Source organism: Leuciscus leuciscus (assembly GCF_965113295.1).
Source record: "Leuciscus leuciscus genome assembly, chromosome: 7".
In the NCBI taxonomy this organism is placed as follows: Eukaryota; Metazoa; Chordata; class Actinopteri; order Cypriniformes; family Leuciscidae; genus Leuciscus; species Leuciscus leuciscus.
The window spans coordinates 1,205,934-1,278,022 of NC_138731.1; the positions used below are offsets into that span (position 1 = coordinate 1,205,934).

The 72,089-nt window shown below is 39.9% G+C and overlaps 1 protein-coding gene and 1 long non-coding RNA gene across 4 annotated transcripts; one reads left to right on the forward strand and one right to left on the reverse strand.

Moving 5' to 3' along the window:
* Positions 1-2,129: 2,129 nt before the first annotated feature.
* LOC309502179 (E3 SUMO-protein ligase RanBP2-like) lies at positions 2,130-48,653 on the reverse strand. Of its 3 annotated transcripts, none has more exons than XM_082174447.1 (24): positions 48,460-48,653; positions 43,814-43,881; positions 43,616-43,727; positions 42,679-42,831; positions 42,248-42,478; positions 41,724-41,860; positions 35,780-35,975; positions 30,373-30,673; positions 28,457-28,638; positions 27,815-27,996; positions 27,607-27,730; positions 26,807-26,968; positions 26,602-26,739; positions 26,357-26,488; positions 25,958-26,152; positions 25,793-25,876; positions 24,407-24,545; positions 24,126-24,220; positions 19,892-24,017; positions 13,389-13,555; positions 13,188-13,305; positions 12,247-12,336; positions 7,213-7,376; positions 2,130-4,303 (listed from the first exon to the last, which is right to left on the reverse strand). In XM_082174447.1, the coding sequence occupies exons 1-24, from the start codon at positions 48,526-48,528 to the stop codon at positions 4,283-4,285; spliced, it is 7,386 nt and encodes a 2,461-aa protein (XP_082030573.1). In that variant the 5' UTR covers positions 48,529-48,653; the 3' UTR covers positions 2,130-4,282. The 3 variants fall into 3 exon arrangements, with proteins under 3 accessions (XP_082030573.1, XP_082030572.1, XP_082030574.1); XM_082174446.1 differs by having other exon boundaries at positions 2,130-4,591; XM_082174448.1 differs by lacking the exon at positions 2,130-4,303 and adding an exon at positions 5,395-7,135.
* On the forward strand, positions 46,399-48,101 carry LOC309502208. Its single transcript, XR_014207194.1, has 2 exons — positions 46,399-47,493; positions 47,549-48,101. It is a non-coding gene; the product is annotated as an uncharacterized lncRNA (long non-coding RNA).
* Positions 48,654-72,089: the final 23,436 nt, after the last annotated feature.

The window sequence follows — 72,089 nt, forward strand, 5'->3', positions numbered from 1 at the left end:
CTTCTTTCCTTCATGCAAAATTTCTCCAGATCCTTCTTTCCTTCATGCAGAATCTCTCCAGTTCCTTCATACAGAATATAGAATCTCTCCAGTTCCTTCATTCCTTCATACATAATCTCTCCAGATCCTTAATTCCTTCATACAGAATTTCTCCAGTTCCTTCATACAGAATCTCTCCAGATCCTTCATTTCTTCATACAGAATCTCTCCAGATCCTTCATTCCTTCATACAGAATCTCTCCAGAACCTTCATTCCCCTATACATAATCTCTCCAGTTCCTTCATTCCTTCATACAGAATCTCTCCAGTTCCTTCATACAGAATCTCTCCAGTTCCTTCATAGCTTCATACAGAATCTCTCCAGATCCTTCATTCCTTCATACAGAATCTCTCCCGTTCCTTCATACAGAATCTCTCCAGTTCCTTCATATCTTCATATAGAATCTCTCCAGTTCCTTCGTTCCTTCATACACAATCTCTCCAGATCCTTCATTCCTTCATACAGAATCTCTCCAGATCCTTCATTTCTTCATACAGAATCTCTCCAGATCCTTCATTTCTTCATACAGAATCTCTCCAGATCCTTCATTCCTTCATACAGAATCTCTCCAGAACCTTCATTCCCCTATACATAATCTCTCCAGTTCCTTCATTCCTTCATACAGAATCTCTCCAGTTCCTTCATACAGAATCTCTCCAGTTCCTTCATAGCTTCATACAGAATCTCTCCAGATCCTTCATTCCTTCATACAGAATCTCTCCCGTTCCTTCATACAGAATCTCTCCAGTTCCTTCATATCTTCATATAGAATCTCTCCAGTTCCTTCGTTCCTTCATACACAATCTCTCCAGATCCTTCATTCCTTCATACAGAATCTCTCCAGATCCTTCATTTCTTCATACAGAATATCTCCAGATCCTTCATTCCTTCATACAGAATCTCTCCAGATCCTTCTTTCCTTCATGTAGAATCTCTCCAGATCCTTCATTCCTTCATACAGAATCTCTCCAGATCCTTCATTCCTTCATACAGAATCTCTCCAGATCCTTCAGATTGCCAGCTCCTTCTCTTCAATTCAGCCCACTCAAACTCAGAGGCCGTCAGGTTTAGAATTTCCATCTGTTGGTATTTGCTAGAATCCATAATGCCATGTATCAGAACAAGAAGTCCAGGACCTCCATCAGAAAAATAAGCCCACAACATTAAAGATCCAGCAGTGTATTGAACCGTTGGCATGGGCTACTCTTTATGTTCGTGTCTGACAACTGAATATGCTGGAGTTTGTTTTTGGATTTTTTTTTTCTTTAAACTCTCCCAAACAAAATGTGATGATGTCAGAGCAGTTTGATTTTAGTTTTCTGACCCCAAGAAAAAACAATCCATCCAGACAGGGTTAAAATATAAACACTTTTAATAGGCTTATCTTATGGAAGATGGATTCATGATGTCCTCGCTTATTTAAATTCACAATTGTGAACAAAAAAATGATATAGTGTACTTTGAAATTCAGTATGCTTTTGCAAGGACCACCCATTGGCCCAACGACGGAATCCAACGGCCTGGCGAAGGAATAATGCGTGTATGTCTTTTCAGCGCTCCAGTGAAGTTCACTTAATTTATTGGAATTTAGTTTCAATATTAGTTTAGCTCTACGCTTAATCTGACTCCAATTTCAAATGATAATCAAATTTAGATCGTGTTTCTGATTTGAAAATAGTCATAAATATTGATTATGAATTAATTTAGATCTTTGATTATTCTGAGTATCCCATACTTTCAATTAATCATTCACTAAGGGACCCGATGCCGCACAGAGTCACACGCCCGGGTTTATGTGGATCTCACGGACACAGCCTCGCCAGTCTGATCTTGGTCAGAGGGTGCAGGGTTTGCTAATACCGCTTAAGTCGGTTGCCTACTGTTCACTCATACAGAAAAGTGTAGTTTATTTAGCCACTTCCGTACAACTTGCCAAGTCAGTGAAAGACAGAAATCAAAAGGTCTTCAGATGACGTGCCTACTGCTCCGTTCATATGCGCCTTTAGTTAGACCTATCCTGGACACAGAGCTGCGGTAGCACCAGCCTCCTCATAATCTACTACAATAATGATTTCAGAAAACTTCAGAATAAATCAAGATGTAACATTTATTTGTCAGGTAAAAATGTATCATGCCAATTACAGAAGTAAATGATTAAAAGCCAATTCAGAAATAATACATACATGACATTGTTTACTCAAAGATGACTCTGTCAGGAAAGTATTACTTACTTTTAGAGACACACAGTGGTGTTACATACACATGCATTATATAATTGCATTGCATATAATGTGTGCTGATCAACTAGTCTAAAATTAAGAAACCCCTAGAACACAGTAAAAAAAAAATAATAAAAAAAATATAAAAACATTTTAATTTATTTTCCAATATCCAAATATGATACTAAATAGCACAGGAAAAGGGGCTTCTATTTGTGACGTGCTGTCTTTGCGTTTGAACCTATTTTTTACAGTCTATGGTTTGAACATTGCACATTTTAAACAGGACACGCATTAGCTGAATAGATGTTAGCCAGTACAAACATATTTATATAAAACATTTGACAATGAATAGACAGGAGTCCAATAATAGCATAACGAATCACTTATTCTAAAAATAATATAAAGTATAAGTTCCGAATCCGACATAATGAAGGCTGTGTTAACAGTAAATCGTCCGTCATTTAACGAATTTTAAAAGCAGGGATGGAGAATACAAAATGCTTTTTGACAGAAAAAAACAAAACAAGCAAGAACAAAATTTAAACTTAGCCTGTCAATTTTCATTTTACAATGATCTTCTCTTTCTGTGTGCGCGCGTCCGTGTTTGAGAGAGAGCTCGCGCAGCACTGATACAACGGTACTTTTTAATCCATAAGTAACTAACGCGCTAGTTTTCATACAAAATAAATATGTAACATAATTAGGTACTTTAGTTATAATTAACATAATAACGTAACACATACGTTTCTCAACACTGAGAATGAATGAATAAATAAACGCCTGTTTCTCCAGACTCGCGCTTATCAGTAACGTAATCCACAAATCACAGCACTTTCATAATCACTAGGCCTGATAGCGATTTCAAGATTTATAGTTCAGCATTACTTGAGCATTTTATTATTTGCATGACTGAATGATGTCTTCCTCTTTTCTGAGTGACCATGAATAACTTAACGGAGTATTTTAAGATAATCCATGCGATCTGTGTGATCATCAAATCCATAAGATTAAGTTAACTCAACAATCATCTTTCCACATCGACCCCAGGCCGTTTCCCTTCAGGAGTCAGAAGTACCGTACTGTACTGTCCTCGCTTATGACATCAGTCAGAAGGCGGCCGCGGGAGTGGAAGGGGGATCGAGCGGGAATCTTTATTGGTGTCGATTTTCAGTCTCTTTTTAATGATAGGCCTACGCATCTGTCAATCATCCCCGCTTGCTATTTGGGGAATGAACCCAGCGCTATGATTGGTCGAACTCTTCTTCTTTTGCTGTAGCTTGATTTGAGGACAGCGCGTGCACAGAGGCGTCACCAGGTTTTTGCGTAGTTTAGAGTGACAAATCGTACCAGCGTACTTTGAAGTCAAAATGCGTATCCGCTACGCAAAATGCGTACAGGTTGGCAGGTCTGGATATATAGACATTCTTAATGAACTTTCAGTGACTTGAGGAGGGAGAGGGGGGATGAGTTGAAGTCAAACAAGGGGACAAGGAGATAAGTTTGGGCAGGACAATGTCCTGTGCTCTGTCTTTGCTATCTGGGTGCATTTTATGGCTTTATTGCAGGGTGCGTTTTGTTTTAGCAGGAAAATCAGTCCTTACACTTTGATTTTTAATCAATACATTTTTGGTCAGTTTCATGTAGGTCTTACCTATGAAGTACAGAGAGAAAAAATGAGTGGATTTACTGAACAAATAATGACTCCTGATCTCTGCTGGTTATACAGCGGTATATTAAATACTGGTTACCAGTTTTCTTGAAACAGTGAAACTCTTCTGGATAAAGTGAAGCCAAGCTGCTCTATTTCTCCTGTAGTTGTATTCAATTGTTTTATCATCAATAATGACACTGTATAACTAGTGAAACGCAAGCTGGCAGATGTTTAATTATGTTCAAAGCCAACCTTGAGAAAGTCTCTGTAAACTCAATCCACATGGAGGTAACTCTGGGGTAAACTCAATCCACATGGAGGTAACTCTGGGGTAAACTCAATCCACATGGAGGTAACTCTGGGGTAAACTCAATCCACATGGAGGTAACTCTGGGGTAAACAAGTGTTCATAATAAAAGTAACTTCTTTTTTGCAAAGCATAAATTTGATTGTCAACTAATGCAGTCTAATACAAACAGGACAAAAAGAAAACCACTGCATGTACAAGATCTCTCACACATTTACACAAAAGTTCAGGGAACATAATGTCTAACATGAACAGAAGTTTGCTAAACGTAGAAAAGTTTACAACTGGTTGAGCTCGCGGTCCCAGCGGTAGAGTTTGGTTCTTTCTTTGAACAGGATCTCCTCATTCTCCTAGCCAGACTTCACCTCCACCTGCAGGAGTCACGATAACATGTCAAGTCAGCTACCTGTATAAATACCCATCTAAGAGGGAGGCTAGTGCCCCCTAATGGCGAGGAGAAGCATAACCTCGAAGTGTAACCGTTACAAGCTCAAAAAAAGGTTCTGACAAAAACAAAGTTTTATAAATGTTAAACCTTTAAGAAAAGGGATGAGACAAAATTATAAATTATATTTATATTAGTTTTAAAATGTATGCTTCAGATGTTTAGATGTGCAGATGTTCTGAGTGAAAATTCACTCTCTTATGGTGCGTTCACACCGGACGCGAATAGCGCGTCAGGCGCGAGTGATTTCAATGTTAAGTCAATGCAAAGACGCGTTACGCACGTAAAAAATTCCTGCGGCGCGAATTGAGCGTCTGGCGCGTTAAGCGCGTTACGTGCGAATGATTTATGTAGTGCTTTTTGTGCATTCTCGCGTTTGACGCGAATTCCGATTTGAAAAATCGGAACTTCTGCGTCAATTCGCGCCGCATTAACCAATCAGGAGCCTGCTTGCTGCTGTCACGTGGTGAAGTGACAGTTTATAATGTTATTTTATGTTTGGCCTCAATAATTTATTTTGTAATATGACTAAAATGCTTGGTGTGGTTAAGGCACAACAAAGCAAATCTTTCACATAAAAACTCGATTTCAATATATGAGAGATACTCATTTTGTATTGAATGCTATTTATTCCATATCTATTCTAGATTATATGAAACATTATTATTCTAATGTAAAGACAACAAACACAATTTAGTGTATAAAAAAAAAAATCACAGGACAGGTTTCACTTTTGGAGGCTGGCTCCATTTATTATCAAAACAAAAATAAATGACAGATTAGGTGGGTGCGGGCGAGGGTGAACCTCGCGCCGGGCTGTAGAGCGCGGGCTCGACAGGCATAGACCACTCGAGGCCGAGGCCTTATACGGCCTACGCTGTCCTCGTCAGCGTCCTCACCGTTAGGTCCACCAAACCTAGCTCCTGGAGCAAATTGTGAAACTCCTGAAACCCTCCGGAGGGTCTGGTGGACCCGAGTACAGCGACGATGTCCCCTACGCAGCTGTTTCTGCTCTCCAGAGCATATACGAGCGGTGACTCTCTCGATTAATGCTAATGCTAGATAAACATCTAAAAAAGATGGCCGCCAACGGGTTTCGAAACTTTCGCCTCCGGATTTCGCCTCTGACGCGCGTAAATTTCGCTTCAAACTTTTGTTTTTACGCGCGTCAATTTCGCTCTTGACACGCGAATTAACACAAAGTGGTCAAGCGTATAACTAGATGCGGCAGGCGCGAATTTGACGCACTATTCGCGTCCGGTGTGAACGCACAGTTAGATGGCGTAGATGGCGCTTATGGAACAGCAGAAATACAGTGGTTACCCCGGTTAGATCTGTAAACTAAACAGCGCCGCGCTTCTTAACATGATTTACACATTATACGGAGGTAAAATGGGATAAAATGCCATCAAAACTTTCTGAATACAATCATATAACTGTGAAAGCCTGGGCCAGTAGAAGGCGCAACAGCATCATGTTTTTACTGTGAAACGTGCAGCGCTCACATTTAGTAAATCATAGCCGTATTAAAACATAGCCTCTTCTCCTTCATTGATGTTTAATAAGCAATAACATTAAACAATTTTGCATAAGACCTCGTGAAATTATAATTAAGACTTTTCTTATAACATTTTAGATATTTAAGGCTTGTAATGGCCTTAAATTTGACAAATTTAAAAATTCAAGTTTTTTAAGGCTTTCTTTAGCTATAAATAATTAGAAAGGTCTAAGGTTTTATAATAAAATATTAAATCATTATGATAAAATCTGTGATGGTAATTTCTTATGTTTCTGTCAAGAAATCTTATGCATCCACTGAAAAAATATTAAAATAAAATATAAATCATGTTCACTAAATTTCGTTAGAGAAAAGTATTATTTTTCCTATTTTTTTGTTTGCCCAGAATAGTGTGTTGTGAGCATTAGAGAGTACACACATGTAATGTAAAACCTGTTTCATTCGTACTCGTAGCCGGATGGGTCCCTTGTGCTAAGAGTCCAATGAATCTAAATAAATCTCTTACATGGGCAAAGGCATCCAGCGTAGCAGAATAAAATGCAGACAGAGATCTATTGACTAACGAAACATGAAAACAAACACGATTGTGACAATATATGGTTCATCTGTGTTCAAGACATCTTGGGTATTTAAAGTACATTTATAATGGAATGCTAATTGAAAGCCTTTAGAATACAATAAAAATAATATCATTCTGTCTCAATCTAATATGAAGCCACGTTACACCACAAATGTAAGTTATTCAAACACTCGACTGACGTTATGAAGTGAAGTGAGTAAAACATTTCATTAAATGTTCTCATTTGTTGGACAACAGGTTTGTAAATGCTGCAAGTGTGGAAAGATGCAGGTTATGAATGACTCAAACTCCCAGTGCTTGCTGAGATGGAGCAGATTCACTGCAAACTGATGGATCCGCTCTGATCTCAGTGCTGCGCTTCAGCAAACACACTGCACATATAAAACTGATTTCAGGTTTAATTCCGATTAATCGTGCGGCCCTGGATTCACCTCACACACACACTCACCTCTGGCAAGGACACGATCGGCTCAAAGTGGATCTCCTCATTACGGGGAGATTCGTCATCACTGCCCTCCTCTTCTCCTTCATTGTGTGCTTCCGCTCCTTCATTTCGCACTGGTGCACTACCGAAGACCGTGGCACCGGCGTTTGACCACGCAAAATCTGCATCTACAGAAATAAACATGAGCGTGTGAAAACACTAAAAACATTACACTGCCAAAAGCTATACTGACAGCAGTATGACAAGTATGACTTCTTGTTTCACAGGAGTTTAAATATGAGGAAACACAAAGGCCAAATTCCCTTAATCATCACAATGAGTAAAACCAAAGAATATAGTTCTGATGTGCAGCAAAAGATTGTTGAGCTTCACAAAATAGAAAGTGGCTGTAAGAAAATAGCTAAAGAATTGAAAATCCCCATTCTGACCATCAGGGCAATAATTAAGAAGTTATAATCAACTAAAGATGTGACGAATCTGCCTGGAAGAGGACGTGTGTCTATATTGTCTTAATGGATGGTGAGGAGGAAAGTTTGAGTGGCCAAAGACTCTCCAAGGATCACAGATGGGAGAATTGCAGAGATTACTTGAGTCTTGGGGTCAGAAAGCCTAAAAATAATATATCAAACAACCCCTACATCACCACATGTTGTTTGGGAGGGTTTCAAGAAAAATCCTCCTCGCTCCTCCAAAAATAAACTCCAGCATATTCAGTGGTCAGACACGACTGGAACTTTAAAAGGGACCGGATTCTATGATCAGATGAAACAAAAAAGGGCTTTTTGGCAGCAAACCCAGCAGATGTGTTTGGAGCAAACAGGGATGAAGAGTACCCCATGCCTACGGTTAAATATACTGCTGGATCTTATATATTGTGGGCTATTTATTCTGCTGGAGGTCCTGGACATCTTGTTCAGATACATGGTATAATGGGTTCTAGCAAATACCAACAGATAAAAAAAATCAAAACTGAGCACAAAATGAAGCTTCTGCCATGACCGTCCCAGTCCCCTGACCTGAACCCTATAGAAGAGGAGTGGGCTGAACTGAAGAGAAGAAGCGCCAACATGAACTTGTGAATCTGAAGGATCTGGAGAGATTCTGTATAGAGGAATGGTCTCTGATCTCTGGTCAGGTGTTCTCCAAACTCATCAGGCATTATAGGAGAAGACTCAGAGCAGTTATCTTGGCAAAAGGAGATTGCAAAAAGTATTTAATAACGGAGGAAATAATTGTGGCCAGCGGGTTTTGGAGAAAAGCATTTATTTTATAATGGGATTTACCCCCCACGTTTTATTCTTTTACTTAAATTAAAGGTTACATTTTTGCAAAAACATTTTTTATGAAAGATCAAAAGGATAAACAATGTAGATTTATTTTTTACAGCCATTTTTGATCACATTTACCAGGGGTGCCATTAATTCTGACCACCACTGTAACTAACCCTTAACCAAACCCTAACTCTATATATAAGAACATGTAGTTACTGAACATTACTCAGTACCTAGAGACTAGAGATGCACCGATTACAATTTTCTGGGCCGATTCCGATTTCCGATTTTTCATTAAGTTTGACCTGCCGATACCGATTTTAGCCGATTCCGATTTCATTTTTTCTAACCACTTTACAGCACACACAAATATTTATTTTATATCTTCTCTGTAATAGAACATTTTACAATTTGCATAGTACATCTTTTTTTGAACAGATAAATGCTATAAAATAGAACTATATAAATGACTCCAGGTGTGGGTAATTCACACACATCTAAGAAAGAACCATTTCCTTTTCACATTCAATATCCAATACTTTTTTTATATATGTATTTAGCAAACTAAACGTCTGTATGAAAACAGGGAATGGCAATAAAATTATATATAAGGGTGTTTCTGCAACTACGGGCACTTTTAAGTCCCAGGAGTGAAATTTTTGATTTATGTTAAAATTTGTCATTTGATGTTTCATAAATATAAACGTAGTGTCAATACACACCTTGACATAAATAATTATGAATAAATAATATGATTTAATGTAAAATTATGAAGCATTTATAGGTCCAAACACCATTTTTGCTCATGTCCCACACCCGTGGTTTCAATGTTGAGATACTTAAAATTAGCTCATTCTTTTACAATATGACATTATTTCAAATGGAATTGTTTAATATACAGATTCATTTACAGAATCTTAAAATTCTTTGTATTATTTACTGATCATTTTTATGATTTTTTTTAACTAAATGTGCCTGTCCCACACTTTTGAGTCCTTACTGCAACAATGAAAAAAAGCTTTTATTATGAAATTTTATCGAACACAAACAAGTCTAGTTTCTATGGAAACAGAAACTATCACTTGAGCACATTGCCGACAGACTGGACCACCACACTACCTCACTCACAAGATAACAAAAAAATAAGGTAAACATCATCTTTTCTGCTCTAGTATTTATTGTGCGTCCTTACCAATCAGCTTAATAATTGTGTATTTATAACTACATTTTAAAAATAAATGTATTTTACTGTTGAATTCATGTATATTAAGATGTTAAGATTCAAAACTAATGTGGTAGGCCTTGATAGCTGCCAATTAGCTAAAATATTAGCAAAAATGTCATTTCCGCAACATGTCTTTACCGCAGCAAATTTAGGTGTTGCGGTAAAGACCTTGTGTTGCGGTAGAGACAAATTCAAGGTGTACTGTATATTAAATGACAAATATTCAGTATATTATTAGTACTGAAGTATATATTTGTATATTTATTAGTATATATATATATATATATATATATATATATAAACATGCCATTTTTTACATTAAAAATAAAATTTTGTCCTTACCGACTCAAGATGTCATTACCGCAGCACTGCTCTATTTTCATTTTTTTTCACATTTTGATTTGCAAAAAAAATATTTTTACACTTAAGTTGAGATGATTAACACATTGAAATTGCAACATCTGTCATAAAAAGTTAATTATGTTATCTTTTGTGTGTATGGAAACAATTGACATCTAAGGTTACTGTAAATTTTTTACATGGCATAGAAAAAAACATGAAATTCCCTATTTTGTATATTATTTTTTTATATCAGTATTTACAAAACTGCATCAAATTTGAAAAAGCTATTTAAATATGTAAAAAAAATTATAGAAATTACTAAAGAAAAATTTATAAAATGAACGTTATTGTAACATAACGGTAAGGACACTTTTTAAGAAGATGACCCGAAAAACATAAAAAATAAACATGTTCCAGATTAAAATCTTAACGACTACATTCTATTTTGTGTAAATCTTTATATGTATTACAGACTGTGATGGTTAAAATTGAAATTCATAGAGGTTGATCTTTTTAAAATTGGGATAGTCAAAAGTGCCCGTAGTTGCAGAAACACCCATAAATAAAAAATAAAATAAATATAGCCTTGCAGTATAAAGATATTTATCAAAGCACACACACACAGGCCTATTGCAATCACTTGTACAAACTGAATTTTTAAATGGGTACATTTTCTATAAATATTAGTCTTCGTTTTCTTTTCTGACATAGCCTACTCCAGTTCTTGTTAAAACACGCAAATTCTGTGCATTTTGGGCACTTTTTTTGTGAAACCCTATTTAGGCTATTTTGTCCATCAAAAGTGTTGTTCCTTTAATTGAGCGCGAGCAGTGCAGCAAATAGACTCGGCGCCGAAACACGCGCTTCACTGCTCGCGACGCTCCTGCTTGACGCTCACGCGCTGCTCCTGCTCCCATTGTGATTAACATGCACGCCGAAAAAAAATACGCGCTTGCGGTCTGAACGGACGTAATTCACGAGGTTTCCTACATGTGTGTTCCGCGTGCACGTGTGATGCTGATGTTGCGCGATGTTAATCATGCGGTGCCCGAGTGCATTTGACCGGCATAAAATCGGTATTTGTCAGACTGACTGGCCGGTCGCCGGTCACGGCCGATCACGTGAAAATCGGCCAATTCCGGTCACCAGCCGATCAATCGGTGCATCTCTACTAGAGACTAGAGTAAGTACAATGTAACTGTCACCTTAAACTAAAGTGTAACCGTTTAGGGCCAGCGCTGCTGTTTATATAGGAAGGGGCGGGGCTTCCCGGGAGCGCAGCCGGATAGGCCTGACTGTATAGGGCTTCATGGATGACCACACAAGAGGAGTTTCCCATAATGAGATGGAGCGAATCGACCGAAAGAGAACCTGAAAAACACTTTAATTTGTATCTTTGTTCTATTGTTTTTATTTGTACTTGCTTGTAATTCTATTATTTGTCCTCATTTTATTACTGACTGATTACTTGTCTTTTATCATGTTTTACATTCAAATGAATTAGGCTAGTAGTTTTTGCTGTAGTATCAAAATTGGTAAAATACAGGTATCAGTGAGCAAAAGAAAGAAAAAAGAAAAGAAAAGTAGGGCTGTAACGATTCCTCGATTAAAGTCGAGTCCTCAATTTTAAAAAATCCTCGATTGCAATTTACCCGTGTGGAGTAACCGGCAAAATACCGGAAGTGGCGCTTTCCAGACGAGAATCCATGAACCGCATTATTACACCGTTTTCTAAGGCTACGCGATCTATGTTAACTAAGGTAGTAAACTAATGTTAACTAATGAACCATACTGTAAAGTGTTCACTATTTGTATTTTACGTCATTTTATTTTAAAGGCTGTTGTTCACTTGGATCTATTTTTATTACCACAATTTTGTTATCCGATTACTCGATGGAATAATCAGTAGAATACTCGATGACTAAAATAACCGATAGCTACAGTGCTAAACGTAAGCATCGGCATCAGTGCGTCCCGAACTGAGATGTCCTGTATTAGGTGAGAACACTGGCTCCTGTGTGTTGATGAGAACAGCAGTTCACACAGAAACCTCAGACAGTACGCGTGTCCCTCTCTCTCCTGTGCTCTGGCTGGGACTACAGCTTCATGCTAGATTTCTCCTCCTCAATATGGAGTAGTCAGATGTGAATCAGTCAGACACACTGGTTTAACACTGGTTAAGATGTAAACAGAACTCACCTTTTTTGCCAAAGGCAAATTCTCCTGAAGTCTTTGCCAGGTCTGCAAATGTAAACACACTCTCAGATGCAGATGCAAGAGGAAGACCTGCTGGAGAAGAGCAAAGACGTCAGATGAGACCGAACACAAACATTCAGAGTTTGAATGAACGTCCCTGAGCTTCACTCTCTGACCCCGGGCTGGACTTCCCACATGTTAGAGAAGCGGTGGTTATTATATTAGCCCACCTCCACAAATAAAACATATCCTGTCTGATTAGGGCTTACAGATGATGGTGTATTACAGAGAAGAAAGTGGTTCAACTGATATCATGGTTTCAGTGATGTTTTATCATTTCTATACTGGGGAAAGAAAAAGCAGCATCCAGTTCTAATAATAAAAATTTTCCTTATTTTTGGTTAGAAACACTTAACTTGCATTTACCTGAACCAAAGTAATAACTGTCTTATCGTCGTGTCAGTGTGTTTTCATTCAGTGAGTTCTGCTCTCTTGTTATAATCAATGAGCGTCTATGCTGCAAGATGAATCTCTTATTTATATGGTGTTTGCACTGTTGTGATGAAAGCATTCGTGAGAGTTCAGCTATCTTTTATGCAACATGAGACGATCTAAATCTAATGCTGTAATCAACACCTTTCACAATAGATAATCTCTGCAGCTGTAAGAGTAGAAGTTTAGTTTTCAGAAGAGCTCCACATGTAGTACTTATTTCATATGCAAAGTTGTCAGCCAATCACAGGCATGTCTCCTTTCAGTTATCAAACGTGTCAGCCAATCACAGGCAGTTATCAGTGTTCTGGAAATGGTTTTTCATGTCAGAATCCTTCTTTAATACGACAGATAAGCTCTGCTCTTATAGTCAGACGTTAAACTGGAGTGTGTCCAGGGCAGCGCTGCTGTAGAAGTGTAGCGCTGACCCGAGCATCGGAGGACACGTTTACCTGCAGTGGAGCTGGACTCGCTCTCGCTGCTCCTCTTCGTGGAGAGGTCAATGGGGTCAATGCTGCCGTCCGCAGGAGGCTCTTCCACTGCTGCATCATGGGAAGGCCTCTGCTTCACCTGTGTCCAGAACAAGACACACGAGTCCACATGAGTCCAACTGCTTATCACGTCTCATGTCAATGTTCAGAAAGTCCTCTGACCTGAGCGTGCTGCAGTGTGTGTAGCTCTGCGCTGAAGTCGTCGGGTCGCTCGGAGTCGGAGTCGCTGCTGACGCCGCAGAGGAAGGTGGGCGGCAGCTTCAGGCGTCTGGCTCTCTGCTCCTCGTCTGCAGTCGGCTGCTTCTCCCACACTAGTGTGACCTCAGAGTCTGCAAACACACACACACACACACACTTTCTCCATCAGAGTCTGCAAACACACACACTCTCCATCAGAGTCTGCAAACACACACTCTCCATCAGAGTCTGCAAACACACACTCTCCATCAGAGTCTGCAAACACACACTCTCCATCAGAGTCTGCAAACACACACTCTCCATCAGAGTCTGCAAACAGACACTCTCCATCAGAGTCTGCACACACACACTCTCCAGAGTCTGCAAACACACACTCTCCATCACACACTCTCCATCAGAGTCTGCAAACACACACTCTCCATCAGAGTCTGCAAACACACGCTCTCCATCAGAGTCTGCAAACACACACTCTCCATCAGAGTCTGCAGACACACACTCTCCATCAGAGTCTGCAAACAGACACTCTCCATCAGAGTCTGCAAACAGACACTCGCTATCAGAGTCTGAAAACACACACTCTCCATCACACACTCTCCATCAGAGTCTGCAAACACACACTCTCCATCAGAGTCTGCAAACATCCAGTGCAAACATCTGGGGCTGATGAGCGGGAGCAGCCCAAAACTTCAAAAGCCAGCTCTTCACCGTGCCACCCAGAAGCAGAGCGTTGTCTCCCATGCTCCCCCACAGCAGAAAGGCTGGGGACAGGGAGGGCGCTCTCACCCGCAGTCTTCGAAGGGTAAGGCTGATCTGAGGACCGCCATTATCTCTAAGAAGGCTGCAGGGTAGAGGTCCTGACGCCCGAGGACTCAGGCCAATGAGGGCAGTCCCCCCCGGAGCGGAGCGGTCAACACCTCATTATACGGTGCCCGTCTGCCTTCGTGCCCTCAGGGGACCGTTCTGCCAACCCAGCCACCTCGTGTGCTTCAGGGCGCAGCCGGAAACGTAGTGGTCTTGGGATGCCCACCCCCTCCGAGGAGGGCTCCAGAGCAGTCAGTTTGGTCGTTCCCTGCCGGTTCGCCGTTACAGGGCGTCGTGCTGATTGCACAACAAAAACCAGAAGCCAGTCTCGAGAGGCTGGTACCACTAGTAGAATTTTTGGCAGCGTGGAAGCTACTGCCAAATGTTTCTCGTTGGGTTCTGCAGACCATAGAAAATGGGTATCAAATACAGTCCGGGTCTCGCCTGCCCAGGTTTATGGGGGTCCTATCTACTGTGGTGGGCCCCGAGCAGGTTCTGGTGATGGAACAAGAAGTGAAAACCCTGTCAGAGAAAGGGGCCATAGAATATGTACCTCCCTCCAACAGAGAAACCGGGTTCTACAGCCGGTATATCATAGTTCCAAAGAAGGATGGGGGGGTTGCGTCCCATTTTGGATCTTCGAGTGCTAAACGAGTTAGTTATGCAACTAGAGTTCAAAATGTTAACACTGAGACACGATAGATCTCAAGGACGCATACTTCCATATATCCATCCTTCCATATCACAGGAAGTTCCTGAGGTTCGCTTTCGGGAGCAGAGCATACCAATATCGAGTTCTTCCGTTCGGTCTAGCACTTTCACCAAATGCATGCAGCTCTGGCGCCTCTGCGCCTACAGGGTATTCGCATCATGAACTACATCGACGATTGGTTGATTCTGGCTCAGTCGCATCAGTTGGTAGTTCTGCATCGAGATGTCGTCCTCGCTAACATGAAAGAGTTGGGGTTACGGCTAAACGCCAAAAAGATTGTGCTTTCTCCACTACAGAGGACCACTATTCTAGGTGTGGTGTGGGACTCAATGTTGATGCAGGCACGCCTGTCACCGGCACACATAGAGTCCATCCTTTCAGCTGTGAAAAGAATAAAGCTAGGCCAATCACTCACTGTCAAACAGTTTCAGAGACTGTTAGGTCTGATGGCAGCAGCATCCAACGTGATACCTTTTGGACTGTTGTACATGAGACCCCTGCAGTGGTGGCTCAGGATCAAAGGGTTTGTCCCGGGGGGCAACCCCTTTCGCATGAACAGGGTTACGCGGCGATGCTTACGTGCCCTGGTTATGTGGAAGAAACCTTGGTTCCTGTCCCAGGGTCCCATGTTGGGAGCTTCTTGTCATCGCAAGATGCTAACGACAGATGCCTCTCTCACGGGAGATGATCCCGTCTGGAGATGTTGGCTGTATTTCTTGCTCTAAAGAATTTCCTCGCAGATCTCAGGGGCCTATAAAAAAAAAAAAAAAAAAATCACCAGGGGGGTTTGCGCTCGCATCCGCTATGCAAACTGGAGCACCAAATCCTCCTGTGGTCTCAGGGGAAGCTGCTGTCACTCAGAGCAACTTATATCCCTGGGGCCCAGAATATAGGAACAGATATCCAGTCGAGACAGGGGCAAAGGCCCGGGGAATCGAGGCTCCACCCCGAGGTGGTGGAGCAGATATGGAGGGTGTTTGGCCAGGCACAAGTGGATATGTTTGCGTCTCGAGAGAAGTCTCACTGTCAACTTTGGTTCTCCCTCACGCATCCAGCTCCTCTCGGACTGGATGCGATGGTACAGACGTGGCCGAGGCTACGTTTGTATGCATTTCCCCGGATCACTCTGCTCCCTGGAGTTCTGGAGAGAGTTCGCAGGGACCGGGTTCGCCTACTTCTTACCGGTCGAACCAGTTCACCAAATCGGACTAAATCGAACGTACAGGTACAGCAGTTCTCGAGTCAACAGTGCACGAACGGTTTCTTTCAGACACGTTCAACATACTGAGAACAGATGAGCTGCAGATACTGAGCATGCGTGATAGCACCGTCTGAACCGAACTTTCTTTCGGACAACTGATGCTGTGCTGATATATGAGCATGGGTGAACCAAGGATGTGAATGAGGGGGCAAATTTGCCGGAATGTACGTTTATTTAATAACAAATAAAATGTACTAGAGAATGCGAATGCAACTAGTTTTATTAACATGCAACAACTGTTCAGTCAAAACATGTCAATGAAAATGAAAAATGAAAATAGGTTTTTCTATTTACTATTGTGTATGCACGTTATATTTTAAGCTTTATGAGCTGGATCATGGTTTCTATAAAAAGTTGATGATGACTATATTTCCTTTAAATCTTTAAGGCGTGTAAAAGATCCACGTTTGCACGTTGCCTATATTGGGTGCTTTTGCAAAACGTAAATGTAAGAAACTTATCCAAAATTATGATGATGGCGGCGATAATTATTAGAATTTAACTGAAGTTATAATTACAAATTAATTTATTTGAATGTGTTTGAATGTACCAGATATGTTCAAATTAACCAATATCTAATTGAAATGCAAGTTTGTGAATCGAATCGTGAAATTTGTGTCAATAGCCAGCCCTACCAAACAATATTTGGTCGTCATTGAAAAAGCAATTCTACAAATGTTATCTGCAAAAGGCAACTAAGTCAAAACCTAATGATTACATGATTTCTTCTTTATTTCCAACTGTTTATTTGTTCTGAACATTCGTTTCAAATTACGCTGATGTATTAAGCTGCATAAATCAAAATAACTATAAAAACAGTGGTGTTCCAAATCTTTTGACACCCTTCAAAATATACATGTGAACACTCTTAACATTTAAAAGCAGACATTCACATGTCATGAATATGAAGGAGGTTTTATGCATGTTTGTGACAACTGTCATTAAGGGTAGTTAATGACAGTTCTCATTTTAATGCAAATATGACATTGTGTGAGATGTCTTTGTTATGACACCTTGACATAAACCAATACATCATAACCTGTCAGTGTCTTTGTCATGACAACTTGACATTACTAAGACAACATAACCGGTCATAAATATGTCATAAACATGCATAGTCCTGTCATGATTATGAAGGTGTCATGTCAGTCTTATCCACACCCCTTCAAGTAAAGTGTTACCCAAGTGGTATTAATCAACATAATTAATTGCGATATTTTAAGAGAAATGTTTTGATGTTGTCATAATTGTGCAGGGCTAACTCATGTTTTGTGTACTCTATACCGAGTCTGATCTCAGTAGACCGTCAGAAAAACGTGCCACATCTGTTTTAATGCAAATTCTGTTAATAAAAATGAATATAATTACAATTTAGAGAGAAATAATGCAGCCCTATCATGTATCTTGACCACTGCGTTTAAGACTGAGGGCCCTATTTTGACAATCTGAAACGCAAGTATCATACGCCAAACGCAAAACGCAATAGCTTTGTGGGCGGATCTCGCTGTTGCTATTATACCGGCGGGATAAATGACTCTTGCGACATGAATCTAAAATGTGTAGGTCTGAAGTCGCTACATTACTCATAGGTGTGGTTTGGGCATAACGTGCAATAAACCAACCAGAGCGTCCGCTCACATTCCCTTTAAAAGCAGGTGCGCTTGTTGCATGGCGGATTGATATTATAATGGCGGATTTGCCGGCGCACAATTACTACATTATTACTACAATTAGCCTGAATAATTTGGGTAAATGTGTAAACTAGATTTATGCCTATTTTTTCACATCTTTTCACAAGAGAAATCCTCTTCTCCTGAAAACGGTCTGAGACGTCCGTTTAAAAGCACGTCCCCTCTGAGAAATAAGTCTAATTTCACCACAATATCATCTGAGTGTCTCGAATAACGTGCCACTGACTTTAGACTAGTTTTTTTTTTCTGGTCTGTGCAGGAATTATTTTATGAAACTGCAAAATAGCACCAGTGAACGTTTGCGCCGGAACATGCTCCTCTTTCTGCTGAACCGCCCCGGGAGCTCAAGTTCATTACCTAATATTCCGACGTGCGTCTGTGGAGGGAAAAGCCGGCTGTGCGGGCAAAAATCTTGTAACAGCCTATTCCTATAACGACACTTGTTGGTGTCACATTTCTAGATGGGAAAACAACTTTACAAGACATTCACTGCTGAAAAATGTAAGGACTTTGAAGCCACTGGTCCACTTTAATTGTAAATTCTACTAATGTTTCAAACAAACATCTAAAGGTTAGCCAATTTCAGATCATGCAAATGTTTTGATTGAGGAAACAATGTTTAAGTTATCACATCATTCAGCCAAGGTCAGGTCTCCCGGCTCATGCCAGAACTCTGTGTGCCACAGTAAACTGTGACCTGAAATACCTTGGGCTTCAAAATGGGTGGCTGATGTGCAGCTCCAAAATGCCATTGGATTATTTTTTAAAAGCCTAAAATCCAAACCCCCCAAAAAGTTACGTGTTAAAGATTTAAAGATTATTCTTGTCAAGGACTTGAATTTATCTCAGTTACTGAGTGGATGGTGAAAATCAGTCTCTATACGACAGAAACATGGGCTTACTGACATCAGCTGTAAAGGAGACATTTCAGAGGCAACAGATTGCAAAGACATTTTTTTCTTCCTTGGGAAAGTATACACCAATGAACAGTGCCCAATAATATCATGAACTTGCAAATAAACAACTAGAATATAAACTAGGGATGCGTTTAGCTCCAACCTTTATTAAACACACCTAAATCAACTAATCATTATCTTTAGGACTACTTGAATTCCAGGCAGGTGTGTTTCCCTTACGAAAAGAAAATATATTTCCCAATATATGAATGATCAATATATTTAATGATATAACAGTATATTTGAAAATATAGAGAATAATATATTGTTAATATATTACAATATAATGATTAATACATAAGGAATTGGTGCTTTTCATATATTGAAAAATATGTGACAATATATTTACTAATATATCATAATGTATATAATTTTATATTCAGTAATACACTTCATAATACATAGATGTACAGTATGTGTGTGTGTGTGTGTGTGTGTGTGTGTGTGTGTGTGTGTGTGTGTGTGTGTACGTACAATACATTAACATTTATATAGATACATGTATGTGCAATATGCACACCAGTGGTTCTCAATTCCAGTCCTCGTGACCCACTGCTCTGCACATTTTGTATGTCTCCCTTATTTAACACAAAACCAGATCATCAGCTCATTAGGAGAGACTCCATGAGCTGAACTGAGTGTGTCAGATAAGAGACATACAAAATGTGCAGAGCAGTGGGTCACGAGGACTGGAATTGAGAACCACTGATGTACACAATAAAGGATAAAACTTTGTGAAAATTACATGTAATGCTATTTATGTCTTCATTTATAAATATTTTATATGAATCAATATACATGGTCCAAATATTGTAGTATATTGAAAAATATAAGCACTAGTTTCCCATATATGGAAATGTATTATGTAATATATCACATTATATTTTGCAGTATATTCCCGTGTATCTTTGTTCCGTAAGGGTGGAGCAGGGTTGGAACTAAAACTGGACGGTAACCCTCTGAGAACAGGGTTGGACATCCCTGATCTAAACTAAGGGGTCTAAACAGTTTTATTCATAAACTATGGGCCACAGAATATAGCTTACTTGTTGGGATGCTGGAAGGATTCCCAATGGATGGCTGACTGGTCGCTTCCTGTCCAGAGGTTTTCAGTCTTGAGGCACTCGTTTCCTCATCTTTTGGACTGGGAATTTTAACAGGAGATTTCTCTTTTGATGACAAAGGGCTACCAAAGATCTTCTGCACAGAGTCTGACCCACTGACAAACCCTGTAACAAGGTCAACCTTCTCAGGCATCTGAACAAGTGGCTCAAACTGAATATCGTCATTATCCTCTGTTTTGTACATTTCATCTTCTTGATCGGCAGAGGTGTCTGTCTTGGAGCTGGAATTGATTTCTGTAAACAGCTGCTGGCCAGCCCCTGCAAAGCCTTTGAAAGTGGGATCCTCCTGGCCAAACTGAAAACTACCCAGCGAAGAATTTGCCAATTCTGAGAAACCATAGGAGTTAGGTTTACCGGTAAGGAGGGGATTATTATCGTGACTACCAGTGTCTACGGGCTCATCTGAGGAACTTGGGATTGCCTCTTTTTCCTTCTCTCTGTGAAGTTCAGCAATATCCTTCTGGCCGAACTGAAAACTACCCTGTGAAGAATTTGCCAATTCTGCGAAACCAAAGGAGTTAGGCTTACCGGTAAGGAGGGGATTATTATCGTGACTACCAGTGTCTATGGGCTCATCTGAGGAACTTGGGATTGCCTCTTTTTCCTTCTCTCTGTGAAGTTCAGCAACATCCTTCTGGCCGAACTGAAAACTACCCTGTGAAGAATTTGCCAATTCTGCGAAACCAAAGGAGTTAGGCTTACCGGTAAGGAGGGGATTATTATCGTGACTACCAGTGTCTATGGGCTCATCTGAGGAACTTGGGATTGCCTCTTTTTCCTTCTCTCTGTGAAGTTCAGCAACATCCTTCTGGCCGAACTGAAAACTACCCTGTGAAGAATTTGCCAATTCTGCGAAACCAAGGGAGTTAGGCTTACCGGTAAGGAGGGGATTATTATCGTGACTACCAGTGTCTACGGGCTCATTTGAGGAACTTGGGATTGCCTCTTTTTCCTTCTCTCTGTGAAGTTCAGCAATATCCTTCTGGCCGAACTGAAAACTACCCTGTGAAGAATTTGCCAATTCTGCGAAACCAAAGGAGTTAGGCTTACCGGTAAGGAGGGGATTATTATCGTGACTACCAGTGTCTATGGGCTCATCTGAGGAACTTGGGATTGCCTCTTTTTCCTTCTCTCTGTGAAGTTCAGCAACATCCTTCTGGCCGAACTGAAAACTACCCTGTGAAGAATTTGCCAATTCTGCGAAACCAAAGGAGTTAGGCTTACCGGTAAGGAAGGGATTATTATCGTGACTACCAGTGTCTATGGGCTCATCTGAGGAACTTGGAATTGCCTCTTTTTCCTTCTCTCTGTGAAGTTCAGCAACATCCTTCTGGCCGAACTGAAAACTACCCTGTGAAGAATTTGCCAATTCTACGAAACCAAAGGAGTTAAGTTTAACGGTAAGGAGGGGATTATTATCGTGACTACCAGTGTCTACGGGCTCATCTGAGGAACTTGGGATTGCCTCTTTTTCCTTCTCTCTGTGAAGTTCAGCAATATCCTTCTGGCCAAACTGAAAACTACCCTGTGAAGAATTTGCCAATTCTGCGAAACCAAAGGAGTTAGGCTTACCGGTAAGGAGGGGATTATTATCGTGACTACCAGTGTCTATGGGCTCATCTGAGGAACTTGGGATTGCCTCTTTTTCCTTCTCTCTGTGAAGTTCAGTTATATCCTTCTGGCCGAACTTTAAACTACCTTGTGAAGAATTTGCCATTTCTGTGAAACCAAAGGAGTTAGGCTTAACGGTAAGGAGGGGATTATTATCGTGACTACCAGTGTCTACGGGCTCATCTGAGGAACTTGGGATTGCCTCTTTTTCCTTCTCTCTGTGAAGTTCAGCTATATTTTTCAGGAGGTGAGATCCAGATCCATTTTCTGACTGTCCATCTGATGCGTTTGCCTCAGTTTCTGCAATGCCAAACTTGAAACCACCAGCGGGTACTGGCATGGAAAACGAAAAATTGGAACTGCTTGACTTATCAGTCTGAGCTGCAGAGGACTCAACAAACTTGAAACCGTCTGAGGATGCTTTTTCCTTACTTGTACCAAACTGAAAAGCAGGACCTGGATTGAAATTGGCTGTAAATCCTGTTGCAGCAGGTTGCTTGCTAGAACTACCAAAACTGAATGAAAAAGAGGAACTTGATGGTGCAGTAGAGGTCTTGCCCTTCATATTTGGGTTTGCTGCCTGACATGAGACACACTGCCTAGCTGTACCTTCATTTCTTACCAGGCAAGTGTCACAATCCCACTGTCCCTCTTTTTTACCAAACATAGCAGCTAGCTCAGTGCTACAGGGGGCTTTGCAAGAAATACATTCAGTTGCTGAAGCATCATTCCTCACTAAGTAGGTGTCACAGTCCCATTGACCCTCTTTCTTGACAAATTGAGAGCCAAAACCAGAGCCAAAAGGGAGTGCTGGAGTTGCTGATACTTTTGCATGTTGTGATGCATCAGCCTGAATAGTTTTCTTATCAGCCTGAGCTGCAAGGTCAACAGATGTTACTGCAGCATCATTTGATCCAAATTGAAAAGAAACTGGTATTTGAGACCCAAACGCTAAGCCCTTTGAGCTGACATTAGTGTCTCCAGTAAGTCCAAAAGAAAGAAATTCGGCAGTCACAGGCGCAGAGCCTTTGAGTTCCTCTACAGGTTTGTTCTTTGCTGTAGAAGGAGCTGCACTGTTGCAGGCAACACACACTGCAGATGTGGGAGCGTTTCTTACACAGCACACATCACAGTCCCATTCACCCTGCTTCTTGGAAAACAGTGTTTTAAGATCCATTTCTTTGGATGAAACCTGAGGCTTCGGAGTTTCACATTTATTTTCCAACTGTTGGCCTTGTGGGGACTCTAGAATTAATTTTTGAGCCTCCTCAAATTTGAATTTAAATAGTGCGGCATCATCCGCCGTTTTAAAACGAATGGCCAACTGCTCAGTCTTGGGCATTTCATCTGCATAGTCCATAGCATACCACACCCAGGACTTATCAGATCCAGCATTTGGTTTGAGGACCATATCTGCAGTGATATAGTGATTAGCACAGATTTTGAGAACCTGTTCCCTCCTCATCAACAGACGAACTTTCCCGGATGTTCTGTGTTTTAGAATTTTGAAACTTCCAATGCCCCTCTCTTTCCATTCTTTAGTCTTAGGGTCAAACCGGAAGAGTTTTGCTCTCTTACAGAACATCTCCTCTTCCTCCTCCTCACCAGTTTTCACATCAACCTTATCAGGAAGAGGCACAATGGGCTCAAAATGAGGTCCATCCTCTTCCTCTTCCACATGGGTGCTATCATTATCACTTTCCCCGCTTTTCTGTTCCCGAGCCTCTGGATTTCCTAATACTGGTTTGGTTCCACTTGCAAAGCTAAATCTTTGGTCAGTGTTGCCAAAAAGATTAATTTTGCTCTGAGCAGCATCTGTGAATGAAACCCCTGTGGCACTTTTACTCCCAAAAGTAAAGACTCCACTCTGGCTAGGCGGATGCTCTTGGGTCTGATGTTTCGGTTCTGATGGTCCGTCCGCTTTGGGAGGAATATCTGACGTCAGAAGTCCCAAGAGGCTTTCACTATTTTTCAACTGAGCAGAGGAAAAGGTGAAATCACCATTATTGGACTTGAAATTGGAGTTGAACTTTAATGCAGTTGTTGCATTAGTTGTTGCAACCCCACCAAAGTTTGGAACCTTAGGAGGTTCACCTGTGAACTGAGACCCAAGACTCATCTTGGGGTCAACAGCCTTGTTTTCACTGCTCTTGGATGGCTGCGTGGATGTATCGACACATGGCTTAGTGAAATATTCAGGCTCTGGCAATGTTGGATTGACTGTAGTAGGTTGAGGAAAATTGTGACCATAATACTCTTCACTGTATGGAGAGAGTAAGGATGTAGCTGGAGACTCAAACCGGATGGGAGCACCAAAGACCTGCTCTTGAGGATATATGCATGCAGGAGTTGACTGAAGAGGTGGTGTGTGCGTTGATTGTTGGTAGGCATACATATGCTGCTGTGGAGGAAGACGATTCATCCCGTATACTGGGCCCTGCAGAGGTAAACACTTTGTAAATACTTTGATATTGATTCTCTGTGCTTTTTCTTGGTAAAAAAAAAGATGAAATATATTGCATTTACATGAAAAGCAATCCACTACCTTTGTTGGTGTAACATTTGCAGCAGGGCGTAGAAGATACTGTGAATTACATGCTGGAGACTGGTTGTAGTACGCAGGGGGGCCTGTAATGGCAACTGAGAAAAAAAAGGAATGGGTTTTAATTATGTGTTAAATATTGTATACGCAAGTGGTTCTAATTTTTTTGGTGATGCCCCCATTTAAAAGCAAAAAAAAAAAAAAACACACATTGAGAATCACTGGTATACACTAAAAATTTCAAAGACGGCAGATTTGGGAATAAAGCAACTCATTGAACTGACCAGTATGAGGAGCACCATGGAATGCCTGCGCTCCAGGAAATCCTTCCTGAAGTCCTTCTGCAGGATAATTATCTCTGTACATCCTACATGAAGATGCTGTCGCTTCAGGGGAATTAAGGTGCAGCTCATAAACATCATTCTGTGTGAGACGGAAAACAAAACGTGATATTACAAACCCTAAAATCTGAAACTTGTCTGTACCAATTTCACAAAGAGCTGCTGACCAGTTTCACATGGTTGAATATTAACCAACTAGAAAAATCGTACCGCTTTGTCAAAAACTAACTTCTAAAACAACACTTTTAACATAATAGATTTTTTAAGTTATGTTTTTGTTCTTTTAAGTATTTATTAGATAGGACAGTGTAGATGACAGTAAACAATGGGGAGGACAGAGAAGGGAACAGAGTTATCACTGTAAAGCTACTTTGAAGCAATATGTATTGTATAAAGTGCTATATAAATAAAGGTGACTTGACTTTAGTGCCCTGCAGATACACAGAACACAAGGTGGCGCTAACATACAGAAAACTGCATTTCAAGACCTGTACTGAAAATTACTGGTCAAGTCAGCTTTATTTCTATAGCGCTTTCTGACAATATACAGTTATTAGTGGAAGGGTTACACATATAATATAGAAATGACTGATCAATAGTATACCACAACTGATGTGTGGCCAAACATGCTGAAAGGGTCATGAAAGCCTGAAACACATTTCTGTAACATTATTGAAAATTGTATCACACACCATTTGATGCCACAGAAGATGACAAAATGTGTAAAACCGGAATAGTGACTGGCACAAAGAGCAGCGGCATATGCAAACGTCATTCATGAGAGGTACTGCAGTCATGAGATCGCCCGATTCAACAACACGTGTGGAGCGGCGCACCATGTTTAAGTCTTCTCCAAATGAAACTCACTGATGCAAATAATGGCAGTGATATAGAGGTATGTTTGTAAGTGATGAAAGGATGGATTATTCAATAGAAGACATGACGATAAACACCAAAAAACACTCCATAGTAAAGTAACTATACCTTTTAAGGCTTTAACTTGTGCTGTCAAATGTACTGGTATATTTGTTACTAACGTGTTCACAAGGTGAATAAGAGATTGAGTGCAGTTAGCTTTTATTATAACAGCTCTTGTGCAGAGTGAATGTTTGCACGCTCAAACTGCATTACCCAGTCTCTACGCACTCTTGCTCTATGAATACCTTATGCTCAAGGGTTTATTGCTTTCTGGAGTTGTATAGAAAACATTTAAATGTCAATAGGCTTCCTTGACAAAATCTCAAAATAATGTTCACAGTATTGAAGGTAAAGCAAAAGCAAACACTAACACTGACTGATTCTGCTACAAGCGGTGGATGTGCGACTGACCTTCAAGGACTCGAACTGCTGGCACAGCATCTGCAAGAGGGACTTTTGGTCCTCGGCCCAGTGTGGAGTCGTTTTGGGTGAGAACTAGTGAAAGAAACAACAGTCAGGTATCGATCTGTAAACAGCAAGCAAAGCTTCTGCAGAAGCACCAGTGCCATGACATACCATGGATCTTTTAGAAGGAGACGTGGCACTTCTGGATGGAGACGGAGTGGAGAACTTCACATGTGGCTCAGTGGGCTGACCGGGGCTGGACGTCAGCGGATAGTCCAGATGATCTTCATCCCGCTCGCCATCTTCTGAAAGCTGCTGGTTGACCTCGTCCAGCAAATCCATCACATTATCCATAGATACAGGCAACTTAAAACACGAAGAGACAGGATTAAAGGACTAGTTCATTCAAAACTCAAGCTTTCCAGCAATCCTGAAGACCTTGATTAACTTCTTCAGGTGTGTTTGTTTAATACTAGTGCTGAACTCAGCAGGACAGTGGCCCTCCAGCATCATATTTGAGGAACCCTGGAGTAAAGTGAGCAGCACAAACATCAGAGGTGTTTAACATACCTTGTCCATGTCCTCTGGACTGGCCTGATAAATCTTTGTCAGGTATTTCCTGAACTGCAGCAGGAAGTTGGTGAACCTGCCCTGCATCTCCTCCATCCCGTTCCCCGCCTCCTCCGACAGCCTCTGATAGATCTGACAACACACATCCACAAACTCATCAGGTCAGGGTCATTCACAGACCGATGTTATCACTTCACTTCTGAAGCTGAGCCAGTGTGACTGTCGTCCAGAGAAAGCACTGTTACCTTAGCAAGATGCCAGTTAGACGAGATGCTGTTGAGCTTCTCCAGCTTTGCGATGGCCACGTCGGTGTTGCCCTCGATGTCAAACAGTGAGGCGGAGCTTATGGCGGCCTCTTCCTCATATACTCGCACTTGAGAAGGCTGAAGACAAAGAGACCATTAGAGACAAAACCACTATATGAAACAGAAGCAGGAAGGAAGTACATACCTGTATGTCTCTACTGTGAAAGTGCATGAACATCGGCTCCGGAGGTTCAGGAATGCTGCGTTTGTTTCGGATTTTTTCAAGCAAGGGAAGCACAACTTTCCAGTAGTGCACACTGCGGCCTGCATAGTCCTTCTGGTCATAGTAAGAGTTCACCCGTTCCCCCTGTCAAACACACACATCGCCATCAGGACACACCTGCTCAGTCTGGACTAGTAAACTCACACACTGACGAAGTCATCAACACTACGAACAAAGCATGGGAATCATGTGCTGATCAAATACATGAAAATGCTAATTCATCCAGCTCTGCTCATTCCCTCGACTGCATGAGCTGCTTCCTGATGTTTACAGATGTACTATCTGAGAAATGAAGTGTGCTTTATTACTGAGACACAGCATAATAACTGGCCTAATCAGAGGCATATTTACACATGCATGATCTCAGGTAAGAACAGAGGTGGGTTATGAAGTGTTCAGAGTATGACAGTGAACTCGCTTTCCTATCACGTCTTTACTTTAATGATGGTGACACTATTGACTTCTGCAGAGCTGCTTTTTTCAGAGTGAATACGTGCATATTTTAAAATAAAATATTTTCTGCAAATAGTTTCAATGGATTATCTTACAATAAATTATTTAGCCGTTTTGTTACTTTTTCTATATTCCCTTTAATCCTTTTAAATCCATTATTTCCTGAAAGAAAACAACCGTTATCCCCCTAAAAACACTCATCAGACCGGAGCGGCCCATAATTCCTGGCTCAGAACGAGCATCATGAGCATGGTTGTGAGCAGACGTACCACGTCAGTGAGATGCTGAGCCCAGTGGATGAGCAGCGCCGGCTGAAGGCCGTGTTTCTCTCCGGCGCGCAGCGTGCCGAGACCGTGCTGAACCAGCATCCGCAGTTTAGCCGACACCCCCGACCTGTCACACACACACACCAGAAAACACTCAGTCAGACACAAAGCCGTACGTCAGCCTCACACTCACAGCAGGGCGATCACTCACAGCGCTCTCTTGTGGATCAGGCGGTAGACGGCGTCCCACCACTCGCGCTGCTTGGCGGACGACAGGAGCCTGATGATGTGCAGAGGCAAACACCGGGGCTGATGTGGCGAGGAGCACGAGGCCATCCGTGCCGTCTCCTGTAGCTGTGTCTGACTGCTGAACACAACACCACACAAGAACACCTGCAACACATCACATATACACAGCTGAGGTGCTTCATCAGGTCCGCTGAGATCCTGCCACTTCCAGTCCTTTATGACAGTATGACAGCCAAGACTTTAATCCCAAACGTGCTGTGCTTATGGACTACAGCCTTAAGAAATACATTTGATTTATTAAATTCATCAATAGGCCTACGTCAATCTTGTGAAAATGCCATCAGCCAAACTGTAGAGCCAAATAGTATGTTAGGAAGAGCTTTACAGCATTATACAAATCACAGGCATTAAATTACTGCATTAACTAAAACAGCATTTTAGAGAGGCTACATCACCTATAACAGCACCTAAAACAATCATCAGACATGAATGAATACTTGCATTATACAAAAAAAAAAAAAAAAAATTTAAGAGATTGTGCATGTGCAAATGTGGGTGAATGTTTCCCCCGTGCCTCATTGAGGATGAGGAGGGGTGGACGCACCTCCAGGTCGAGCAGGCAGATGGACTCGGGTGAGTTGGTGTCTAGTTTGGAGGTCTCGAGCGTGAGGCGAGGGAAGAGCTGCTTGAGCCAGCGCTGCAGGCTGACACTCTGCTCCATCAGCGCCCACTGCAGGCCGAGCCACGCCAGGTGCTGAAGATCGCCCGCGTGCAGCAGCACCGCACCTGTGTGAACACACCCCCCGCCGTCAGCACTAGTGCTGTTATGGATCGCAGTTCTGTACGCATCACGCCCCACAGTTCGACAGGCATAAGACCCGTGGATTATTGCAAAGTTTAACCATCATAGAACAAAAGTTTATCATTTGAGTGTTTGGGTAAATCTTGTCAATTTAAACATTCAAGCACAAGGAGACGCGAAAGAGAACTTAATTCGGCACTCGCGCTATAATCTGTGCACACACCCGAGAGAGGTGCGTTTCAGACCTTGGCAAGTATCCTCAAACACAGTCGATCTAAACTGAATGTTAAAAGTAGAGAAAGAAATTCAGATGTGTATCACTGTATTGGATCCGTGCATTCTGTCTTAAAGGTTTAGTTCACCCAAACATTTCTTCAATTCTGTGATCATTTACTCACCCTCATGTTGTTTCAAACCAATAAAACTTTCGTTCATCCTTGATATCTTCTGTGTAACATGAGAATGAAGCTCAAACATGCTGCATAAAGCTCGAGAGTGAACCTCATTGGTTCTTGCTGAAGCTCAAACGTGCTGCGTACCACGAGAATTAACCTCATTGGTTCTTGCCGAAGCTCAAACGTGCTGCGTAACACGAGAATGAACCTCATTGGCTCTTGCTGAAGATCAAACGTGCTGCGTAACACCAGATAATGAACCTCATTGGTTCTCAAGGAAGCACAAGACATTTCCATGGTGTACATTTCAGTACAAGTTTGATGGGTCATGGAAGTGGCTTTGTGGACGCTGTGCCTCGACCCGACCGACCCTGAACCGCAAAACCCCAAAAGTAGTTCAGCCTACTTCTTTTTTTTTGCTTTAAGACCATGTAGGCGTGCTTTTTGTAAACTTAATAGGTAAGCGGATAAATAATGGGTTTGTGGGACTGGGGACGGGGTCCCGGGAGGTGGGGGGGGGGGGGGGGGGGGGGGGGGGGAAATCGGCCATCGGGGTCGATGGGCCATTCTGTTCCTGTAGTAGGGAAGAGGACAAATAGTGGGTTAGTGGGACAGGGCCCAAACCCCAAGTGTCCCCCTGTTCCCGGTAGAGAGAGACGGACAAATAGTAGTTTGTAGGAACTAGAGGCCTTCAGGTAAGAGCCCCATCCCTTTACAAATAGTGCTGTTTTGTGAGCAACTACCACATTTTATCCCCAAAAATTATAGGAAGTGGACATGTAAAGGCCCGCGTATGGGAGGGTGTGATCAACAGGTGAGTGTTGGACACCCCATAGGTGTCCAAAACCCCCCTATTCAGGGGTCAGCAAATTGGGGGGCACGAAGGGTGGGGTAAGCAGACAATCCTCTTTTAGATAACAGGTCAACGGGATCCAAATTCACCCTACAATCCATTCGGGGGACTATGTGTCCAATGGAAATGTATTTGAATGGGCTTTTGTCCACAAACCCACTAAATGTACTTCTTCAAGAAGCACTCGTTCATTCTCGTTTTCGCAAGGAAGCTCAAACGTGCTGCTTAACATGAGAATGAACCTCATTTGGAATGACATAAGGGTGAGTAAAGGATGACAATTAAAATGTTTGGGTGAACTAACAAATATAGGCTGCTGTCTGTGTCAATGTTAATCAAACAACAATGTTTATCTCCCTCCTTTTTTTGCTGATTTGAAAAATTATCCCATCTGTGACAAAAAAAAAGTGAGTTTTGTGATTGGTTGCAGCACTACACCGGACCGAATATACAGTTTGTCTGACACTCACCGCTGTCCCACTTGGCCAGATCGTCGGTGCTGGGCATGTGTGCGCTGACCATGTGTATCTCATCGTTGTAGATGAAGGAGAGCTGGTCGTGTGCCTGTGAGCCGTAGAGCATGTTGAACAGAAGACTCGGCCCGTTCCGGTTCCCGAAGTCCTCCACCACCTCCTTCAGCAGCTGCTCCACATCCCGGCTTAGGTTCAACAGCATGTGACCCGCCTGACTCTGGCGGTCCGAGGCCAGCAGCTCCAAAGGCTCATGTGACGCCTGCTCACTTTTCAAGCTCTTGGCTTTGGGTCTTGGAGCCTGAGGAAAATAAGGATATAACACTGTACAGTGGCCGTTCTAAGTTAATTTTTCAAGCTGACTAACAAGTTTTTGGACAATTAATGGCTTTTCTGAGGTAAATATAACATTACATGACATCTTTCTCAAGCTGTTTTATTGACTGATTTTGGGTTTTGACAGCACCCTGAGGGACTCCGCATCAATCCAGTAAACCTGCACTGAGCTGGACAGATGGCTCAAGTCAGTGGACTGGTCTGGATTGACAGGGAAGTTTAACCCCCTGAGGTCTACGGTATCGCCGGCGATACCAGCTCGCTTTTTTTTTATCAGTGTAAAATAAACTCATAAATACTCTGTTGACTTAGATTTTTCATAGGAGTTTCGTACATCAATCGATTCTGTTACATGTTTATTATTTTTGTGTATACTCATAATAAAAACAAAGTGTTGAGCTTTTCGCCAAATAAAGAAAAATAAACACGAAGCGAGTTCTGCCTTCTCTCTGTCAGTGTAGTCCATTCTGAAACGCGTCCGAAAATGAACTAACTCACCGAATACTTCTCACACAGACACGTGAGATATGTCTTTATGAAGCTTGAAATCTCTTCTTTTAAATGAAGTAATTTATTTAAAAAAATAATGTTTTCAACTCATGTAATCCGTTTGAAAGCAAGGAGAGGTACCGTTTTTCCTTGTGCCTCATTATCTCTATAATGAGTTGAGGCCGCCCCGCCCCCGGCGCTATTCAAATGGTAAATAGTTTAGGTGATCTAGTATGCATCGCATACGCCCCCCGATCAATGCCATAAAAACACAGTTTCTTCACCAGACTTACTGATAGCTCATCGCGTTTTGAGTATGGCACGCTTCTCCAGTAAAGACGCCCTTCAGATGATTCTGGACAGCGAGGAAGTTGTTTCCTCAGAGGAAGATTGTAACTCAGACTACGAACGGCAGCATTTTGAAGAGCGAATTCCGCCGAGGACACAATTTCGGAGTAAGTTTTACTTAAAAGTCTTTTGTCTTTTATTTTTCGTGTTCGCATTTATGAGGAAAAAACAATATTACGTGACAGTTCTCCATTATGGACGCGAGCGCTCTGAAAGCCCACTAAAAGACTTTCAAACTTTCACAGAGACCTCAAAACAGAAACTACAAATCCTTTCTTTAAAACGAATTTCGTTTTGTATCAATTGTATCTTAATTTTAATAATTTTTTCATTAACAAATTTCCTGGATTTAAAGTAAATATAGGCTAGCAATCACAACATAAGGTGCTTGAACTGGAGATCATCATTAACCAGACCGTAGCCTACTCGCCTCACATGTCTAAAAAATGTGAAATATATTTACAGAAAGCTGGTTCTAAACAAAACCATCCAAAACAAAAAACTATGTAGCCTAATAAATGTGCATTTCTCCGGTGCGTTCACTAGCCTACTGCGAAGATCGCGAGTCAATAGCCTATCGTCAACTTCATCTTTGCCAGAAGTTAAATTTAAATTGCGTGTGTGAATGAATGATGATGTTTTAGCAAAGTGTATTGCTATACTGAGATGAGTAAAAATGTTGAAATAAAATGTAGGCTATTTGTATAAGCAACATATTAAACTGCAAATTAACAATATGCCCTAATATTTCATGAAAACAACGTTACAGTCAGGCGAAATATGAAAGACAACATCTTGTTGACTAGATTTGGGTACAGTTTTGACTGTAGAATATACTGCCACGTCAAATAAGCTTTTGTTTAGCAATTTCTATATCTATTTTTGTCAAAAATAAAGTCATCAACTAAGATGTTAGCTGTTCCAATGTTGACTATATTCAAACTAATGAATACATAGATAAAATGTAGGCCTATAATCATTTTTTTTTACAAAGAAAGAGTACACTTGAAATATTGTTGAAATTGTAATTATTGTTGTAATTGTAACCTTTTTAATAAAATAGCAATACATATTTACAAGATAGATGTAAGCAAAATCTTAAATGGTCAATATAAGTCTTCTTCTAAATATATATTTTGTCCTTGCATTCATTCTTGGCTCAGTCAGTGTCACACCTGAGTGAATGGCTCATCATTATGCAGAGTGGGTGGGACATTGTATTCTAAGGTGTAAACCCCTCCTCGTTCACGCCCCCCTCGCATATTGGCTTTCCAAGCAAAACCGGTTTTACATCAATTTAAATCAATGTATGGTTTTATGTGAACGATAAAGCAAGACTATTTTCACATAATTTTGAAGAAAAAACTCTAGGCGAGGACATCCATTAGTCAAAAGTCTTATTGACACATATTTACTATGTGTTTTGTGGCCTTATTTCAGAAATTTTAGTTTTTAGTTTTTTCAATAACCATGCATAAACATTATTCTCTCAAAAATGAAAACATGTACATACACGTGGCTCACATATTATGGTAGCCCTGTTTGTGCTATATAGAGTGAATTTACACCTTTGCCATTAATATGTTTATATGCAACTGAAAAAAGCACAAATGTCAGGGCATGTCAGAACATCTCAAGGGCCCCAAAAACAGCCCAGACCCCAGAGGGTTAAAGCTTGGCTAAACCAGCATGGCATTCTTCCCAGGATCCTGTGGCCATTACTCGTCTAAGAAATGCCAATCTCGACTGTGGAAACCTTAGAGAGGAAGGTCAGCAGCCACCTCAGAAGATGGCTGGGGCTTCCGAAAAATCTAAGTAGCATCGCACTCTTCGGGCACCGCAACGAACTGCAACTGCCGCTCAAGTCCTTGGAAGAGGAGTTCAAGGTAACGAGAGATAGGGAAGTGTTGTTATACAGAGACTCTACTCTACAGAGACAAACTCTTTTTAAATGAGTTTGCAGATTTTCTGGGGGGTATAGTAACAAAGTTTGAAAAGATTCTGTTATTGGGTGATTTTAATATTCATATTTGTTGCCCTACAAAGTCATGCTCCAGCGATTTCTGTTTTTTTTTTTTTTTTTTTTACTGATTCAATCAATTTTATGCAGTGGGTGCAGGGATCCACGCACATCTAAGGTCACACTCTGGATCTGGTTCTGACTCATGGCTTTTTATTTCAGACATTGAAATTTGTGAAAATGGCTTTTCTGAGTAGAATTCAAAATATTAACCCTAGTTTTTAAATCTTTACATAATCTTGCACCAGTCTATCTTGCTGAGTTGGTGCATTCACACAACTCTTCGCGCCCACTTAGATCGGGACACTTAGGAATGTTGTTCATCCCTAGGTCTAGATTGAAACACCGTGGTGATCGAGCTTTTTCTATTGCTGGTCCAGCACTCTGGAACAAGCTTCCTGTAGCTATCCGAACAGCAACATCTTTTTTTGTTTTTAAATCTATGCTTAGATCCTATTTTCTTGAACAGATGTTGTTAGTCTAAAATATGTTATGTAGTTGTCTTTTATCCTTTTGTAAATTGTCATGTACAGCAAGTCAACCTAGGGTTGTTTTTAAATGTGCTTTATAAATAAAGAAAAGAAAGAAAGAAGAAAGACTCAAGTGGCAACGGCTGGGATTGAAGTGAGGACTGGTCGGAAATGGAAGGCTGAGGAAGCTGTTCGACAAGCAGAGGCTAGATTACATCACAAAAGGCTGGTGGGGGTTGTAACAAGAGGTAGGGCTGGACTGGGTTGCTTTTCAACTGCCCACATAGACACCATCAAAGGGAAGGAAAAGCGCCGTCTAGTCCAGGAGGAGGTGAGAGCAGTGGTCGAGGAAGAGAGAACCTGCAGGACAGTAGGAATGAGGCAACCGGGTACCTGGATACGATGGGAGAGCGCGATCCAGAGGAAGGTGACATGGGCGGAGCTGTGGAAGGCAGAGCCACAGCGGATCAAGTTTCTCATCCAGGCGGTATACGATGTGCTTCCCAGCCCATCAAACATTCACATATGGGGCAAGGTGGAGTCACCAGCATGCCCACTGTGCTATAAGCGTGGAACCCAAGAGCACATTCCGAGTTGCTGCACAAAGGCACTGGGAGAGGGAAGGTACAGGTGGAGGCATGACCAGGTGCTGAAGGCCATCGCTGAAGCCATTGCTATAGGAGTCGAGTGGGCCAAGCGCTCCTGCCCCTCCAAGCAAGCCATCGCCTACGTCAGAGCTGGAGAGCAGCCAAGACCAGCTGCAAAATCATCTGCAGGCATCCTGGCCACTGCGTGGGACTGGCAGCTATTAGTGGATTTGGAGAGGCAACTCAAGTTCCCCAACCACGTTGTGACCACCACCTTAAGACCAGATGTCGTTCTTTTGTCTGATTCCACCAAACAAGTAGTTCTGTTGGAGCTTACAGTCCCTTGGGAAGACCGCCTGGAAGAGGCATTTGAGAGGAAGCTCTCCAAGTACGAAGGACTGGTCAGCGAGTGTCGACAAGCCAGATGGAGAGCAAGGTGTCTCCCAATAGAGGTAGGATGCAGGAGCTTTGTAGCCCGATCCCTGTCCAGAGTCTTCAGTCTGATGGCATTGATGGAGTGAGGAGAAGAAGAGCCATCCGCAATACCACTGAAGCGGCAGAGAAAGCCTCAAGATGGCTATGGCTCAAGAGAGGATATCCATGGGGGCAGTTTAGCTAGATTTGACAACTGGACACAAGCTGGGGTCTGACAGCTGGGTCGCCTGGATGAGGGTGTATGATGTTGAAAGACGCCAAAACACCCAATGATTCCAAGAACATCACTGAAGATGTGTCCAGTAGCATCAGTAGAAGTATTTGCACAGCCATTTCAGTAAGTTGTTCTGTATCTTTCAACATTCCTTATGATGTTCGTTCATGTTTATTTGCTGCTGTAACTAGTAGTAAAGAGGAAGAGATGATGGTTTCATCTGTAACCACACACTAAAGAGCGCTAAAACGGTATTTATCGTTTGAATTTCGTAAATGGACAGAATTTGATAGAGGAGACTTTGTTTCAGATCAGAAGTAACAAAGCTTATTGCAATTTATTGGATGGGAAGTGCTACAAAGCTTTGTTCATTCATCAACTGATCAGTACATACTGAAAAATCGATTCTTGGTATTTATGAATCCATATCGGTTCTTCAAAATGAGAATTGGTTGAAATCGAGAAATCAATATTTTTTCCCCAGCCCTAGAGGAAGCGCCCATCATACCTGATAGGCCACGAGATAACAGAGCGCGGCTAAATCCTGCACAGCCCTCCACTGCTGCAGCCCGTCCTGCGCCGTCTTCAGCAGCTGCGTCCCGGCGTACAGGTACAGCTGAGCCCTCGTCTCCGTGAACATCTCCGACAGCTCGTCCAGAGTGTTCGTGGCCGTGTTCTTCAGGGACTGCATCGCACGGTCCAAACTGCAGGAGAAACATGGCGTGAATATTTCATGAACGCGTGAACCTGAAGTCTGCTGACTGAAGCACTGACGTTATCTAGCAGGCTAACATTGAAGAAAAGACATCTATGAGTCTGGGTGAAAACTGCCACTATCATTTACCAGCCAAAGTGGCTTTATGAACTTATTCCTGTCAATTAAAAACCTGATTAATTTGTTGTAACCTGTTGAGCAAAAACCCCAAAAAACTGAAAGACTAGTAGGCTGCATTTACACTGCAGGTCTTGATGCCCAATTCCGATTTGCTGACTATATCCGATTTTTTTGACGACCCGCTTACATCATCTTTTAAAAGTGACCCGTATCCGATATTTGCATTTACACTATTCACTGCCAAAACAACCCAATGTAGACGTTCTGGCCCGGAAAATGAAGTAAAACAGCTCTATATGCAATGGATGCAGAAGCAGACAAAATTATTATAGTGATGCGCGGATCGCAGTTATATCCACGGGGGCTCTGCGGCTAATCCGCGGATCGGGCGGGTCAAGTAGGCTAATAAAAATAACATTCTGATTAATTTCGGTTGGGTCGCGGTTGGATAGATAAATCATTATTAATGAAAATATTAACTACATTCTCTAAAATATGAGCATGTTCCATTCCAGTTTAAGTTTCAAGGGAGTAAAGCCTGTTTATGCCATTAAGAAAATGAAATTCTGTCAAATAAATTTTGTTTTAAAGAAATGTTCATTCATCATTGTATCATCAACCGTCATCGAGTCCGCTGTTGAAGGTGATGATCATCCATTTATCCTCACGCGTAACCACACATAAGAATAATAACTTTGACTATCGGGTGCGGATACTTAAATCAGAAAAAAATATTGGTGCGGGTGAGTGGCGAGTGGATGATTTGATTCGGGTGACGTTGGAGCTCATCCGCGCATCTCTAATTATGCAGTGTTTTGCTTTCCGCACTATTTTCAAAGGTCAGCAAAACATTGCTCTCGTAAGGTGTAGAAAAAATTACTCCACTGTGTTGAGCCTTCGTCCTCCATCGCGCCTATAATAAGTCATGTGTTCTCAGTTGGTGGTGTCCACCTGAGTTGACGTCACTTTTTTAATGACGTACGACTCGCATTTACTGGGGAATATCCGATTTGTCTGCTTACATGGCACACGCAAATGCACGTATCCGATTCATATCCGATTTATTACCACATATGAATGAGGCCTGAATCCGATCTGAGAAAATCGGAATCCATGCGGTTTTTTCCTGCTTAGACGTTCACCGGTCATATCCGATCTGTGCCACATGAGAGGAAAAAATCGGAATTGGGTCACTTGAACCATGCAGTGTAAATGGGGCCTTAGTGATAGTGCAGGCACTGTTACTGCTACAAACTAGTGATGCTCTGAAGTGAATAAAGTTTATTTAATGATCAATTAATCAAATTCATTTAATAATCAACACTCAAAGTTCACTACAAACATTTAAATTGCCCTTAAGGCAGTTTTTATATCAACCTTTAATGATATGTTGAAATATAAACATTTAAACGTGGGTGTCATAACTTGTTTTCATGATGATTTATTCAAGCATACATTAAGTAAAAATATAATGAATATGTAGTATAAAATTTTATCGGTTCACCTAACCCTATTTTAACGTTTCTGTTCATGCGTTCCTTTTGTAACATTAGCTTTCCGAAAACGGTTTGATTAGAAAAAATACTGGTTAATAAGGTAAAAAAAAATTGCCTTTATAACAGTATATAAAATATACTTTATAACAGAGCTTGAATGAAACTTTATACAAAGAGCTTGTGACTAAACCGAGTGGATCCTCAAACTGTCGGCAAAACCTCATACAGAAGCTCAATCCGCCTCAATCGTGAATGTCCTGCACGCATTTTGGAGACTGTCTTTGCTTGTTTGCAGTGCAAGGGTAAACAAAGAACTGGTTCTATGAATAAGTACAGCGTTTTCTTCATTCGAAACACGATGTGTGTAAAGGCTAATGTTTTATGTATTTATGGAGTGGAGAATTGTGGAGTGTCTTAGTCAGGTATTTGCCTGGGCATAGCACTTCATCTTTTATAACACAAGCTTTTTGCCAAATATATTGCTACATAGCTACAATAACTTTGTAACCTGTAAGTTAATAAAACCTTAATGCGAGGCACTCAGATCTAACTCAGATGCGGCCGTTCTAATGATGGATAAAACACAAATCTTAGACTTTCACTGGTGAAACACATCAAAATGCTATTTGAGCTTGATTTTGGAAAATATAATATAACGAAATGCAAGAGTCTGACTATACATAAAGCCACAATACTAACTTTGACAACAAGGCGTTTAATAATTTAAACATACATTTTATTTTAAATATCCTGAACAGTAGCAGTTCTACACTAGTTCTACACTAACCTGTAATTAGTCACCTGTAATCATCCCAGTGGGATGCTCACACTGGTGGTGGTTGAGGAGAGATTCCCTGATATGATTGTAAAGCGCTTTGGGTGTACAGTAGTACATGTGAAAGCACTATATAAATGCCTCATTCATTCATTCATTCATTCATTCATTCAACCTGCAATTTTCACTGGTGTTAAAGCACACCACGCTGGATATAACCTGCCATGGTGACATATCCTCGGATAATAAACTCCTGCGATCCAACAGCTAATGCCAGCACATTACATAGGATGACTTGACAACTGAGCGCAGGCATTTCACTCACATTGGATGCGTCAACATCACAATTGCATTTGAATTCATGATTGGTTTACTGCCAAATTAAAATATTAAACAAAGATAAACGTTATTATCAAGTTAATAGTCATTTCAAATAAGTGTTTCTGTTCAGAACGTTTAAAATTGATTTCGTTTTTGTTTGTTCCTGTTAAAAATGTGTTACACTGCAAAAAATGCTTTCTTAGTTAGTATTTTTGTTTTGTTTCCAGTCCAAATATCTAAAAATTCTTAAATCAAGAAGCATTTACTAGAGAAGTAAAATGACATAAGAAATTCTATTTTGTTTTAAGGTAAAAAGTAAGTACTTTAAGTAATTTTTGTTTAAAACAAGCAAAATTATCTGCCAATGGGGTAAGCAAAAAAATCTTGGTTTTTTTTTCAAATTCAGATTTTTTTTCTTGTTTTCCATTCTTATTCAGATTTTTTTGCTTACCCCATTGGCAGATAATTTTGCTTGTTTTAAGCCAAAATTACTTAAAGTACTTTCTTTTTACCTTAAAACAAAATAGAATTTCTTATGTCATTTTACTTCTCTAATAAATGCTTCTTGATTTAAGAATTTTTAGATATTTGGACTGGAAACAAAACAAAAATACTAAGTAAGAAAAGCATTTTTTGCAGTGTAGTTTCCGTTTTTTTTCTTTTTGTTTCTTGAACCGGTTCGGAGCCCTGTGTAGTAGTGAATATATTTAACCCCAACTCCTCTCTAGACTTATTTTTCTAGCTGACTATGTGTTTATGGTCATTGAATGGCTTTTCTGAGGTAAATGTGGTGAAGGGGGTGATTCTGAATGACTTCTCTAAGCTTATGGTATTTTACTAAGTTACAGAAGTTACCAGTATGATTACTGAAATCATGTGAAATGTTCTTTTCATGTATTCTCAAATGTCTGTATTTGATATCTGAATGCAGTAACAGTGCTTGCTTATTTAGCCCAGCTTCCAGAGATGAAATATGGACTCGGTTTGTTTGAGAAAGGTCTTCAACATGTTAAAACATATATCTGTTCTTCTAGCTCACCATGACAGCTATAGGTCACAGGGGTCATTGGAACCAATAGTTTAAGTGAAAATTTCTTAGTTAAAGTCTTTACTTTACTGTGTTAGATTAAAGTGTCCTCTCACTGAGAGAAAGAACATGTTATATGGATGTTTTGAGAAAACTCTCCTGTTTATTGTTAAAGCCCGACCAAATCCAACCTTGAAGAAGCTGTGTGTGTGGTAGTATTCTTGGTTACAGGTTAAGGAACCACTGGCATTATTGGAGATGGACTGAGTTGTTGTTCTGGACATGCTGGCGCCCAATAACCCAAATCTGCGACCCGGAAGGTCACGACGTGCCTAACTTCAGGGTCCGAGTATCAGCCGCAAAATCAATGGAGATATGCTTCCGTCTATCTGTATATGTGTGAAAAATTACTATGTTTATCCATTTCTTAGCCAATCAGAATCATTCAACCTGAAGCGATGACGTAGCTTAGACCTTTGTGAAGGGAATAACTGTTGATCTTTGTAACTGTAAACGGGGCGGCCTACAAACTCCTGTGAGTCTTGAAGCTGAACTTCTGCTGATGAAACTGCAAACTATCTTCAGTAAAAAAAAAAAATCTTACATTTATTATAATTCTGACCCTTCTTTTAAATTGACTGCACTTCTAACTCCTGGTCTTCATGAATCATATCTGGTCCGTCGGTCTTTAAAGGTGCTCTAAGTGATGCGACGCGATTTTTAGGCCAAAAAATTTTTTGTCACATACAGCAAACATCTCCTCACTATCCGCTAGCTGCCTGTCCCCTGAACACACTGTAAAAAAAAGCGGTCTCTCTAGACACCACAGGCTCCACAAACGGCAACAAAAACAAACTGGGCTCACCCGCACCACGAAACACAACAAACAGTGCTCCAGCCAATCACCAACAAGAAGCATTGGAGGGTGGGGTTAGTGCGCGTACACATGAAGGGGGTGTGGAGGAGAGACGAGAGAGAACAGAGAAGCATGAAGAGGGAAGTTTGAATTATGGCCGACACACGACCAAAGAGACGACGTTCCGATGAACAAATTGCAAAGAAGAGGGACAAGGATAAGAAACGCGTGAAGTCCCGAAATTACATCGGAAAAACCTTCGAAAGGTGGCGATCGAGAACTCCGCCGGCAGAGAAAGGATTACAATCCGACATAGTTGCTCTGTTTTTGCAGAACAGGTAAATCCATTTTTCTTTCTAAACTGACGTTCATGTTCGCCAAACCAACACAAGGATGTAATTAGCTAGAACTATGCAGTCAGCGTTAACTTTGGTGAATACAACATGTATGTTTCAGCTAGCGATCAATCTCTATTGTAAATGATCAAGCAAATTCACAGTAGGGCGACAATTTGTGTGAACGATTGTTTTCATCCACTGTTTGTTATGAATTTGAATGTTCATTTATAGGCTATTGACAACTTTGACTAAATTTGTTTACGCCACCGCCATGGTTTATGCTCACTGGGAAACGCGAAGCTAACGTTATCTTGCTATTATTGCATCCTTGTATGGGAGCTATAGTTATAGTTATAACCTCAGGTGGCGAAACGATTTTAAGATAATGTTTCTCTTTTTCTGCATTCTGTTCTGCAATATATAAAAGCATTTATCTAACTTGGTGACATTACACATTGAATGAAGTATCAGTAAAACTTAACTTTGTTTGTAGTGACTATTTTGACTTTCCTTTATGCCGGAAGGGAGGGGAGGAGGGAGGAGACGGGATGAGGAGGGGGGAGGGTCTAGCTAGCCTCCGTTTTGTTTGACAACAATTCGAATGTCAACAAGAAGTTACGACTCCCGGGATCGCTTAGAGCACCTTTAACTGTATTATCCCCTTACAGTGGCATTATTGTTCTCAAGCTGTTTTATTGACGCCTTTTATGTGGTTTAAACACTGATTGATTGATTGATTACATGAGACATGATTCATTTTAGCAAGTGTTGTGGTAGTGTCCAGACAGGCTGGTGTTGCCGTACCTCCAGAGAGCATCAGCGCTCTCCTCACAGCTCTTCTCCTTCAGTGTCAGTCGGACGCGGCTGCAGAGCGCTAACAGCAGCTCTTTGTGAAACTTGCAAAGCTCGTTCGACGCCACGCTCGGCCGGCAGAGATGCTCCTGAAACACAGATCACTCTCTCGATATCACCAACTTCCCCTGATCTGCTCAAACCTTTCACAGTCACATCAAAACAGACAGAACGCAAAACATCCTTCTCTATCCCAGAAGAGCATGTACTGACACTAGAGCTGCACGATTACATCGTCAAAAGATGGTATTTACAATCGAGTACAACACATTTTGAAAGTAACTTGATGCTTAAAATAAAGATTTTACCAAAAAAAAAATATATAATGTTTTAAAAGATGAAGAATAGTCTTATGGATTTGATTAATGAAGGGGAATAAATGAGCACACTGTCAAGTTTTGGGTAAAATCTCCCAAAAAGCAACCCATGTAAGAGTCAGCTTGTCTAAGATAAGAGGAAATGAGACGATCACTGACCTGAAGGGTGCTGACCAGAAGCTCGTACCACTCCAGACGGTCCCTCAGAAGGCCCTTCTTCTCCACCTCCAGACAGTGCTTCACCGCCTCCTCGTGCCGGCCGTCTGAGCTGTACAGACGCACCAGCCGCTCATTGATGTAGGAGTCGTCGGGCCGCAGCTTGAGCTCAGACTGAAGCAGCTCATACAGCTGGATGGAGCCGTTCTGTCCTCGAGTGCTCAGAAGCTTCTCCTGCATCAGAGAGAGAGGGTGAACTCAGTGGACAGCAGGTGTGTTCAGAGCAGTGGATGTGATGTGATTGATGTGATGTGATGTGATGTGATGTGATGTGATGTGATGTGATGTGATGTGATGTGATGTGATGTGATGTGATGTGATGTGATGTGATGTGATGTGATGTGATGTGATGTGATGTGATGTACTGCACTGACCCTCAGGTTGAAGACGTTGGGATGTCCCGGCAGCAGCTTGGCAGCTTCCTCCACCCAGAACTCGGCCCGGTTGTCAGGCTCTGGTTTCCCGCACAGCAGCTCCGCCAGCTTCAGAACCAGGTCTGGCTGAGCCGGATTCAGATCCACTGAACGCTGGAGTTCAGAAACAAACATCAGCATTACATGCTAAAACTTTAAAAGTGTTTTAGAAGTTACAAAATACAACAACCTTGGAAACAAAGGGCAGAATATTCTTGATGTGCTTCACCTGCACTAAATGTTTTATAACTGAATGTGAGGAGAGAGAAACTGATACCCTCGAGATAAACCAACACGGGTTATGATCAACAAACTTCCATTTCTGTACAACAGGTCACATCACTTCTGGATCGGGTGTTTGGTAAGCGCTTCAATATAGAGCTGTTTTACTCAAGACAGAGTTACCAGAGATGAGCATAATCGATGTTTTATCGTATACGCAGAATGATATCTATAGGTTTTTTTCTTTTTCTTACTATTATTCGGTTATTAAAAGGTAATAACAGCTTGAGCTGATGAACCCAGAGCAGGTTTGGACTGGCAGCTCACGTACAGATGGAGTTCACTGCATTCACTCACTGTGAAGCCGCTCTGAGACGCTGAAAACACCGGATCATGAGTTGATGGCGTATTAATGAACACAGAGCTGCGCTTCACTCTGAAACATGCAGCGCAACACACTATATCACTGAATACCAACACACAGACTGCAGTGTGTCCGAGAGAGAGAGGAAACGCAGGAGTTACCCGTGTATCGACACTGAGGAAACATTTCAGATAATTTTGTATGCATGTATATTTTTCCAGCACTATTATTGTTAAACTCCACAGCTGAAGTGTGTATTCAAAGACCACTGCCGTAGAGAAACATGTCAGAGTAAATGAAGGGAATCCGAACCTTGTAACATCCCACAGCTTTGTCCGTTTCCCCGTCCCGTTCGAACAGCTGCCCGAGGAACTTGTGTGCTTTAGGATCCTTCGGCTTTACAGTCAAATACTCCGAAACATGCCTATGACCCAATGGTGTAAGAGAAACACATCACTTCACAGAGAAACCAGGCATTATACAGAAGACAGAGCAAAGGAGTTAGCCTACCTTTTAGCAAGTTCATATTCTTTAGCCTCAAAGTATAGTTTGGCAAACACAAACCCTTGCACTGACTTCTGCAAGACACAAAACAGGTTAGTCTCACAATTAAACAATATCTGTGTAATGATGTATATATGAACTGTATACCATATAATATTCAGCTTAAATCTTTAACACTGTAAACCCTAAAGTTGAAAGTAATTAAATGTACAGAGCAGAGGAAACTATTATACTTCAATGAAATTGAAATGAATGAATCTAAATGAGTATTTAGAACAGAGTTCATGAATCTGGCACATCTGATGAACGGAGTTTCTGGAAAAGCTGCTGAACTCAAAGTTCATTGCACTTAATGAGAAATACTGAGCGAGATCACTCATACTATTTGATTGCATTCAACACGGTCTAGGTGGGGCTCAGTTCCCATCATGCACTGCGACTCAAATGGATAATCCAGGATTCGTACACATTTCTACCAATACATTTCCATGACTTTTCCATTACTTTTGAAAAATAATCGTGACCTAACGTTCCATGAAACATCAGTGTATGTAAAATAATATAGATAAAATAAATAAATAAATAAAATAAATGAATGAATAAAATCCATGTTTAAACAGCATATATGTGTAACGATCACCAGTGAGAGAGCCCGGGAATACCATCAAGATAATGAGACACAGTTCAGACCTATCATCCATTATCACATTCACATTCATAAGGACTTGACGAGCGATGCTGCACCAGACAGTAAAAAAAGAGTGACTGACATGTATGCACATAAATCACGGTCACACACACACTCTCAGAGTAATATTGTAAGTTACTGCATAATACATTTTCAATTAGTAGAATAGTACAGCATCACGATACACAGTCTCACTTGTAGCCGTGTCTTTCAACTATTATAATATTTCGGAGGGCAAAAACAGGACCTTTTAATTGGCAATGATTTGAAGATGAGAGATTTTTAGGTAAGGAATTTACACTCATAATAGTAAGCATGTTAGTGTTGCATAAACTTTACATTGTAGCAACTAGTCAAAATGGTGCCAGACTAAAATGTATATAGACATAAACATGTTGAAATATGAACTATAGACAGGTAGGCAACCTTTTAATGCTAAATTTATATACATGTACGACACGAGGATGTTTTTATGATAATAAAACACAGCATGATATACAAGTAGGCTAGTATGAGTGTTTATACTCTAATATGGTGAATATTATAATGTTTAGACCCATGTTTAATGTTAAATACTGTGTTTGTGGATATCTGCTCAAAAGTAGATATGTATAATGTGGTAGGCTAACAATAATGTTTCATAGTTTGGAGCGGCTCGATCGTGTCAGTAAATGTTCTCTGCTCGCACTGTGAGTTTGAAAAGCAAAACGCATCAAACATTAGGCTTCATGTTTTTACTCCATCTCATTTCATAACGAATGGAAACATTTGAAGTAACATTTGATAATCTATATATTTTTTCTCTAGTGTAGTGTTACTGAAGTGTTCCTTTTTAACGAGTTATAGGCCGCCAGGCTATTGTTGTGGTTATTTTATGCAGCCCTACACGTATATGTTAGTACAACAACATATACATACACAACAAATCTGGTGTTCAATTATATAATATAGGCTTATATATATATATATATATATATATATACAGTATATATGGGCTCCGCCCACTGCCTCTACAGATGCACAACTCACTTTTGCCCCACATTTCACGGTGCACTTGGTGCAAAAGGGAGAGCGCGCGAAACTTGTCACTTGAAAGCTAAAAACAGTGTTTGAGATTGGTCGCAGCAGATTCAAGCAGCTGTAGTTATGTACTTGTGTTTGTGCTAGAAAAATATACAAGACATTTGTGAGAAAATATTCTACAAGTGTGCAACTCTCATTGGATGAATTCATATACTGATTTGCAGATGAGCAACATTTCTCCGTGACTTCACATTTCTTGATGCGGGGTGTAAATGCGTTTTGCACCATATTCACTGCAGCAACTGTAGCAAACATGTGAGCGTATGAGTTTCTTAATTTGTGATTTGTAGAATAGGATTTGTGCACCTGCAATGAAGAATTTGAGAAGGTGTAACTGTTGTGTTGTGTTTGTGGAAGATAAAAAAAAGTCTACAAGTTTGCAACTCTTAAAACATTTCTCTCTGTGACTTCAAATTTACTGATACACATGTGTGGCTATTCTCTACAACTACACATTCCACTGTCACAGGCGTTCAGTAGTTTTGCACCAAAAATACCTCCATACCTGGCTCTGATGTCATGCTGACGTATGCCAGGAAACTCTCGCGAGACGCACGTGTCGGATTCTGCAGTCGAGCGCAGTTGCTCTCCAAACGACTTACTGACGACACAGCTTAATGCTCATTGGTTTAAACAACCGTGATATATTGATCTCTTTTCAAATGTTTGATTTCAAAACTCTGATATCAAGTTTTATGTGTATAAATTATGTGTGAATATTCCCAAATCTCTGACAGTGCAATCTCTATATGGGTTATGTGATGCCATATATATATATATATATATATATATATATATATATATATATATATATATATATATATATATATATATATATCACATGTCTGTATTAAAGAAAGAATTATTGACAAACACGTATTTGGAATGGAATTAAATAACAAGTACTTTGGGTGTCTTGTTCATTATATTTATTTTCATCATATAAAAGCAACATAACTTAAATTACATCCAGTTTAGCAACACCGTACACGAGCGTGAATCCTGCGACATCCATCTTTGATCTCACAGGGCCAGTTGGTCAAAGGTAAGATAATCGGATTTTGGTTATCGGATTGGATCAAATCTTGAAAATGGGTTGTTCAAAAGGGAAAGAAGGAATCTGAAATCAGATTAGATCATGGAATCCAATCCTAGTTTTAATCTGGATCAAACCTTCAGTTTGTGTTGTTCAGAACTTGTCAGTAGGATTTGGATAACTTTGATCCAAAAAACAGGATTATCCTGATCCCAACAGGGGATAGGATTTCAAGGTGGATTCCAGGAAGAAAATGTAGTAAAACTTTAAAATTGGTCAAAAATACAACATTTGTATCATGTAATATACATATTTTTATTTTGCTTTTGATTAGCTTAACTGTTAAAGTAATACATTAGAAGTAGACATTAGACATTTCGGTAGCCTACTGTAAAAAAAGAGATTTTGGCGCCATTAAATAATCCCCAAACAGCTGTAAAAATCAAACAAAAATATTATATTTAATTCAAAGTGTTTTATCACTGTTTCTAAACTACATTGGCACAATTATAAGAGATGAACCAGTCAAAAGATCTTTGCAAGCGAACACAAAGTTTTTTTGTTGAACGCTATGCGAAACTTTTGAGAAAAAGAAAAAAATGAGAACGCAAAAGCAATGAAATATATATATATTTTTTTTTTCTATCTAATATTTTTTTACATGACCATGTCCCTTTGGAGGTTCCGTAGAGCACCAGTAATCCAGATTTGGTAATCGGAAAAAGTTTACATCCAGATCAGGGGGATCCAATCCAATTTTGCTTTGAAAAAACCGGTACAAAGTAAGATGGATTACCTGATCCTAGATAGCAAAACATGGGATTTCCAAATCCAGATCATTCTGATCCAGATTAAACTTTTTGAACAACTGGCCCACAGGTGTGTGACTCTGATCCACTAGAGAAGAGAGATCTGTACATCTTTAATCTCACAGGTGTGTGACTCTGATCCACTAGAGAAGAGAGATCTGTACATCTTTAATCTCACAGGTGTGTGACTCTGATCCACTAGAGAAGAGAGATCTGCACTTTCTTCACTCCTCCTCTCACTACAGCGCTACTCTAGTCTCGATACACTTCAGGCGAGGCGCATCTCAAACAAGCCTATTATATGACCAAAAAGTACGTATTGCGTAACTGTTACGTCGTGTGTTAGCTGGGTTTCGCTTCAGCAAACTGTCGGAAATGAAAGTGAAAGTCGCAGATGTTTAATACACAATCATCATCATTAAAAGTAAAGAAACTTAATGATTTTAGCAGTGCTGTTGCCGCTCTCTCCCATTAGCCTACAGTTTTTGATTTTTAAATTACTGTTGAAAAATACATTCCAGCTCATATTTGTTGCTTTCGGTGACGTGAACTCAATTACATTTGCATTATAGTCTACAGCGCAGGAATTGAAGGTTGGATTTATATCCGTTTTGCGGAGACACATTTATGTGACCAAGTGTAAATGAAATATTTTTGATAACAGCTATATCTGCTCAGTGTAATATCTGTGAACAGGTGTAAACACCTCTGAAACTCCACTGAGGTGTTCCTGTCAACATTTGCGTGGAGAGGAGAAGCGAGGCTGAGTGACTTTGAAACAGTGAACTACTTAAGGAAAGTTCATGCGATATAACACTGAAGACATCGTCGTCTTATGCCGCGTTCCAGGCAACCTGTAACCCGTGTTTTTCCAACCTTATACCCGTGAAAGTGCACTGGAACGGCAGTCAAACCCGTGACTTCCCACCCGTGAACTCGTACTACTAGATCGATGTACTCCCAATTACGAGTTGGAAAAACACGGGTAACAGGTTGCCTGGAACGCGGCATTATTCCTGACATTATCATCACTTACCAGTTTCTGAGAGGGAGAGTCTTGAGCTGCAGAAATATATCTCTCCACCTCAGCTTTATTCCTCCTCATGGCTGCTGTCTCACTCTCTCCGTCTCCGCTGATCTAGAGTATCATTAAACACTGAGAAGAGTCTGTGGTGATCTATGGCTGCTCAACACACGATCACTATGACATAACTCAGGTAAACTTCCCGAAGCGGAAGTGATCTATGCCCTCCTCCCTTTGAAGGTAGGCACTGAAGGGAGCAACGAAACACAACGTAATTCCGTCATTATTTTTAATTTTTTTTATTGAAGAAACATTTGTAAATATACAAATACATTCAGGAGAACATAGAAGAGGTAACACAAAAGACTATGGAAGAAAAATAATGTCAAATGTTTTTGAAATAAAAAGCCTGTTGAATTGCACTACTTGAAAAAAAAATAGGCCTTACATTAACCATGCTTGCATTTTAATGCATTGTATTTTTAGGGCTTGCATTTTTATGGGCTGAAATTCAACATGGTTGAATATTTAAGCTGTGAATATTTCAATTAAAAACATTTCAAACACCTTTTCATTATTAAAAATTCAATAATCCATATTCACCATTCATATTTCACTTCCAAAATATTCAAACTGTTTAAAAATACAACCTATAATATTCAACAGGCAATTTTCGGTCCATTTTATTTCGCTTTGCAAATTCGCTTCCACAAATTCAGTGGTTCAAATTCGACAGTAAATTCAACATTGACGTCCAGGAACTGCAGGAAAAGCAGTAGATTACCGAGCATACTCTCCATCTGCTGTTAGTCGACCTCACCAGCAGGGGGTGCAAAAGCGCGTGTTGTTGACGAAGACCAGAGCAACAGTTAGAAGAGCAAGCCATTCATTCATAAAATGAAAATGATTATCTGTGTCAGTATGCGGAAAAGATGATAAAGACACAAAAGGTGTGTTTATGTTTCATTCAATAACTTCATTGTTACTTTCCCTGTGTATTCTACATGTCATCAGCTTTCTCTACCATGAACATGATTATAATCGGTTTCCCTCAATACCTCATACTCAAGGATTCCCCTTCTGTCGGGACAAAACGCTTAATGTAGCTTTATGGACTAATACAGTGATATGAAAGACCAAACTCGCACCTTATTGTGGATGTAGGCTACTATATAGGCTACAGGCAAGCAGATGGACTCAGAATATGAACTTAACGCACAAAGTTTCATGCAGAGCGTTTCGTGATATACTGGCATAAAATCAACACTTGATCAATTAATACTAACACTTTCTTTTCTCTTCTCTCTCTCTCTCTATATATATGTATAGTATAGTATATAGTATAGTAGGCTATGCCTACGTGTATGGCATTAGTTTAAACTGGGAAGAGTCATAGCACTTGCATATTGTTGTCCTCCTATTGTTAGTTGAACTGTTGCATACAACATTATACACGTTTCTAACTTAAATAGCAAACTTTAATTTATTTGAATCAAAAATCCAAAGGGTGCGCATTATGCCTGACACTACATGAACACTTTACAGTAGGTTTTATGACTGTAAGTCGTTCTATTCAAATGCTATTGAAGTTAGAAACGTGTATACCAAAGTCGTATACACTTTAGAGACGGTCCCTAAATGTGCGAATGTCCAACGTCAAGCCAACTTTATGCCAGTCTATCACTGGGAAACGCTCAGCATTAAGCTTTGCGCGTTATTCTGAGTCCATCTGGAGCTGGACTTGCGTTTGGTTTGTAATATCACTGTATTAGTTATATTAGCTACGTTAAGCGTTGTATATGTCCAGCAGGGGAATCCTGAAGTATTGAGGGAAACCCTAATAGCCTGCATGCAGCACATCCACAATATAAAGTTAAGGCAAGTAAACAACCAAGAGAAATATATGTCAACCTCAAAAATGTAACATTGGATCTGTATATCCGCATCGGGGAATAACATTATAATCTCGTTCACGGTAGAGAAAGATGCATGTAGGCTACACAGGAAAAGTAACCATGAAGGCACTGAATTTAACATAAAACCGCCTTCATAATAATCACAAATACACTTACATTGCGTTTTAAATGAGTTTTATGAATGAATGACTTGCTCTAATTTCGCTGGTCTTCGTCAACAACACGCGCTTTTGCACCCCCTGCTGGTGAGGTCGACTAACAGCAGATGGAGAGTATGCTCGGCAATCTACTGCTTTTCCTGCAGTTCCTGGATGTCAATGTTGAATTTACTGTCGAATTTGAACCACTGAATTTGTGGAAGCGAATTTGCAAAGCGAAATAAAATGGACCGAAAAATGCCTGTTGAATATTATAGGTTGTATTTTTAAACAGTTTGAATATTTTGGAAGTGAAATATGAAAGGTGATTATGGATTATTGAATTTTTTATAATGAAAATGTGTTTGAAATGTTTTTAATTGAAATATTCACAGCTTAAATATTCAACCATGTTGAATTTCAGCCCATAAAAATGCAAGCCCTAAAAATACAATGCGTTAAAATGCAAGCATGGTTAATGTAAGGCCTATTTTTTTTCAAGTAGTGCAATTCAACAGACTTTTTATTTCAAAAACATTTGACATTATTTTTCTTCCATAAAAGTCAAAGGATACAGAGTAATTACAAATTAAGTACCTTATACCCTTACATAGGGAAACAATACTAACAAAAGATAATGATAAATAATAATAATAATAATAATACAAATAAAATAAAACAATATATGACATAAAGCTGGTTAATCCTGAATATCAGAGCCATTACAAAATAATTGTTCATATATTTTCAGGAATCTATCACATTTTGTATTGCTAGTTACACTAAAAGATGTAAGCAGTGAGTCTACTTCAACCAAAACATGAGAGAAAGTAGGAAGTGAGCCCATACATTTCTGCTTATGGATGAAAAATTTGACAAATAAAATAAAAAAGTTAAAAATGTATTCTTTGGATGTGTGGGAGTCAGTATAATAACAAATAATATCTTTCAAATTAAAAGAGTGTGCATGAATGGGGGGTTTATTTAAATGAGAAAATACTAGACCAAAATTTCTGAACCAATTAGCAAGAATAAAATAAGTGTATTAATGTTTCATCTTCGTCACCACAAAACGAACAAGTACTAGAAATATCAATATATTTGGACACCGTTGCATTAACAGGATATCTCTTATGTAATATTTTAAAGTGGACTTCTTTGGTCTTGTTGGGAATAAAATATTTATGTGGTAATAACCATGCTCTTCTCCATTCAATATTGCCAATAAAGGCAGTCCAATGGGATCTGCCTCTAGGGCAAATTAGATCTCTTTTTTTGAAAAATCTGGCGAATATGTTTATTATTGCATTTCTTATCATAAATGCTAATGCCATCCAATAACAAAGCCGACTCCTTCATATCATTTTGGTTGTATAATAAGTGGCTCTTAACCAGTAGCACTAGACCTGTAGGAATAGCCTTAGCACAGTATTGTATACTTTAAAATGAATAGGGAAGTCATGGATAGTCATGAAGCGTTCATAAGACAAGATGTTACCAGAATTGTCAAATAAAGAAATGATAGGCTATAAATTAAATCTCTATTAAACCAATTAGAAAAAAAAAGAGAGATTTGTTTCTAACAGTTATATTCATATTATTCCACAAAAGAGTTTTATGTGGTGAGAAAGTGTGGATGTAACACAGTTTCCATGCGAGAAGAGCTTGCTGATGAAATTTAGATAGTTTATTGTACATATAATTACATTTTAAGATAAAAGGGAGGCCTCCAATTTTATTAAAGATGAAATTAGGAATGAAAAACCATATAGAATTTGAATTTATTAGACATCTTCTAGTCCAACTGATTTTAAACACATTAATAACGTTGTGAAAATATAGCACTTCTAGTCCCCCATCACTTCTACAATTGGAAATCACTGCTTTTTTAAAGGGGTGGTTGATTATGATTTGACTTTTCTAACTTTAGTTAGTGTGTAATGTTGCTGTTTGATCATAAACAACATCTGCAAAGTTACAACGCTCAAAGTTCAAAGCAATATTTGCTTTTACAGAAATCACTTTAAGGACTACAACAAACGGCTGGTAGAGACTACACCACATTCCTCCCGGGTTAGTGACATCATTAACCCCTCAAATTTAAATAAACCCGCCCCCGGGAACGCGATTTATAGATTATCAAGACAGAATATGCTAATCAATGACTAGAAGATAACTACACATCAGCTTCATAAATTCATCAACTAACCATACAGAAATGTCCTGTTGCTTCTACATGTTGTCACTTCTTCTTGAGTCTCTCCATCATTTTCTGACTCCGGTTTGAACATAAAAATGTAAAAGTTTTGAAATTTTCAGTGCGTGTGTGAGGTAAAAGGACACGAGCTCTTGAAGCTCCGCCCCCTGTGGCGGTTACAGCAGCAAATTTGCATTTAAAGGGACGGACACAAAAACGGCGTGTTTTTGCTCACCCTCAAAAAGTGACAATTTTAACATGCTATATAAATCTGTATCATGCTATATCTGTGGGGTATTTTTGAGCTAAAACTTCACACACACTCTCTGGGGACATCAGAGACTGATTTTACATCTTGTGAAAAGGGCATTACACCACCGCTTTAAGTTTATGAGACCTGTTTTTCCATATAAAATCAAGGAACATTTGATTGACACGTTTAGCAGTGCAGTCATTCACATATAAAGAAAGTGACAAAGCGAGAGAGACCTTCCGCTTTAGACAAGAGAACCCTACCATAGAGAGTTAGGTCTCTTTGTAGCCAAAGATTTAAAATATTTTGGGTTTTCTTAATTCGACTAGAAAAGTTAAGTTGTTGTCTGTCTACTAAATTTTTTGTTAAGTGAATTCCTAAATACTTTATTGTGTCTTTGACTGGAATACCCTCAAATAACGTGTCACCGCATTTATGCAACGACATTATCTCACACTTCGACATATTTAACTTTAACCCAGAAGCACATGAAAGATTTCTAACTATCTGAATAGCACTGGAGAGTTGACTTTTATCATGTAAAAAAGAGTGGTGTCATCAGCCAGCTGCGAGATTTATATTTCCCTGTCAAAAATGGAGATACCTTTCAAGTTCTGATTGTGCATAATACTCAGTGATAATAGCTCAGTAACCAGAATAAATAAAAAGGGGGAAATTGGGCAACCCTGTCTGACAAAAATCTTTGGGAGGTGTTCAGATTAACTATGACTGAACTACTCATTTCTTTATAAAACATTTTAATTACATTAACAAAAGAATTCCCAAAACCAAACAGTTTGAGAGATTGCAGAAGAAATTCATGCTCAATGGTATCAAAGGCCTTATAAAAGTCTAAGAAAAGAATAATGGCTTTAGAGTGTACAAATTCAGAGTAATCCAATAAATCTAAAACAAGTCTTATATTATTGCTAATATGTCCTGACTGTGCTTAAATTTCAACCTATTAGCATATACCAGGGCCAATATCTTGTAATCAATGGTTAAGAGTGTTATTGATCGCCAATTATCAATTAAGAGAGGGTCTTTTTCAGGTTTTGGAATAAGGGAAATTATACCCTGCTTCACTGAAGTAGTCATTTCCTTCTGAGCAATGCATTCTTTATACATGCAAAGCAATGGGGATTTTATTAAGTCCCAGAAATGGATGTAAAATTCAACGGAAAAACCATCAACACCAGGGGATTTCCCTCTCTTCATAGAGAAAAGAGCGGATTTAACTTCCCCAGTCGTCAAAGTTGACTCACAAAAATCTTTAAAATCATTATCAATAGTTGGATTATAGTTTTTAATAGTTTCGACAAAAGTCTCACAATTATCTGAATTAAATTCGGAAGTATAAAGTTTGTCATAAAAGTTTGTGATAAACTTAGACATTAAGTTTGGATCAGTGCACCTGACACCATTAATATTTAGAGCTGTTAATGAATTTCTCCTGCAATTCCTCTTCTCTAATGCAAAAAAGTAACTGGAGTTAGTCTCTCCTTCTTCTAGCCATTTGGCTTTTGACCTAATAAAGACCCCTCTAGCTAAATCCAAACAAGCTTGATTCATTTTTCGGAATTCATTTTCACTTCACTCAGTTTGTACAACTTAAAAATGTCAGATCCCACTCTGCCCCCCTTTCCTCTGGTGTTCCCCAAGGCTCTGTCCTTGGACCTCTTTTGTTCATTATTTACCTTGTCCCTCTTGGCCATATTTTTCGTAAACATAACATCCAGTTCCATTGCTATGCAGATGACACCCAGCTCTACTTATCCACCAAACCCACTACATCCCTTCCTCCCACCTCCCTATCTAATTGCCTTCAGGAAATCAGATCCTGGTTCTCGCTAAACTTTCTCAAGCTTAACAGTGACAAATCTGAACTCCTCCTTATTGGCACCAAATCCATCCTCTCTAAAATAAATGACTTCTCCATCTCTATCGAAAATTCATCTGTGTTTCCCTCCCCTCAGGTTAAGAGTTTGGGTGTCATCTTAGATAGCACTCTGTCATTTCAGTCCCACATTAATAATATCACTCGGTCAGCATATTTCCATTTACGTAACATCTCTCGTTTACGCCCAACTCTTTTCGCCAACAGTGCTGAAATTCTGGTTCACACCCTGGTCACCTCCCGCCTAGATTATTGCAATTCTCTCCTCTATGGTCTACCTGACAAATCCATCCATAAATTACAAATGGTCCAAAACTCTGCTGCCCGTATCAGTCATATAACACCTGTCCTGCAGCAACTTCATTGGCTTCCCTTCAAATATCGCATAATTTATAAAATGCTTCTCCTTATATTAAAGCTATCCATAATCTTGCCCCCAAGTATCTCACTGAGCTCCTTCATATCAAGATACCCACCCGTTCTTCTCAGGTCCTCTTCCTCCATTCAGCTCATCCTTCCACATGCTCGTCTGGTTACCATGGGGTTTAGAGCTTTCAGTCATTCAGCCCCATATCTTTGGAACTCTCTGCCCCACTACATTCAACACTCCACATCCATAACTATTTTCAAAACTCACTTAAAAACGTATCTTTTTAGACAGGCATACTCTCTTTAACTTTTACATTTGTTTTGACTGTAAGGACCCCACCCTTTCTCCTGTTCTTTTTTTAATAGTATTATTATGTTATTATATTGCCTGCTTTCGCTGATTCAATGTTAAATGGATTGAGTGTTTTATTGTTGATTATGTAAGGTGACCTTGAGTGTTGAGAAAGGCGCCTATAAATAAAATGCATTATTATTATTATTATTTTTTGTACATTTAATTCTCTTAAAAGCAACTCTTCCTCCTGAGTTAATGTTTTTTGCAATAAAGTGTTTATTTTATTTAGGAGTTCAAATATTTTTATTTTATTTTTAGACGATTTTAGCTCTTTACTTCTTCTGATGGCAATCTGCCTAGCTTTATATTTAAAAAATTCCCTTTTTGTTTTATAACCGTCACTAGAATTTTCAGAAAATATACCAGAAAACAAGTTCTTCACTTCAATTAAAAGCTGCATCTTTAAGGAGAGAATTATTCAATTTCCAATAACCATGCAAACTGGAAGTTTTTTCAGTGTTTACTACACAATTTTAGGGAGCAAAGGAATGAGAAACATCTTTTAGAAATTGAAGAGCTGATGAAGAGGTCAGGAAGAGGTCGATTCTCGATCGGGAAGACATATTTCTATTTGACCAAGTAAATTCCTGCAAATCAGGGTGAAAGAAACGCCATGTATCTGTAAGAGAAAATTCCGAGCATAATGATAAAATGTTAATATTTAATTGCTGGCTATCGTTATTTCTGGGAGGAAGTCTGTCCAAGGAATCATCCACACATTCATTAAAATCCCCGCCTAAAATCACAAAAGAGTCTGGGTACTTGATAATTACTTCTTTCAATTCTGAAGTTATCTGAGAAAAGAGAGACCTACTGGCAGATCGGGAATTGAAACCATAAATATTACAAATAATAAAGATTGAGTTATCCTGCTTAATCGCTAAAATACTCCATCTGCCTTCATCTGAAGACTTAACTTCTGGTATGTGCCCTTTAAATTTGTGCAACAAAATTGAAACTCCAGCCGAATGACTAGAGCCATGACTACAGTAAATTGCATTTCCCCATTGATTTTTCCAAAAGTTTACATCCATATCACTTGAATGCGTTTCCTGAAGAAGAATTATATCTGACTCACTGCTTTTACTAAATCAAAAAAACAGCTTTCCTCTTTCCTGCGTCACGTAAACCCCTCACGTTTAAGGAGACAACAGAAAAAGAATGAAACTTAAAATCCATTGTACAAAGAAAAGGTTTAGTGGGCTACCTCTTATCTGAACAAAACACACAAATCTATTTTTGAAATAGGAACAATATATAACCAAAATTAATTCACGAACATGAAATTAGAGTAGCTATAATCACTTGACCTCCTTGCTTGTCTCAAAGCATTTTTAGATAACATTAGTCAAAAAAGAAAAAACTGTCAATAGAGATATTAAATTAACAGCTGGCCACTCTTGTGGATTAGATACTGTTACAATTAAAAACCGTAGAAGGGTAAAAACATGCCAGGCATACATTGATGCAAGCAACACAGCTACAACTAATAAAATTGATAATGTGTTCGATTTATAGTCTGCGAATAATCAAGCTTTGACAATAATCAGTCATATTGGCGACACCGAGGGGCGGTGAGGAGAAGATTAGGTAGATGGATTTCTGTGTCCTTGCTTCATGATCTTTTCTTCAGATCAGTGAGTTTATTGTATGGTGTTCATTCTTACAGTTATTTTCCACTCACCTTTGGCTTAGTTGGGGACAGTTAATATTCAACAATATTATTGATCTGACTGCACTACTGGATGAGAACTGAGCTGAAACACTGAACTGACTTCAGCTGAACAATGACACTGTTTTCTTCAAGAGCTGCTGTACAGCTGAAATGAACTGCATCACTGAATAATTTTCCTGTTACTGTACAGCTGCTTTCAAACAACCGGTTTTATAAAGTGTTATATAAATAATTTTTTGGTAAAAAATATACACTCACCTAAAGGATTATTAGGAACACCGGTTCAATTTCTCATTAATGCAATTATCTAATCAACCAATCACATGGCAGTTGCTTCAATGCATTTAGGGGTGTGGTCCTGGTCAAGACAATCTCCTGAACTCCAAACTGAATGTCAGAATGGGAAAGAAAGGTGATTTAAGCAATTTTGAGCGTGGCATGGTTGTTGGTGCCAGACGGGCCGGTCTGAGTATTTCACAATCTGCTCAGTTACTGGGATTTTCACGCACAACCATTTCTAGGGTTTACAAAGAATGGTGTGAAAATGGAAAAACATCCAGTATGCGGCAGTCCTGTGGGCGAGAATGCCTTGTTGATGCTAGAGGTCAGAGGAGAATGGGCCGACTGATTCAAGCTGATAGAAGAGCAACTTTGACTGAAATAACCACTCGTTACAACCGAGGTATGCAGCAAAGCATTTGTGAAGCCACAACACGCACAACCTTGAGGCGGATGGGCTACAACAGCAGAAGACCCCACCGGGTACCACTCATCTCCACTACAAATAGGAAAAAGAGGCTACAATTTACACGAGCTCACCAAAATTGGACAGTTGAAGACTGGAAAAATGTTGCCTGGTCTGATGAGTCTCGATTTCTGTTGAGACATTCAGATGGTAGAGTCAGAATTTGGCGTAAACAGAATGAGAACATGGATCCATCATGCCTTGTTACCACTGTGCAGGCTGGTGGTGGTGGTGTAATGGTGTGGGGGATGTTTTCTTGGCACACTTTAGGCCCCTTAGTGCCAATTGGGCATCGTTTAAATGCCACGGCCTACCTGAGCATTGTTTCTGACCATGTCCATCCCTTTATGACCACCATGTACCCATCCTCTGATGGCTACTTCCAGCAGGATAATGCACCATGTCACAAAGCTCGAATCATTTCAAATTGGTTTCTTGAACATGACAATGAGTTCACTGTACTAAAATGGCCCTCACAGTCACCAGATCTCAACCCAATAGAGCATCTTTGGGATGTGGTGGAACGGGAGCTTCGTGCCCTGGATGTGCATCCCACAAGATGCTATCCTATCAATATGGGCCAACATTTCTAAAGAATGCTTTCAGCACCTTGTTGAATCAATGCCACGTAAAATTAAGGCAGTTCTGAAGGCGAAAGGGGGTCAAACACAGTATTAGTATGGTGTTCCTAATAATCCTTTAGGTGAGTGTACATTCTAGAGCAAAAAAAAGTGTTGTTTTTTTAAATCAAGTGATCAAAGAAGTGCTCGTTGCCGCTGCGATCAGTGGCGCGGATACTAGTGTTCTCTTGTGCACACTCTTCACTCGGACGCGCGCTTCAATCCGTTGCGGGGAGATTATCTATTCATTCCGGTGAAATCACAAAACAAAATGCACACAAACGTGTCCCTGCTTGATATACAACCACTGATGAACATATTCAGTTTTGATGAAGAAAAAAACCATACGAGTGCGGATCAGAACCCAGAACCTCTGACACGCTTGGCGAAAGTTGCTGCACAGTTTGACCCGATTGCCACTCCGCCCCTGCTGGAGACAGATGATCCTCCCTAACAATCTTATTGGCCGTATAAACATTGGAAAGATGAAGATTCTTCCCTAATTCCTGTATTTATTTTGCTCTATTCCACTTTCCCATCCACTAGGCTTTTTCTCTAGTATGAACTGGAACAGGGGCAAATATGGACCGAACTGTTAAAAAATACCGAGCTGTTTCTGACGGGTCTGTGTGTCTGTGTGTGTTTGTCCAGCCCTCTGAAGAGCTTTATATAAGACAGAAATCTGTCAGACAAACATCTCTCAGACTCGATCGAGGAGAAGCTGCTCTTCTGACTCCGGCTACAGTCCAACAGGTTAGTATGTTTCTAATACTGAGCACTTGTGGACTCATAGTTCATATGAACACCTGAATTCTGTAGTATTTTGTGATACAGACATATTAAATAGGCTAACTAGTAATTAATATACATTAGAAATGGAATATTTAAATGACAAGAACATATTAAATATAAAATACAGGGTTAAAGAGAAAACCTTGTCTAATTTTCAGAGTGTTGAAAAAATATTGGTAACTTGTTAATATCCATCTTCCTGTATTATATATATATATATATATATATATATATATAATGTATAGCCCTATTCGAATGGTAGTTATTTATCATGGATTTTTCAACATTTACAGAGTCTGTGTTTTTCTCTCACAACCCGTCTAAAAATTCCTTGTTGCCGGTTGAATAGTAAAACTATAGTAATGTCAGGGTTATTTCTATGTAATTACTCTAGACATCTAAATACGTTCAAAATGCTAGTCTGCTTTTACAACCAATCATCATGCTTCAGCAAATTCAAATTCAACATTCATCCAGTATTGCATTAAAGAGCATTGTTTGGAAAAGCAGTGCAATGTTAAAAGCAGCTCCTGTCAGAGAACAAGCAGAATTAATTCTATCTTCTGGTCTTCAGTAATGTAGCCTATCATTAGTTATCACATCCAAATTCACAAATTACATACTCACGTTACTGTAGGCTAATTAAGTAGTTTTTTTTATCAGAAATTGTACTTTTTTGAGTAGTTAAAAATTGTGTTCTTTTACTTGAGTACATTTTAAGTGATGTATTGGTACTTTTACTCCGCTATTTTCCTTCTGTTTGTGGTCGTTATTCTTGTTTTAATTTAATTTTTATCCATCAACGTGATTGGATCGAGTAATCGGTCTCGTGAGTGTCCGATAGAAAACCTTAAACGCCAACCGCTGTTAATCATGGCTGCTGTGGAAGTGCATTCTTCAAGCATCAATTCAATCAATGTTGCAATGCCTCTGTCCCAACACCTCATCCATGAGGACAAACCAGGGCCAAGTTTCAGCAGTGGGTTTCCCACTCACACCCTCACCTGTCCCAGGACACTTGCAATCCTAAGATAGAGCAAATAAAGCATGGCTATAAACAACAGCAAAAGCAAATATGTGTCAAACTTTCTTACTTTTTATATATATATATATATTTTAAGTTGTTCCTTTTTTTTTGTCCTGCATGAGAGTCACCTTCCCCAGCAGGTCCTTTTTCTCCAGAATTCTCCTAAAACAAGACATAAGGGAAATACTTATGAAAAATATTAAGACAGGAGTGCAACCTTAACATTACAAAATATGACACATCAGGACATGCATACAAAATAATTCAGAAATCATATTTCTGGATACTCAAATAGGGTGAGGGATATTTCTTATAATACACAAGTGAGACAGACTAGTGCAAATATTACAGATCGGTTGTTGTCTTCCTCCAAGCCACGCTGGCGGATTTTTTCGCCCCCGTAAAGGAATGGTCATTTTCTGACCGCAATTTAATAAATTGAGCTGTCTGCTCCTTGCTCCCTGAAACAATTATTAAACTATTAGCACAAGTTTGGCCTCAAACCACCTGACAAATGAAGCCACACAATGGTGACGAAGGAGTTAAGATGAAGTTTATAAGAAAGAAAAACTTGTGGCTTTTAACTCTAGTTTCGCTAGCTATTTGAGTCAATGAAAACATAATACTTACATTTAAATGTGAATTTTCCGTCCACCACTGAACTCTCGGCCGTCATTTTTTTAAATAAAAATGCTGTCGTCACCGGCACGCAATGACTTATGGGGTAGGATAGGGTAGGATAGGCCGCTGAGGATCCTTTTATGTATCCTTCCTTTCACGGGGAAACGAAGGGTGCATTTGGCGTCGCTTTTGAATCAAGGTAGCCTTCGTCGCGCCACGATGACGCAACCGGCCTGCGAATTCGGCCTTCGAAGTGTGCAGCCTTTGAATTGGGACAGCCTTTTTTTCTGTAGCCACTCCGAAGTCTTTTGCATTTTACAACGGGTGAATCTCATCACTGGTGATTGTCGTTTGTACCTTTCTGGATCCGCCATCAAATTGAAAAGTTCAATTATATCAAGTAATGTGAGAAAAGTAATGCCACCTCCAACATCCTCACACACAATATAGCCTATACTAGCCGAGACTGTTCTTTATGTGTACAGATGTGACGTAATGAGCAATATAGCCTACTAGCCCAGACTCTTCTTTATGTGTACAGATGTGACGTAATGAGCAATATTATGGAAGCTTATGGGTAGCAATATTCAATTTGAAATGTAATATGCAAACTGACAGTGCAATATGTAATATGTAATTTTCATTGAAATAAAAGTTCAGGGTTAAATAATCAGTTAGCTTGAATTTTTCCTCCCTCATATATAAAGCTGTTTTGGTAATCAGTGAGCTCAATCTATAGAAGGGCTAAAGTAACAGCATTCATCTGGTGTGGAGATTGAATGTTTGGTTTATTCTGTGTTGCAGGTTCAGGCACGATGAAAGGCATTATTCCCAAGAGCAAAGCAAAAGGCACTGACTTCTGTGGAATGAAAGACTGGTATTTTATAATCCGCTCTGATCTCGGCTGCTTTATGCAGTTAAAAAATGTAAATAGAGCTTCAGACATCTTTATTTGGAGTCTGCACCCTTCCTGCCAAAATGGAGACCATTACCTTGACGATTGTCATAACTACTTGTACATCATTAAGGGCAATTCCTACCGCAGAGTCACCAACCTGGAGAGAGACAGCAATGCCAAAGTTCACAGCCTTCATCTCAACTGCCAGGGAGGAGACCACTACTTTGCAACCACTAACTATTTTTACATCATTTTTCAAGAAAAGGGCACTTATCAAAGAACAACAAACATGAATCACGACTCGGAAACTGTGGAATATGACCTGCCTCCCAACTTCAGAAACGGTCTCTATTACTGGGGCCATAGCTCAATTGGTTACGTCTCCTTCCTCAAGCCAGCCTCAGATTGGGGAGTTGAGTACTACAAAGGTACCGACCTCAGCAAAGATGAGCGCGTTGGTGTCTATTCTGTTCATCCCGATGTTCTTAACTTCCTTCCTGGTGGGCTGTCCGTAACTATAGGCCCAGCCTTTGGCATTTGGGAAAATATTAAAACTATAACTAATGACAGCAATACACCACTGACATGGCAAAAGAAAATCAATAAAAAGGTTGGATACAATAAGGAGAAGATGACCCAGATCACACACAACTGGAAAATAGCCACGTCAGTCACAGCTGAAACTGGAGATCTTTCAGGGTTAATTGCGAAGGTTCAGTTCTCCTTTCCTGCAGAATATGGAGGTTCACACGTCAACACTGAAAGCGAAAGCTGGAACGAAGCAACTGAAGAGGAAGAACAACTCACATTTGAGCTGAAGCCAAACGAGTCTTTATATCTGTGGCAGTACAGACTGGGTCTCGGTAAAGAACCAGTGTTGTTCTGCAGTTATTTAAAGATTGACGATAAGCCAAACCCTCCGACTGAAGTCCCACTGCCACCCGCTCAATCATGAAAACATATCAGGATGGTTTAACTCCAAGGATAACCAAGTGCTTCAGTTAAATACCTTAATTATAACTTCTCAAGCAATTATTTAGATACCTGCATGCATTGCTTAAAATGAGGCTGTAATTGTTTATTATAGCAAAGAGATTATTTAGTTACAGTCAATGTAACTACAAATTACAACACTATCCATTATTATATTATTGAAACTTTGTCTTTATGATAAACTGACAGAATCCTTTGAATTCTGCATGTCCTTTAAAACATGTCTTTTAAATCTCATGAAATTTCTTAAAATCTCACACATGTAACCTAACCTCAAATCTTTCAGTATGGTGGCTAAATCAGGCTTTGGGACATTTTTACTAGAGTAAAATGGGTGCTCAGTCTATATTATTGTAGATATAGTCTAAAGCCCTGTTTGGACGGTAATTGTTTCTCATGAGGTTGTAAGATATTTTCAACATTTACAGGGGTTAGTCTGTGATTTTATTGCCGTCTGAATCCAGAATGTCAGTGTTTCACGGTCTCCCACCACCCACGTAAAAATCCCCGGCCGTATTACCTACTGTTTTTTGACAAACACCAAGGTCGTGTGGTAATTTAACGCCATCCGAATCCACATCTCTGAGTTTACAAGAAGAGATTAATTCAAAATTCACTGTTTAACTCCTTTTTGACCACTGCAGAGCACCGTACAATAACTGTTGCGCTTCGCAATTAATTCGTATGCATTTTAAAGATCTAGCGTAGGCTATTACTGTATTACTGAAATGCTGGAAAGCATTTACAAGAACAATATTTCATCACCGCTCAAAAGATAAAGAAGAAAAGCACATAAACATTTGAAATGGTCCGTTATTACGGCAGCAATTATATAGCCTACATTAAAAAACATAAACCGAGCAGCTTTGCGTTTACCTCATGTAATTTTGTATTAATTATTAATTGGCTGTATTAACTTATTTTCACTCATTTTCACATTTTTAAAATGACATCCATCATTTTGAGATAAATTACAATACAGACAATTATTAGTGTGTAGCCTATGTCTTATTTTTAAACAGGAGGTTTAAATAATCAAATAATAAATAGGACATTAGACTATTTTCCTGTTATTAAATTAAATATGAATTTATTCTTATTATTCCAAGCATATGACATTTTATTTACAGCAGACAATCATGCAACTGACCACGTGATCAGTGCGTTCCCAGGTTCATAGGATCACAAAACTCACTCTTCCATCGTCAATAAATCGCCGTCTGAATGCATGAGTTTTATTGCTGAGGTGACATGCACATATACAGTGCTATGCATAAGTTTAGACACCCATGCTAAAGTTGACTAAAAAGAGGAATAAAAAATCATCTTTTGGAAATTGAACTTAATGCCTTAATTAAAAAAATTTGGAAAAATCCAACCTTTAAGGACACCAATTTTCTTTGTGAATGAATAATGTATCGTAAATAAATAAATGTTCTTCCTTAAAATACAGGGTGCATAAGTCTGGACACCCCTATGTTAAATTTCCATAGAGGCAGGCAGATTTTTATTTTTAAAGGCCAGTTACTTCATGGATCCAGGATACTATGCATCCTGATAAAGTTCCCTTGGCCTTTGGAATTAAAATAGCCCCACATCATCACACAGCCTTCACCATACCTAGAGATTGGCATGGTTTTATTTCAGTTAGCCTAATAGCTGGTTTGATTTGCATTGAGAGATGATCTTATGGAAAGTACTCCATGCCAATCTACAGTGATACACCCCAGCAGAGCCGATCCTGACCTCCCTGGGGCCCTAAGCAAAATTCTGTTTAGGGGCCCTCATAGGGTTAGATACACCTATCTACCTACCCGTATACGGTACCTGACCCGTGAGCCATGAACCATTTGCCTCCAACTACAATCCCTTTAGTTCTAGTGAAAATGTAATTCCTGATATCAGAAGACATTGTTACTAGTAAAAAGTTCATTCTTAATATCAAGAATTCACATTTTAAATATTACAAATTTAATTATTGATATCAAAAATGCATATCCTGTGATTGAATAAAAGCTAAAATGGCGCCATAGCATGTCACTGTGTTTTAAATGATAAAAGTAATTCTTGATACTTGATGGTTATTATTTTTACTGAGGGATGTGCATCCATATTGAGCAGAATCTCCAGCCAATCAACATTTTAAATTCAATGGAGCCTATCAATAGTCAATGTCAATACATTGCTTTCCATATTGCATTAGTGCAGAGTTGTAACTAAACCTTGACTGAACGACTAGATAATCATCATCTTGTTTTAAAACTATAATGAGGAGTGCCATCACGCCCATATTGTACTGGTCCCGACTCACAACAGATGTTTCTGCTGGAAAGTGCGCGTTTCCTGCACGCGCATATGAACGCATGTTAACGCGCGACGCGGTTATCTTTACCGAGCTGCAGTTTATAAACAAACACCGTTGTCCTTTGTCGTTTATTAAACATAATAAATCAACTCACATCAACTTAACTTTAGCCTACTGTTCTTTGCTGACATCAAACTTTGAGAGGAGAGCACACAAGTCTACCTGATAACTGTTGCCGCAATTAACTCTCATGGTGTTTTTTTCTCTCTCTTTTTGTGACCAGAAAGACAGTTCCGCTTTATTTTCTCATCGATATTGTAAACATTGATGACACGCTTTGACACGAGGGGGAGGCGGGGCCTTGAGTCATTTGCAGGGCCCTACGCACCTTGCGTAGTGTGCGTATAGGGCTGATCGGCTCTGCACCCCAGGCTTATATGGGGTGAGCTAAACAAGATAATGAGACACAGGTGAAGGTGATAATGGATGATGAGTCCGGGCAGTGAGTTATGGGAGATGTAGTTTGTGAGAGTGACAATAGTCTGAAGTGGAGTGCCCTCTGGTGGCTCTCAAGAGCACTCCAGCTGGTGACCCTTACAAACACAAACGTAAATCTCTTCTAGAAACTATATAGTATATTCAATAAAAAAATTATTATGCAGATAAAAGGTTGGAAGAGGGCTGTACACATTAGCATAGTTGCATTTGCAAAATTTTCTTGCTGTATCCATCCACAGCAATTACACGACTCCCCCCAAACATGACCAGTTTTTCATTTTGGTCCATGTGAAGCTTGTGTCCCACGTATTCTGCATTATATGGGTTTGGGTTAAAGTTACGGGTAACCTATACAAGCGAGAAAATATATTAATAACTTTGGTCAGCATAGACATTAGGCCTACATATGCGTGGCATACAAATCCAGTGGCGTAACTTTGTTTTAAAAAGTGTGTGTGTGTGTGTAGGGGTGTGTGTGTGTGTGGGGGGGGGGAGCAATCGATTTAAATAGTACATTGTATTAAATGAGATTTAAAGAGATAATAGATCCGACCACTGTACATATGTACTTTAATGGTCCAGTGGCAGAACTTTTGCCTAGCGTGTCATAGGTTCTGGGTTCTAATCTGCACTAAGAAGTATAGTTTTTTTTTTCCTCATCAAAACCGATTGTTTATCAATGGTTGTATATCAAGCTGGGACACGTTTGTGTGCATTATGTTTTGTGATTTCACCGGAACGACTAGAGAGTCTCTCCGCAACGGATTGAAGCGCGTGTCCGTGTGAAGACTGTGCACGCGCCACAACAGAACACTGTATCCGCGTCACTGATCGCAGCGACAACGAGCACTTTGATCACTTGATTTAAAAAACAACACATTTCAGCGCTAGATCGCCTCTTATTTAACAAACGAACAAAATGAATGCTCTGCTAAAGTTAACTGGAGATGTTTTATTTATTGTATTGGTACATCCGTGCCGCGAGATGTTTCAAAAGTGGTGGGGACACAATCGACCCTGGCAAAAAGTGGTGTCCCACCCGTCCCACCCGCAAATTATGCCTATGTACAAATCGTTACTCTTATAGACTCTTATAAACTCTTGTAAACACATGAAACTTATAACTACTTTATGCCGTTCTTTATGGTATGGGCATGTGCTGCTCTCTCAGAACACGTCTGATTCAGCAAATCTAGAGGTATTTCGCATTTCATGGAAAGAGAGTTCGATTGCATACAGAGAGGCTTTAAAAGCTGCTAGATCTGCTTATTTTTCAAACCTATTAGAAGAAAATAAACAAAACCCTAGGTATTTATTTGAAATAGTGGTTAAACTAACGGAAAATAAATCCTCAACCCCAGACGTTTCCAAGCAACACAGCAGTAATGACTTTATGAACTTCTTTACTAACAAGATTGATAATATCAGGGACAAAATTATAACTATGCAGCCATCTACTACAGTATCGCATCAGGGAGTGCATTGTAGTCCCCTTTAAGAAAAATGTTATTCATTCGTTGCTATAGGAGAGGAAGAATTTACTAAACTCATGTATGTTAGACCCTATTCCGACTAAGCTACTGAAAGAGACGCTTCCAGAGTTCATAGATCCTCTTCTTAATATCATTAATTCATCTTTGTCACTAGGATACGTACCGAAAACTTTTAAGCTGGCTATGATTAAACCGCTTGTTAAAAATCCACAACTTGATCCTACAGAATTAGTTAATTACAGGCCGATCTCGAATCTACCCTTTTTGTCAAAGATACTAGAAAAGGCAGTATCCTCACAACTGTGTTCCTTTTAGAAAGAAATGATATCTGTGAGGATTTCCAGTCCGGATTTAGACCGTACCATAGTACCGAGACAGCTCTCATTAGAGTCACACATGATTTGCTCTTATCATCCGATCGTGATTGTATCTCGCTATTAGTGTTACTTGATCTTAGTGCTGCATTTGACACTATTGACCACAACATTCTTTCAAATAGACTCGAAAATTATGTTGGCATTAGTGGAATTGCATTAACATGGTTTAAATCATACTTATCTGACCGTTATCAGTTTGTAGCAGTAAATGAAGAGATGTCTCATCGATCACAAGTTCAGTATGGCGTACCACAAGACTCAGTACTAGGACCGTTGCTGTTCACTCTGTACATGCTACCCTTGGGAGATATCATTAGAAAGCATGGCATTAGTTTTCACTGTTATGCTGATGATACTCAGCTCTATATTTCTTCACGCCCAGACGAAACTTACCAATTCACCAAATTAACGGAATGCATAGCTGATATAAAAAATTGGATGACTAGTAATTTCCTACTACTTTATTCTGAAAAAACAGAGATTCTAATTATTGGACAAAAAACTTCCTCACGTAATAACCTAGAATACTGTCTAACACTTGATGGCTGCTCTGTTAAGTCTTCGTCGTCGGTTAGGAACCTGGGTGTGCTCTTTGATGCCAATCTTTCATTTGAAAGTCACGTGTCTAGTATCTGTAAAACCGCATTTTTCCATCTTAAAAATATATCTAAATTACGCCATATGCTTTCATTGACAAATGCGGAACAATCAGTTCATGCGTTCATGACCTCAAGGCTAGATTACTGGAATGCTCTACTGGGTGGTTGCCCTGCACGCTTAATAAACAAACTACAGCTGGTCCAAAACCCAGCAGCTCGAGTTCTTACCAGAACCAGAGGGTTGTTCCATAAAACAAGATTAGAATTCAAGCCAGGCTTATTTTGGTTAGTCAGACTTATTGTCGGTGGATTCCGTTTCATAAAGCAAACTTAAAATAGTTCAAACTCAGTTACTCTGGCAACTTATGCTGGGAAACTAGCCTGGTCCAGGGCAGACTAACTTTCAGGCTAAGCCTGAGCTGATGCTTAACCAGAATACCGTTTTAACACTGACCCGCTGGGAATGTGATGATATTACATCGGACTCTCTGGCATGCTGCCATTTTATTTCATGTAACCACTATCAGTCCAAAAATGAAAGCAAATGCACTTTAAGAATAAATGTAATACATTTGAACGTATAAAAAGTGAAACAAATGTAAAGAATTAAAGTTACATTTGTTTAGTTGGTGTGATTTTTGTAATGAATCAATTAAATGTCTATAAATAGGGAGCTCAACCCATATGTCAGACGCATAGTCATGGCGTGTCCTTTCATTGATGAGGTGGTGGATGAGGGAGCGATAATCATACGCAGGGCATTTCAAAGAGAACGTACTTTCAGGGACAGGGCAGACCCATTGGCTTTTTCTGACAACTACCTGCATGAGCGGTATAGATTCTCGAGGGAAGGGATAGCATATATTTGTAGATTACTGGGCCCACACATCACAAATAGCACACGGCGCAATAAAGCGCTCACAGTCCCGCAGACTGTGTGCATTGCACTTCGCTTTTTTGCCAGCGGAACATTTTTGTACACAGTTGGAGATGCAGAGATTATCAGCAAAGCATCGGTTTGCCGCTCTGTACGAATTGTGTACCTGTCTTTAAAAAAATGACTCAATGTGTTCATCACCTTCCCTGGCCACAGAGCGATTCATACTATTAAACAGGCCTTTTATGGAATCGCTGGTAAGTTCAAATAATAACTAGGCTATATAGAAAATGGAAATATTTATTGTCTGTTAATGTTAGACATGGCAATTGAAAGACAAACACTTAACTTTTGTAGCTTTCCCAAATGTTATCGGAGCTCTGGACTGCACCCACGTGCGCATAAAGCGTCCGTCTGGTCCGCATGAAGCAGACTTCATTAATAGGAAATCATTACACAGCATCAATGTACAGGTACAGTCCCACTGAGATGACATTGTAGGCTACTACTGTAGAACCAATTGTTCTTTACAATAAGCTGGGAACCAGTGTTCTGTTCATTACAAATGCAGTAACAATCCTCATTATTTATCTATGTAAGTCTAGTGTAGTGACCTACATTTTTTATTATTTAGATGATTTGCGTTTCTCACAGGTTCGCGTTTAAAGTCTGTGTAGAGAGAATGGTGTCGTCTTAGCGGCCCTAATTTAATAACAAATGATCGTTGCGACGGAAGCGAATCAATCAAAAATAACTTTAGCTGGAAAATAACTTTATTAAAGAACCGCTATAAAGCCAAAACAATCTCTGTTACCATAAATTATACGTTTATCTCTGTAAAGCTGCTTTGAAACAACCTACATTGTTAAAAGCGCTATATAAATGAGGATGACTTGACTTGACTTGACTTGGCTGATCTCATGTGAGTGACAGGTTATAGCCACGCCCTCGTCATCAGAGAAGAGTTGCTGCAAGAGGAAGTTATTCTGATTCAAGATTACCAGGAACATGAATTTAAAACAATTATCATATGCACCAATAAATCATTCAGAATAAAGATTCCATAAGAAATAAGAATGGTCTGGTCTGTTTTGATTTCATAGTGACTTAGTAACAAAATTAAAGCTGCAGTCCGTAACTTTTTTGGATTAAAAATTATCAAAAATATTTTTTTGAGCAAGTACATAACCAGCCAGTGTTCAACACTCTCTGCTTGCCGTAGCTCGATTCAAAACGGTAAGCTTGTAATAATTCCAGTGGTACTGGTGGATTTCCACGGGAAATTCAAGCATGTCTTTGCGTCATTACGTCACATCTGTACACATAAAGTCACATCTATAGTCACATCTGTACACATAAAGTCACATCTGTACTCATAAAGTCACATCTGTACTCATAAAGTCACATCTCTCTTTGTCACAGCCGTCCGATTGAGGATTTTGTCAAAGAGTTTTGTGAGCTTAGCCATGGGGTAAACTTTAATGATGCTGTCTTAAAGGACATTTTTCGCCATGGACTTAATGACCTTCTTAACTACCTCATGCCTGACATTACCCCTCACTGGACTCTAGCTCAATATATTGACCTTGCCCTTTTGCTGAGCGGCTCATCATTTACTGTGGGCTTTACGGATGGGGAGCCTTGCAAGCCCACGGTATTCTCTAAGCCTGAACCACTTCACGTCATGCTCACCAGCGCAGTCACACCAGAGCCTCATCCCGCCATAGCCGCTGCAGAGCCTGAGCTTCTTCACGTCAGTCCTGCCGATCCAGAGACTGTTCACGTCACGTCTGCCGATCCAGAGACTGACAGAGACAATGTCTCTGGACAAGATGGCCGCCGCCACGCCTGAACCTGAGCCCTCAGCAGAGATGGCCGCCGTCACGTCGCCTGAGCCCTCAGCAGAGATGGCCGCCGACACGGCTGAACCTGAGCCCTCAGCAAAGATCCCAGACAGCAACATAGTATCAGCCCAGATCTGGCCCAAATCTGGTTCATGTGGATTTCACACGGTCCAGATGTGGTCCGGATCTGGGCCGACACTATGTTGCTGTCTGGGATGGCCTGTTCCTGTTCCTGACCTGGTGTCTGTTCCTGTTCCTGAGCCGGTGTCTGTTCCTGCCCATAAGCCCATAGCTGCCCCCAAGGAAATTTTTTGGGGGGGCAGGAGGTCCCTTGATAGGACCATGGAGGCGCGCCGCCTTCGTGTCTTGGAGCAGTTCATAACAGTGAGGATGTTGGAGGTGGAGATTTATAGCCTTTTCTCGCAGCACTTAAAATAATTAAACTTATCAATTTGATGGCGGATCCAGAAAGGTTCAAACGACAATCACCAGTGACAACTGGAGATTTCACTCGTTGTAAAATGCAAAAGATTTCAGACTTTGGAGAGTGGCTACAGAAATAAAGAGACTGCAACCAGCCCAATGCGAAAACAAGGATAGATATCGGAAGGGCATTAAATGTAGTCACGCAATGCTGATGCTGTTAACATTAACAATTTGAGAACAAAGTATAATTTGCACGTTTGACGTGATATGATAAGCGATCGTTAGATTTAATCAGCGCGATTTACTGCAATGCTTTTTTCCCTTAGTTGGTCAGAACAAAAGTGGATGTTACTTGTTCAGACGACATTTTCCGGTGAAAATTCTTATGTTGGTCAAACTTCCAAAAAGTAGAATATGTGATTGCGAATGCCAGTATCCACACCAGCGCGGTGATTGACAACCGCACACATTGACTCTCCTTAAAACATTGGATTCATCCGAGCTGTGCCGTGCCGAGGCACAACGCACGTAAAGTTGATAATTCTGCGAATAACTGCAATTGCAGATTTCGAACAGAGATGGCGACAAAGAGGAAAAACGGCAGACTGCAGCTTTAATTAAACAGCAAAAACAGAAATGTAATGTACAAAAATGTCAAACCATTGTTTGCCAACTCAACCCACATAGAGTTAGAAAGATATATGTTCAGAGATATGTTTGTGGAGATG

Bases quoted from the DNA above. Each gene is read 5' to 3' on its own strand.
- LOC309502179 (XM_082174447.1), bottom strand. From the start codon at position 48,528: ATGAGGAGGAATAAAGCTGAGGTGGAGAGATATATTTCTGCAGCTCAA. The intron at 35,976-41,723 runs GTACGGCAACAC...TTTCTCCTGCAG, and splicing joins AGCGCTGATGCTCTCTGGAG to TTTGGACCGTGCGATGCAGT. The intron at 26,489-26,601 runs GTAACAGTGCTT...GTGTGTTGTCAG, and splicing joins CTAACTGGCATCTTGCTAAG to ATCTATCAGAGGCTGTCGGA.